This window comes from Rhipicephalus sanguineus, chromosome 8, assembly GCF_013339695.2.
Source record: "Rhipicephalus sanguineus isolate Rsan-2018 chromosome 8, BIME_Rsan_1.4, whole genome shotgun sequence".
Classification (NCBI taxonomy): domain Eukaryota; kingdom Metazoa; phylum Arthropoda; class Arachnida; order Ixodida; family Ixodidae; genus Rhipicephalus; species Rhipicephalus sanguineus.
The window spans coordinates 83,562,566-83,634,654 of NC_051183.1; the positions used below are offsets into that span (position 1 = coordinate 83,562,566).

At 47.8% G+C, this 72,089-nt stretch overlaps 2 long non-coding RNA genes across 2 annotated transcripts in view; both read right to left on the minus strand.

The window, feature by feature from the left end:
• LOC119402859 (uncharacterized) overlaps window positions 1–1,319 on the minus strand; it is a 17,449-nt gene extending 16,130 nt beyond the window's left edge. Inside the window, exon 1 of the long non-coding RNA XR_005185972.2 lies at window positions 1,214–1,319. This is a non-coding gene — a long non-coding RNA (uncharacterized LOC119402859). The remainder of the gene's footprint in view (window positions 1–1,213) is intronic.
• A 6,635-nt stretch (window positions 1,320–7,954) lies between these two features.
• LOC125759689 (uncharacterized) lies at window positions 7,955–41,033 on the minus strand. Its single transcript, XR_007417310.1, has 5 exons — window positions 40,917–41,033; window positions 26,679–26,789; window positions 22,609–22,662; window positions 18,860–18,919; window positions 7,955–8,345 (listed from the first exon to the last, which is right to left on the minus strand). It is a non-coding gene; the product is annotated as an uncharacterized LOC125759689 (long non-coding RNA).
• Between the last annotated feature and the right edge of the window lie 31,056 nt (window positions 41,034–72,089).

Here is a 72,089-nt window from a genome sequence, read left to right on the forward strand (position 1 = left end):
TATCAAGTATCAAACTGTAGAGTGTCACATGCATAACAGCAATGCACATAAGGAATGAAAATCATGAAAGACCGCAATTTTAGGCATTTGAAGGCTCGGCGGGAAGCGTTCCCTCGTCGACTGAACTCGAAAAAGAGCAGGTCTGAGCGAAGACAGCAGACACTCAGCGTCGCGGTTCTCCTTCAGTCGCTGAAATTGAGACCCGCAGTTCCTTGAGACAAGGTGGTGACAAGAGTGAACTAGGGCCTTTCTCAAGGCACCACTTGCAATAGCCCGCCTAACATTCTTCGAGCCATTAGCTTAAAATGGCAGAAGAAGGTTTTTCGAGAGTGCACAGGAAAAACCGATGTGGTCGCAGTTGAAGCAGAATTTTATGTCAAAAACACTTGTACTTCCATCAACAGCTAGCTTCCAGGTGAAGGTGAGGCCTGCGAAGTGGGAGCGGAATACCCTCGAAAGTAGAAGCCCTACTCAGCATGTTTCGGTCAATCTCTCAAAGATTTTAAACTATGCCCCATGCTTCGGATCGTGGTGTAGAAGGCGTCCACCGTTTTATCGAGCATCAGTGTATATTGGTGGAAGCAGCTGGATTCATACACTTTGTAGACTGGGTGCCCGATGTGGCCTGGGAGAGCAGCTTTGATGGCCTCGAACAATTGCTAAGCCTCGGCATCTGTGGTAAGTGCAGAAAAAAAAATACCTGTGCTTGAAAGTTCATGCTGTAAAGGAGCAAGTATACTTTGCTTTCTTCTAGTTGTATTTAAATGGCCTCACTTATGCCACCTCTGCATGCGAATAACCGGAGGCAGTAATATTTGCACCAATTTGCTTACGGTATTTTATTATGAATTTTCATGGTGCGGTGAAACGACAACTTCGCGTACGGTACATGCACGGGCGCTCATTTCGACTTAAGTTTTCGCGACAATTATAGAAGCCGCTAATGAATGGTGCCAACATACAGGGTAATCCTGTCGTGGCCTGTTTGATCGAGCCATTTGCCCGTTTTGTTGTAGTTTTGTTCTGCGGTAAATGATGGCCTTCCTTGGAGGACGTTTATGCTTGTCTGATGCAACCAGGCCCATCATCTGATTAAACCTCAGGGCACGAACTCCTCACCAACCAACAAGCAGCACACATTGTTGTCATGCTTTGGTTTCTCTTTTGTAACCTTCTTGAATCGTGAGGTCATATAATAGCACCATGAACGTACCCCTAATAATTGTGTCCTCTAGTTTTTGCGCAAAGGAGACTTCCAACCTATTTTCAGTTCTTCGTCTGGGTTGTGGGGTGTTGTGGCCAGCGCTGCTACCTTTGCTCTAGAAAAAAGAAATTGCAGAACAGTTATCAGCATAGAAATTGGTGCCGTGAATACATTTGGAGTGGGCTGTTTATGCCAGAGCTGAAACCTACAAATTGTTAAGGTTGGAGCACTGCAGCCATAGGTTCGTTGCACTTCAGGTTAAGTAACAAGCATTAGTGGCCGTCCTAATTAAAGCACGGCTTCTGACGGTATTCGAATATATTGCAGTCGTTATGCGAGGAGTAAACGAGAAACCGCAATATCTGAGGACGACTATTTGCGTCATAATTTGCAAATAATATTTAAATGCAAATAAAATAATATTTCAGAATAATAATAATAACGCTGCCTATTGTTAGGCAATGCGATGTCGAGCTGAGGATCAGTTAAAATCTACATAAGAAAGCACCCAATTACGTACACTGAAAACTGCTTATCATAGAGCTCTTTTCATTTTCAATATGAAATCCAGGGATTGACGGAATCCCGTCTGGTTGGGAGGAGGCATTGTAGGAAAGGAAAAAACGCCAACCACAATAAAAACGCATTGAAAATAAACAAGATGTTTCGGGTCACGCACGGGATCCTTGTTTGCAATGAAGTGCAAAAGTCAGCTACACTCGAGCACGATATGAAGGTTATTGCGCGAGCGGCGACCGGTGTAGCGTTCCAGGAGCCTAGCGGCACGTTTTTGAACAGTGAAAATGAAGAATACTCAATCTTTTCGCCCTCGTTGGCTGTTCTATGCTACAACAATCACCCCTAGGATGGTCTCTACACTATTTTTCTTTAAGTTAAGCTTTCCATTCGTTGCGCTCAAACGTACAGTTCGTTGGCTCTTATATCCGCGGACGATAACAATATTGCTGGGAAAGATCTGGTAAAGCTGCTGCTTGGCACTGCTTCGCTTGAACGGTTTGCTCAGTTGAACAGGATATATCGCGTTCTCATAAAAAACTTCACCGCCATATCCACGAAGTGAATGATGTTAGAGGAGCTTGCTCGGAGATGATCGGGTAACCCGCGAATGCTCCGTGCACGTTCCTCTACTATCAATATAGACGTGACAACGTTGTTATACATACATTAGATCCACAATGTTTTTTTTTTAATTTACGGTTGGATGCACTATATACATTTTGATGAAGCATATATACATTTGGATGAACTATAAACATTATATATACACAGGAGATCTTGTCTTACCAAGTTCAAGAAGGGCATCCCTCCATGAGTTCGGGGACTGATTTCCCTTGAAAGATGATTGCTTTATGATGATTGAACTATACGCATTACATATACACAAGAGATGTTCTTTTAAAAAGTAGAAGGGCGTCCCTCGATGAGCTTGGGGAGTCGTTTAACTTTAAAGATTGCTTTATGGTCAGTAAAGTATGTTGCCAAGGGGTCATCGATGATGGGACGCAATGAAAAGTTCGAGAAGGCAACATCGATACAAATGCCCCTGACGGTGGTGGGACGTTTGCAGTCGTACGATACGCATCGGAGAGCGTAACGTGACATCATGTGTTGGCTGGTAATTGGCAAGGCGAGATCTTCCCGAGCTGCTGCTGCGTTGCGAGCCCGTCGCGCTGCTGCCGTTCATGCTGCGGAGCGGCAACGAAGAGAGTTCACTTAGTGAGCTCCCGGCGAAGAGAAAGGAAGCGAGCCAAACGAGAGGTGCGGCCTTCGAGCAGTCACCTAACTATAGCACTTGTGCCGAGCGTGGCGTGTGCCGCCTTGAGCGGCGGCGCCATCTAGTGAGCATGCTTGAAATAACAGGAGAGAGCGCAGCTGTGCCGAGCGCGGTGTGTGCCGCCGCGCCGACGGTCACAGAGGTGAGGACAAGGCGCGAGCATAAGAAGCTTGGCGAGCAAGCTCCTAAAAAGAAGAAAAAAAAATGAAAATATGCCTTCCTCAGTCGGGAGTGATCGCTGCTTAGGGAACAGCAAAATAAATGAGTGAAGCTTGCCTGATACCTTCCTCTCTTGGAAAGAGGACTGTGGATCGCGACGCTGTTGTCGTTCATTGTCGACGCTCGCGCGATCGCCTTCAACAACGCGCTCGACTGTACGTTTCATTAGGTGCCGCAGGCATCGCGCAGGCACGTGATGAGAGTTTCCGTCGTTGCGGTTGAGTGCGCGCTCTGTCGTCTGTATTATCTATGATTCCAGGTAAAGACGCGAAGACAATTTTCCTTCTTTTTCAATGATGCCGGCGTTCTCCCAATCGATTCTGCGTGTTCCGCCAAATCATTAGATGCAGCGTTCTTTTTCTTGACGCCGTATCGTTGTTGTTTCACTCTCTGCTCGAAATTTCCCGTCTCGCTCACGTATACATGATCGCTTCCGGCGCATATGATGCTGTATACCACTACGCCATACTCTTCTTTTGCGATTTTTCCTTCACTTTCACCAGCCATTGATGTAGCTTGTATGCTGGAACTTGCACATTTGCACGTTGCATCTGCTGAATACCTCGGCTAAAGATTCGCTGATTACGGGTACATATTCAAATGTTAATTAGAGCGCAACCACACGACACATTCACACACCCACACACCCACAACCCAGACATCAACCACGCACAGCGCTCGGGTACATATGGTACCATACGGGTACATATGGTACCGTTCCCGTTACGACGTCAAGAAAGAGAACGCTGCATCTAATGCATTGGCGGAACGCGCAAAATCGACTGGCCACGTAATCGATTGGGACAACATCAGCTTCATTGAAAAAAAAACCGGAAAATTGTCTTCGCGTCAAACATGGAATCATTGATAATACAGACGGGAGAGCGCACACTCAACGGCAACGAAGCAAATTTTCCTCACGTGTATGCGCGATGCTTCAGGCACCTATTGAAACGTACGTGACCTTTGGATTTCATTCTGAATTAGGCTCCGGTGCTGGGAGCCGAAACGTCTTGTTTTTTTCTTAAATTGTGTTATTGTGGTCGGCAATTATTCCTTTTCTAAAATGTCTCCTCCCGACCAGGCGGGATTCGACAAACCCTGGATTTCATTAGTTTACGCCGGGCGTACGGTCAAGCACCTATCACTCAAATTCGCCAGTACGTTTCCCTTACAAGCAAAGTGACCGCCATTCGAGGACACTTGAACTTCAATATAGCGTGCAAAGCCCGAAAACTCATACCACGCTCCCTTCTCAATTGGTCAGTACCTACCAGTTCTGGCAACAGCGTGGTCAACAAAGACGAAAGTCTTCTGTTACAGGCAAGAATAATGAACTGCCGAGAAATGACCCGCACGTTGGAGAACGAAGCCCTTTTTGCACGTCGCCCACCCGAGCACCAATATCGCGTTCAGTTTCCAAGCATTCAGCTGCATGCTAACTTCAAGGCAAAGCTAGAATACCGTCGATGTGAAGCTGTTCACCAAATCAAGCTGGAATAACTATTACCACAGGACACTGGTGTTCAGCGTAACGCTGTCAAATCTGCAGTGTGCTACTTATCCTCGCACACCCTGGACAATGCACAACCTTCAGTTTGAAGCCTGATATTGAAGTTCAACGCGGCAGCCGCAGCGGATACAAAGAAAGTCGTCTGCGCCATGGAAGCCGCTGTGAGCCACGTTGAGTCTGCCAAACGTGACGAGGAACGTTCTCGCGCCATTACCATTATTTCGAAGCTGCAGCCAAGGTCTTCTGTCTCACCGCTTTCTCCTGCTGCAAAATTGGCAATAAAACACATTCAAAGCAACACAAACATAGTATTGCTGCTGGCAGACAAAGGGAACGCCACCGTGTTGCTGAACATGTCGGACTACACAAGCGAAATGTTGTCCCTACTAGCGGACACGCACACCTATGTTCTGCTGAAAAAAATACCCTACATACAAGTTCCAACGCGACTTTCAAAAACTTTTATCAGGTGTTTTCTGTTTCGTATCACAAATCAGCAAAGGGTAATACTACGCGCTCTTGTGTCATAATGAATCTTCCCCTGCCTTGTACGGACTGCTCAAAATTTATGAACCTAACGTACCCTAGTGCCCCATCGTTGACTATACACGTTCACCTCTTCACAAATTGTCCGGTTTACTGCACAAAGTGCTCTCTTCCATCGTAAGAAAAATTTCTACGCATGTTCGTCACTCTTTAGGTTTCGTCAAAAAAGTGCGGAACTGCACACTGGACGGCGACGAAATGTTAGTCTCCTTCGACGTCCCAGCTTTGGAAGCATGTACCTCGGCTCCAGAAGCGGACGCACCTCTTGTCGAGAGGTGCCCTGTTGATATACCATACCTTCGAAGTCCTTTGAAGATTTGTTTTGACAATACGTACTTCGTCTGCGAGGGTACGTTCTACAGACAGGTGCATGGAACAACGATTGAGGCCGCTGTATCAGTTCCAGCCGCCAATTTAACGATGGATTTGAGTGAAAAACGCACCCTGAACTCCTTTACCCCGAAGCCAAAAGTTTTTCTTTGTTACGTCGACGATTTATTCAGCATAATTAGGAGGGGCACTCTCCCAGCCTTCACAAATCATCTGAATAACATGAATCCAGCTATCAGCTTCACTGTTGAGGAAGAACAGCATGGCCAACTTCCGTTCCTTGAGGTACTGGTCAAGCGCAACAATCGTGCATTATCATTTTGCGTGTATAGAAAAGCCACCCACACTGGCCGTTATTTGAATTTTAACAACGTGTATCCTCGCGAAAGCATGGCGAACCCGCAAGGCGAATCACATCGAAGCGGACTGAAAAATTTGGGCAGTTAGGGAGACAACGAACAGCATGTAAGCTCTGCATGCCACGGCCAAAGTGCGATTTCCCACAGTAGCGGAAAAAGTAGTAATTCGCATCGGTTTGTCATTCCGTGGGTAAGCTCTCTTGACAGTTCTCATGAACGGGGCTGCGAACTAGTGTCGTGAACATCAGTGCCGAGATGCCCCTCCTAGGATACACTGCGATAGTCACGCAAGGTGCAGAACGTTTCGTGTATGCAGTGGCGGTCGTCGGGGCAATTTTGCCGTCGCCAACTTCGAGCCTCTAACCGACACTTGTAGCATTTAGGCCGCTGTTGAGTGGATTCGGTACAATGCCTGAGGAGCAACATCTCGGCAGTATGTTAGTAGCGATAGCGATTTCTCCAACGCGGCAAGACGCATAGCCATTCCACGCAAGAGTGTGGGGAATGATAAACTGGAGAAAGAAGGGGATTTGTTGAGTTGACAAGCCCACACCTTGGTGTAGAGGCGTCGTAGTGGTCCTAAAAGTTGCAAGACGATACCGCCCCTGCGTCAACGTAACCAAGCCCAATCAGGTTGTCTTGCGCAAGCATCTCCTGCACACCGGGGAGCATAGGCTCGGACTGTTGTGTATGTTGTAGTTTTCTCTAAGTTGGATTCTAGGGCCGCGTTTCATGTCGTACGCCTCACCGAAAGATTACAGGTATACATCACCTTTACTACACTCTTCGGTCATTAAATGACTGAAGGAAGCATGGAGCATCAGGGTCCAACATTATTATGTATGATGAGCCCATACTACCGCGACTGCTCTCTGGGAAACAAGAATTGATCACAAAGGCCTCACAAGCCTCTCATGGCCAATGTCGTTGGAGCCAATATTCATTTCCCGTGTCTTGCATTGATACTGCTTATTCCGTTAACGGCACAATGCATAAACGGGTGTTCACTAAGCTTTGCTCGAATTTGCACTACACCTCTAAAAGAACAGGATCATTTTTCTTTGAACATTTTACAAAATGTTCTTGGCGATCTTCAGCTCCAACTCTAGCGCCTATAGTCATACTTCTTTTTGCCTTGATGTAGGCACCCACATTGATTTGTACAGTGCAAAAATAAGGTTCCGCTTGCCTATTGTACGTGTATCCGCATTAAAAGACTCAAGAGCTGGGCAGTTATGGACGTATGACAAATGTAGTACTAATAATAATATATATCGTGGTCGGTTAACGCAACGAGCAGCGTAGATCCCCCTCTCTCCAGCAAATTTCTACCTAGGCAAACACACCGAAAGTAAAAGACAATTCCTGTAAAAATTCATCGAAAAAATTAAGAAGCATTGACTGTTGGGAGATCATTTGGAAACCTGGCAGGATGGACAGGCGCAGCGAGCGCCTGTCGTGTACGAACGTTTTCTTACCGTACTACATTTTCGTCTAAAGCTTTAAAGTGATAGCAACGAAATATGGAAGCTATATTATCAAATAAAAAAAAAGAGTGAACAACTGGCCAGTGCCTTCATTGAGGCCTGCATGGATTTGCTATCTAGAGATTTTCCCATTTCAGGTGGATCTGTTTACCCTTTAATAAATGATTGTACCTTATCGATCCTTGCAATGATAATCATAGGTTTCATGATACTATTAGGAGTTATCTTGTAGGCGTCGGCCAGCCGTCTGAGTTAGTGAACATCTAGAAATCTTGTCGCTGATATGCGACACTCTACAATTTCATACCTGTCATACTATTTTCCTTTTGTCATTTGACATCGAAGAAATTGGCGACCTCCTGTTTATATAGCACGGCATCAAGTTGCACCAGCCTGTAGTCCTTGGAAGTCAGTACGTAAAAGCAGCTAATGTGTTCGAATACGGTAGACGAGGTAGTGAAGTGTGCATGCGTGGCAATAACCAAAGTCAGCAGTCGTTGCAATAGTTTGATTAAGATAGTTTATTAAAGAATACGCAGCAAGGAACGGGCGAGCAGTTTTCATAGTCTGCTGAAACAACGACATCTCGCGCTGTATATTCACCGACGCTCATTTAGACTCGAATCATTCGCGATAATTGTAGAAGGCATTCTTGGATAAAACCAGTGTCAGGGGGTAATCTTGTCGTGGCCTTCTATTCGAGCGTTTTGCGCATTTTGTTGCAGCCTCTTGATGCGCTGTTAGAGTGTCCTGTTCTTCAAGCTTTCACACTAGCTGCCCGCTTAGACCGGAAACTGCAGGTGTATTATTCGGAATAGTTGTGTCATCTGGTCGTTGCTCTTCGCAGATTTCAAGCTTACTCCCAGTTCCTCTGCTCGTAGTTATACGCTGTCTAAACGAGAAAAAAAGTGCAAGAGGGTGAGCAGTACATAAATTATTTCAGTGAATACATTGGCCTATACTGCCTCAGGTCAGAGCTGAAACCTATAAAATATTAAGATAACCACGCGGTACCATTGCACAGGTGCCTGACGAATACCACCCGACTTGTACTTCCGACTGCTAAAATGATGAGTTGTGATGCAATCAAAATATAGTTTTGTCAAAAGGGTGTAATGTAAACCTTCAATATGGGATAATCACGTTTTGTTTCTTATTACACCTGGTTGAATATTTACAAGGAAACTTAGTCTGCAAGAAAAATAATTGTCATAAATTAAAGCGTGTATTGTTACGAAAGACAATGAGCTTGTTGAGGTGGCGTCTACAAGAGATTGATTTCGATGTCGAAAACTGGTATTCACTTTTCATAGAACTGGTTGTTTTGTTGAAGTGTACAAACAAATAACACATCTTAGCATATTTCTTTCAGAGAAGTGGATTTGCAATTTCGTGCTAGTGGTCACGTTTCATTTTTCATTTTGCCACGCCCGCTTGTTCTTTTATTTTTATCTATTCGGGTTTGACAAGCAAAAACCGATAGTGACGCTCGACGCTGACCCTGCCGTAGTTTTCGAGAAGCTTCACGATTCTAGTAGATCGCTTTGTTAAGGTTGCGCGCAGGACGCCGTTAGTCTAGATTATTCCAGAGCTTGCGCGACCACCAGTGATAAGACTGGAAAGTTCGATACTTGGTGTATAAAAGACGACTCGTCGCAGCCATGAGCAGTTTATCGACGGCCGACGCCCTGTTCGCCGCTTTCAGTGTACAGCTTATTGCTGTAGTTTGGTTCTCATTTCCTGGCCACAAGTTCGGCCAAATAAAGTTTATTGAACGCGCCGACTGATGTCTTCGTGGACGTCACGACCCCATGACATCTGGTGAAGCTGCTTCCCGGTCCAAGTAGCGAACTTGGCCGTGAGTCAAGTCCACGCCGTCAAGGTAACGTCGACACCAACCCTGAACAGCGAGCCAGCTGCAGGCAGCAAGGTCTTGCACCAGAATACGGACCCCTGCCCGAGAAGACCAGGATCACAACGATGAAGACAACAGCGACAATGGCAGCTGCTGTGGCGCCTACAACGGTCGTCATGCATCAACCGAGGGAGCCGCCGACATTCCGAGGATCCAGAAAGCTTGCTGGAGGCATACGACCGGATATCCACGTTTAACAACTGGGACTGCGTCAAGAAGCTACGCCACGTCTACTTCGCCCTTGAAGATGGCGCAAGGACCTCGTTCTAGAATCGAGAGTCCACGCTAACATAATGGGACCTCTCCCGCAGAGGATTTCTGAACACCTTCACGCGCGTCATACGGAAAGAAAGGGCTGAAACCCTTCTGGAGACCCGTGTACAGCTCCCCAACGATACCATCGGGCTGTACACCGAAGAAATGACTCGCTTATTTCGCCATGCTCACCTCGCCATGTCCGAAGAAAAAAATGTTCGCTTCCTGATGCTGGGAGTGAAGGAAAAACTTTTTGCCGGACATGTGCGCATTCCGCCAAAGACGGCCTCGGAATTTCTTTCGGAGGCCGCAACAATTAAAAAGGCGCTAGAAATATAACCACCGCATGCCCACTTCGAGCTACGAGGATATGCAACGATGGGAACCAACGACCTGCGCGAGACGATTAGGGCGGTCATGCGTGAGGAGCTGCAGAAGATGTTCCCCAGATCGCAACCTCAGATGGATTCGATTCGCGAGATCGTTCGTGAGCAACTTCAGCATTCACTGGGAGTTGCTGCACCGCCAAAACCTGAGCCGGAAGGCATGAGCTATGCTGCTGCAGCCCGACGCAACGCCCCCCTTCCGCACCCACGTCAAGCTGCCACTCCAGCTGCAGCAGTTCCGCCGCCAGACACCACCGCCACCACCACCGCCGCCATACCGCTCGCCGACAGGACAACGCTGTACCCCCCGAAAGACCGACGTTTGGCGTGCCCTTGACAACCGACCGCTGTGCTATCACTGCGGGGAAGTCGGCCACATTTTCCGCCGCTGCCACTACGCCAGATGGGCCTACGTGGCTGCGCCAACAACGCACCACCTCCAAAGCGTGGCGAGGTGCCACGCGACATCGCCATTTACTTGGCCACCACCGAATGGGCAACTGGTCGTACGTCGCTTTCGCCGTCGCCTGGGCACTACCGGTCACCTCAGCAACGACAGCCCTACAGCGGCCCTAACCGGGGCCGTTCCGCGAGCCCATTGCCGGAAAACTAAGGGCAGCAACCGATGAAGCTGCAGTTGCTGCACGATGAACTACCGAAGATCATCCGCCAACAACGACAACGCCGCGGCGAAACCTTCTGAACACGACGCGAACCAGACAGACTCCTGACGACGAAACCTAGCGCACCGAAGATCTGATGACCCGACATGGAAGCAGCAGAACAAACCGACGCAGCCGTAATCCGACGCCACGACCTAACGGCAAGGCCAAGCGACGAGCTAGTGACCTCGCCGTTCTGGTTGACGGCCACAACGTGACCGCTGTCGTCGATACTGGAGCCGAATATCTCCACATCAGTGGGCCGTTCGCCGCAAAATTGAAGAAAGTTAGGACTGCTTGGGAAAGGCCCGAAATCCATACCGCTAGAGGCCATCTAATAACGCTGTCTGGAGTCGGCACAGCAAGAGTCACCATTAATAATCTAACTTATCCTGCGAGCTTCGTGATCTTGCAACAAGAACCAAGGCGATAACTATCATTGGAGAAAGCGACACCGCCGGACACGAACCCATGTCAACATGCCATGAACGTGCTCGAGGATCAAGTCACCATTCCGCCTATATCTAGCGTCATAGTTTCCGTCGGCACCGTAAAGGCTGAAGATATCGAAGGTGTCATCGAGAGCGATCAGCGTTTGCTGCTAGACCGTGACATTTGCGTCGCCATAGGCATTTCTCGGCTGCATGAAGGAAAAGGAATCGTGATGGTAACGAAGATTCAGCCAAGAATACAGACCCCTGAGCAGGGTGGCGGCTTGGGCTAGTTGATAGCTTATGACAAATGTTATAGCGCGAACTCAGGACGAGGACAAAAGGTACACGAATACGCTCGTCTTTTGTTCTCGTCCTGAGCTCGCGCAATAACATTTGACCTGAGCAGGCGCCCGACGATTGTGTACATTGAATAAATCTTGGCTGCCAGCCATGCATTTGCCATTTCAGATTCTCACGAAGCTACAACGTCGGCCCCAATGCCTGAGCCATCCTTTGACGCAAACCCAAGCCTTCCCGCTCGCTAACAGCAACAGCTCCAATGTCTTTTGAAGGAATACTAGGACGGTTTCTCGTCGTCATCGCGGATCCGGAAAACGCCCCTTGATAAACACTGGGTCATAATGAAAAATAAATGCTCGACCACTCCGTCAGAGTCCCTACCGGGCTTTGACGCGGGAGCGGGAGGCCGTCGAGAAACAAGTCGACGAAATGCTACGCGACGACATCATCCAAACGTCCAAGAGTCCCTGGGCGTCTCCCGTAGTGTTAGTGAAGAAGGATGGACCTTACATTTCTGCGTCAATTATTGTCGCCTGAACAAAATCACGAAGCAGGGCGTGTACCTTCTTCCGCGGATAGACGACGTCCTGGATCGACTCCACAACGCGAAGTACTTTTAGTCGATGGACCTCACGACCGGCTACTGGCAAATCGAAGTCGACTAGAGAGACGGAGAAAAGACTACCTTTATAAAACCGGAAGGCCTGTTCGAGTTCAAGGTCATGTCCTTCGGTCTTTGCTCGGCACCCACGACTTTTCAACGTGTTATGGACACAGGGCTGGCTGGCGTGAAGTGGTAGATGTGCCTCGTGTACTTGGACGACGTGGTTGTGTTCTCCTCTAGCTTGGACGACTACTTCCGGCGCCTTACAGCTGTACTTCATGCGATCAAGACCTCCGGGCTCACCTTCAAGCCTGAACAGTGCCGTTTCGCGCACGAGGAGCTCCTGTTCTTGGGCCACGTCATTAGCAGACCTGGAGTTCGCCCCCACCCGCGGAAAACAGCTGCGATCATTTCCTTCCCGCCGCCTACCGACATGAAGGCCGCACGCCGATTTCTCGGCTTGTGCGCCTATTACAGGCGCTTCATCAGGGAATTTTCACGGATCGTAGAGCCGCTAACTCACTTCAAGAAGAGCGATGTGGGTTCAAGTGGGCAACGGCGCGAATCGAAGCATTTCAAGAACTGAAGCGACGCCTGCAGACGCCTCCGATACTTGCGCAGTTCGACCAATACGCCGATACGGAAATCCACACCGACGCAAGCAGCGTAGGACACGGCGCCGACCTTGTGCAGAAGACCGACGGACTTGAAAGGGTCATTAATTATGCTAGCCGGTCCCTATCCAGAGGAGAAGGTAACTATTCCACATCGAAAAAGGAGTGTTTTGCCATCATCTGGGCTACGTCTAAGTTTCGCCCCTACCTGTGCGGCAGGTCCCTTCAAAGTTGTGAGCGACCACCACACCTTGTGTTGTCTAGCCAACTTGAAGGACCCTTCAAGTCGCCTCGCTCGGTAGAGCCTAAGGCTTCAAGAATTCGACATTACCGTCCCTTACAAGTCCGGAAGAAAACACTCCGACGCCGACTGCCTGTCTCGTGCCCTTGTTGACGCACCACCGCAGAACGACCACAATGATGACTGCTTCCTGGGAACCATAAGTGCCGACGACTTTGCTGAACGACAGCAAGCCTACCCGGAACTTAGGGGCCTTGTGGACTACCTCAAGGGTAGGACCGCCGTTGTTCCGAAAGTATTCAGGCGGGGATTGGCGTCATTTAACTTGAAATACGACGTCCTCGTAAAGAAGACCTTCTCTCCGGTCCGGGCTAACTACCTTATTGTTATACCTTCGGCACTGCAACCAGAAGTTCTGCAGGCCCTGCACGACGACCCGACGGCTGGCCACCTCGGCTTTTCCCGCACACTCGCAAGGATACAGAAAAAATACTACTTGTCACGCCTTCCTGCCGACGTCGCCCACTACGTTAGGACTTGCCGAGATTGCCAGCGACTGAAGACACCAACGACTAGGCCAGCGGGACTTCTACAGCCAATCGAACTACCTCACCGACTGTTCCAGCAAATCGGGATGGACCTACTGGGGCCGTTCCCGATGTCGACTTCCGGCAACAAGTGGATCGTCGTAGCAAATGACTACCTCACCCGCTACGCCGAGACAAAGGTCTTGCCCAAAGGCAGTGCCGCCGAGGTAGCCAAGTTATTCGTCGAGAAGATTGTCTTGCGTCATAGCGCCCCAGAGGTCATCATCACAGACACATGTACCGCCTTTACTGCGGACCTCACTCAGGCGATCTTCAAATACAGCGAGACGAGCCACCACCGCACCACCGCCTACCACCCGCAGACCAATGGCCTCACAGAGCGTCTAAATAAGACCATCACCGACATGCTGGCCATGTACGTCGACGCTGAGCACAAGGCGTGGGACGCCGTTCTTCCGTACGTGACCTTTGCTTACAACACGGCCGTCCAAAAAACGACGCAGATGACGCCGTACAAATTGGTCTACGGAAGGATCCCTGCGACGACGCTCAACGCCATGCTACCCAACATCCCCGACGAAGAAAGCTCGACGCTGCCGCTTACTTACAACGTGCCCAAGAAGCTCGACAGCTCGCCCACCTGCGCATCAAGAAGCTTCGTGGAGTACCAGCCCGGCGACCTTGTCTTGGTCTGGACGCCAATACGACGACACGGATTGAGTGAGAAGCTTCTTCGACGATACTTCGGCCCGTACAGGGTACTTCGACGTCTCGGCGCACTCGACTACGAGGTTGTCCACGACGGCATCACGATCTCTCAGAGGCGCCGAGCAGGACCCGAGGTCGTGCATGTGGTGCGCCTTATACCGTACTATGCTCGTTAACGCACCTGAAGACTCTAATGTTTGCTTGCTTAGCTTCCTTTAGTATTGCATGTATTCATGTTCTGTTTTTAAGCATCGGGGCGATGATTTTTCAGAGGGGGGCAATGCCACGTGCGTTTCATATTATCACTTTTGCGGTATTCAGTTTTCGCCCACAAAGGCTGTCAGCAACACTCAGCACAAACCGCGCCCCATTTTTCGAGAAGCTTCGCGATTATTGTAGATCATTTTGCTAAAATTGCGCGCAAGACGCGCACACTCGAGCTTATTCTAGAGATTGCGCAATAACCGGCGATAGCGCTGGAAAGTTCGATAACGCCTGTATAAAAGCCGATGCGCTTGACCGATTGTCAGTTTTTATCTACGAACGACGCCCAGTTTGCCGATATCAGTGTACAGCGTGTATGCTGTAGTTTCAGTTTTCTTTCCCAGTCCAAAAGTTCGGCCAAATAAAGTTTCATCTGGAACACGCCGGCTGTTGTCTTCGTCGACGTCACGACCACGTGACAATATGTGGTAGTCTTAAACGCTACTGAAAGCTGCCCCAGAATGATGGAATACAAGTACAGTGGTCAACTCTCATATCTGTAACGACGGAGCGTCGTGCTCCGAACTGCACGAGCGACATCTACAGTTGAAAACGGGGCACCTCTGAGCATGCGCAGCCCCACTGATGCGCCTACCTTGCATTTTCGATCGTTGGTTATCACCGCGAATGCAATAACTGCTTTGGCCGTTGGAAGCGCTGTCAACAGTTTATCACAAAAACAAAAAAGAAAAAAAAAGAAAAAAAGGAAACGAAGCGAAGCGAACCGTTGTCAGCGCGCGATGAAAGCTATGCTGCGTGTTGATTTGCCGTTCGCGGTCACATTGTCCCATCAGCAGATTTCCGTCCACTTATAAGTTTATCCGTTGTCCGGCGCATTGTCGGTATCATATGATACTACGAACCGAGAATAAGTGCGCAGTATAAAACACGCCGATTCGGTGATTGCACTCTCTCTTTTTTTAGGCGCTATACGGTTGACAAGCGCTTCTGACGGGGTAATCAGTTGTCGCGGCCGCGGCGATAAGAAGGACGGAAATTACATGGCGAGCGCATCAGTGACACTGCGCATGCTCTGATGTGGCCCGTTTCACGCTGTAGATGTCGCTCATGCAGTTCCGAGCACGACGCTCTGGCGTTATAGACATGAGAGTTGACCACTGTACAATACATTTTCGTGGCATTTCAATGGCACCAAATCAATTCTACTTTAGATAATATAAACCGTCGGTAACCTCTCTTCTCATTCCAGTTTCAAACAACCGTTCGTCAAATCATGCCTATAGTTTTTTCGCAGAAAATATTGTGTGGGAAAAGTGAAGGTAAGTTTTAATGCTGAATTGACGCACTTACTATACCAAGGTTGGTATCTTACTTCTATAGCAAATGTCTCTGTACCTTTATATATATCCATTTCTTCAAGCCCTATCAATGTTCCAGACAGAATTATTATATGCTGCCTAGAGTTATTTCTAGGTGACAGCATCTAAAAAGCAGAGAGGAGATACGGTACTAACTCCGCGTTTACGACTGAAAATAATCTATGCAATGTACTCGTCAACGCACAAAAAAACAACTTGCAGATGAGACCAAAATGATAGGCAGACATGTTTTGTATGGCACATGGGGTATTTACTAGCATATTTGAAACGTTTCATCTAGCTACTTTTGCATGTGCCTGCGGCAGAAAATTTGATGTATTATTTCAGAGATTCTAAGTGCAGAAAAGATACCTCACTGAAGGAAGAGCGCCTAATGCTTTGTTGCTTTGTCGCGATTTTAAGTGCAAACTAAAGAACGATGTAATACATGTCATATTGCCGGCACAAGACCGAAGAAAACTGTCTTTTGGTGTACATTTAGCATACCAGTATTCGTGGACAGGTATTTGTTGGTTAGCCAACACTTTTGTAGAGCCCACTTGGCTGATTGACGGATGGCAATTCCATTCGAGAGTATGCGCCGACTAGTTTTACAGGCGCCTTCTACCACATTGGTTTTTGAACTTTCAGTTCATAGTCTGTTAACATTGCCGCCGAATTGTCTTAGATGTTACGATACTCCGCTGGTTCCCCCGAAAGGAGCAGGTTCGATCAAAGCGGCGGCGGTCACATTGTGATGGAGTTTGTGACTTTTGAACGCTGTCTACCAAAGGTAATAGTCAAAAATAGCTGCCCATTTCATATCGCAAAGGAATAGCCCAAACTGAAGGTACAATAACATTTAATACTGTCTGCAAGTTGGCAGAATTTCGTGCAGCCGCCAATAAAGAATTTCATCGCGAGCGTGTAGCCACTGCTGTGAACATTCCTTTGAGGGGAAGTGCGCTCAGCTTTCCTTTAAATTCCATTAATTTTGTGTAAGGCATCTAAGAACACGGGCTCTCTAATTTCAGCTCCATCGAAATGAAGCCATCGCCACCGAGATTAGATCTCACAGCTTTCGGGTCAACCGTCGAGCGCCGTAACCCCTAGACCACCACGGCAGTTAATGAGCATTGCCCTATAGTGCGTTTGTGAGCACTGTGTGAGTGAACCTAAGCCATAACGCAGCATAGAAACACGCAATGAAACATCATAGTAAAACACTAACTGATTTTTTCGATCTTTCTTCCAGTGAATATTATTCTGGGCAAGTCCGCGTAACGGGGGAGTTTATAGGCGCTTGACTGAAATCGGTAACCATCCCGAAAAAAAAAAACGGCGCATCAAAGCAGGTGCAATGACGTACGGTGTAAGCCCACACATGACATTGAAGGTTCAATATACGCAACATATCTGCGTTGTTTGGTTTATGAGCCTTATTTCACAGGTGTGAACAAGAGTGTATGGACCACGGGATCACATGGCAGAATGCATTGACACGCCATCCGCCGACGCGGCGCCTGCTGTTGCGAGCACCACTGAAGCAGCGTTGCGCATAGGCGTCCCACCATATCAGGTGGCCTCTCATGTCGCTTTTTCTGACGTAGTTATTACGCTCGTAGAGAAAACGTCAACAGGGTGTCGCTTTCCTTGCTCCATCGCACCTGCTGCAGCTGTTCTTCGTAGCGGGCAACTAAGTACAGCGGGCATCGCATAACCTAATAAATAAGCCAAGCATGGATATTTAGGTTTACTGGTTACGCCGTGTGGTGGTACCACAAAACACAGCCCAGCTAGCCCTTGCCACGTTAAGTCAAGTTGAGCTTTGCCGAGCCTAGTTAAGTCAAGGTAAGCACGGTCAAATGTAATTAGGGTAGTTAAGTGTAGTATCATCTAATAAAGGCAAGCATAAGTTCGTTATGGCTAATCAGAATTAAGCTTAAACCAGCTTGCCGTTGCCAAGTTGAGCTCATATGAGCCCAGTTGAGTCAAGGTAAATATAGCCAAATCTAATTAGGCATAGTTTGAGAATGTTATCGCTAATTAAGCCGATTATAAGAAGGTCAAAATAAGCCAAACGTAATCTAGGGCAAGTGATGCAAGTCGAATCGCCATATGCCTAAAGAAACCTAGCCCAGGAAGATGCTAATTACTCCTGACCGAGTGTAGCCTAATTAAGCTCAGTAAGTTCTAATTAGTGATACATACGACTAATTCTAATAACGACTAATAAAGTAGTGTGAAATTGTGCCAACCCATCCGAGAAACGAGTTTAATGGCAGAATAATTAGGTCACAATAGGCTCAAGTATCACTTGGCGTTGTACATGGAAAGAAATCGGCTTCTATGTTCCCACGAATTGAGATAAGAGCAGCCTGAGGTACAGCTCGAATGTTGCATTTACATTACGGAGAACCCTTATACCTATGACTGTAAGCATTTTCTACGGCGCTCAGTGGTCCGGACCCCTTTAAGTAAGGTCTAGGGGGCCCCATCAAACGCGAAAATTCACCGTTGGCGCATTCAGGTGCGCCGCGGCCTCGGGGTCAGTAAGAGTGATGCAAAAGCCATCATGTGATGACTCACCATACGACGTCACCATGACACAATATCACGCCGCATAAAGTGATCTTACATGGTGGACGTCACCGCATAAATTCGCCGCTTGGACAATGGTGGCCTGACCAGAGAGGCAATACAAAAACTGGTGATGTAGAGAAAGATTGCCATACATCCGATCGCGGAAGCAGTGCAAAAGCATGCTATGTGCAGAATGTTTTCGGAAGGAAGAGGGGGAAGACCAATAAATCGCCTGTGAACAAAAGGAAGACGGATTTCACCTCTGAGTCGTCGTGGGCAAATACAAAAGGTACCGTGCCAGTCTTGATACGCACATCAACTAGCGCGACGGTAGAGAATGTGCTTTTTCCTCCGTAGCACTCAAGCTAAAGTAATTGCTTCAAAAGAATTAGGTCTATCCTTCTAAATCTTGCCTCATTGCGTAGTCACGCAGTCATTAGTACTTGAGAGTCAGTTGGTGCTATTGCAGCAAGAACGAGATTTGTACGAGTGTAATACTTATAATAAAAATGGAATTCTCTTATAGCAATTTATGCTGTTGTGTGGTGGTAGAATAATCAAGAAAATACGTACTAGTCATTGCAGGTTCACTACGTGGGGCCTTTGTAGTCATTCTAACGAAAGGTATGCGAGCTGAAAATCAAACGATCGACAACTTTAGTTTCAATTTGAACGTAAGCACGCTGTAAAAATATCCGAAAATGAGTGCCGGAATCCTGAGGGTAACAACATATAAGATACACTAATGTTACTCATGTATTATTGTTTGTGAGACTTTCTTCTTGCCAAATTTTACGTTATTGCTGTCCTGTCCATTGATTCATTACCAGGAACGATATATAATTTTTGTATATTCCACCCAAACTAGGTGGCTGGATTGTCAATGTGATAGCACGGATTTAGGCAATTTTGCGTGGTTTGGTCATCTAACTTTTGCAGATATTTGTAAAAATTCGCACGCTAAATTGGCTGCGCTACTACGCCATAATTCTTCCTTTTACTACCATCCCACCACGCGCCCGTAGGTGCTACGAGCACCTGCGTCGCTGCGCATGTAGTAATGGGGGGTAGCTTTAAAACACCCACTCGTTGCGCAATTCGCTTGTATTGGCACCTGGTGCCATTCTACGATTCTGCCTCTCAATATCAAATGCGTTAAGGAGACGCCTTCCACTACATGAAATCCTTATAGCGTTTTTTTACGAAGCAGCTTCAAGCACTGGCGTGGGCTTGTGAAAGAACACCGGCTTGCCACGCAGATCACCTGGGTTCAATTCTCGTTCGGGCCGAAGATGTTAATATTGTGGGCATTCATTAGACACATCTACCCTCCTCATACATGTTCATCATCATGGGTGGTCGTCGTCTTCATCTGTAGTGGGAACTCGGCTTGATTGTGATCTGTGCCTCGGGTGTGGCCGCTTCACCGTGCCTTCGGGACCTAATAAAGGTGGCGCTAATCGTTGCGTCACAAGTGGTGGAGGCTGCTCATCGATCTTCCTGCCTCTCCCAACCTTCTCTACATCCTGGAGCTCCACTCAGGTCGCCGTCCGTACCAGGTGTCCGGTAACATGCCTCAGGACGAGCCAACCGGCGCACCTGCATCTACCTACACGGCCCCGACTACCGCGGCCTATCCACCCTGGCTTTTTGGGACGTTAAACCCCATATATTAATTATCCACCCTGGCTTATCAGTGGGCACCAGCGGGATCCCCCCATGTTCGCCGGACTTCGAAGTGAAGATGTGGAGGATTGGTTGGACCACTACGACCTAGTGAGTTCAACAAACAACTGGGATGATCCGGCCAAGCTTCACCGTGTTTCTTTCTACCTCACAGGACGTAGCGAAAACGTGGTATTTCAATGACGAAATTGATTTCACGGACTGGACCCATTTCAAGCAACACCTTCGCCAAATTTTCGGTACTCCGGCAGTTCGTTCTGCCCTCGCAAAGAAGACCTTGGATTCTCGCAAGCAACAACTTAGCGAATGCTACACCTCATACATTGAGGATGTGCTTGCTCTTTGTCGCCGTTTCAACACCTCCATGACCGAATCGAAGAGGGTTTGATCTACTGAAAGGCATCGGCACTATCGCCTTCAATGCGTTGGCCATACAGAACCCCACCACAGTCGCCGAGGTTGTTGCCACATGCCAACGCCTAGAGGAACTCGAGTCCCAGCGGTTGCCGCCGGACAGCCCTGACAACACCGCCACCGCTGATCTCCCGTTGCGTGCTAATCTCCGCGCGATTATACGGGAAGAGCTGCAATCTCTAGGCCTATCAGCGACCCCGAGTCCACCTCACGCCTCCAGCACTCTTTTGCGCGACGTGATCAAGGAGGAACTGGCGTCTATGGCCGCTCCAGCGTATGTGGACTCTCTGACCACTCGACTCCTGCCAACGTACGCACAAGTCGTCGCTGGTTCACCAGGCGTCGTGCTATCGATGTCTGCACACTCAACGCCGGTCCACCTGGCCTCGATGACACCGAGTGCGCCTAGCCAGCCCTTTCACCCGCCATGGCGATCGCCTCGTCCGGTGTGCTATTACTGCGGGTATCGTGGCCACATTGCACGATTTTGTCGTAAGCGTCAGCAGGACGAGCGCCGTAGATTCGACGCCTAAGAACGGGATGATTGTGCCGCCTGGACCATGTTTCAACGCCGTCCTTACGTTCCGCCGCCACATCGGTCTCCATCCCGAAGTGCAACATCCGAGACGGCACAAACTTACCGCCCCACTCGACGACGCTCACCGTCGCCCTTTCGCGCTCTACGTCATCACTGCGACCTGTATCGCAGTTCACCGACCATCGCCCGGAAAACTAACCTATGCAGTTTTTGGAGGAAAAGCTGCATTGAACGACACGACAGAAATTCCTCCAGTGCGTCCATGTATTATGACATCTGTTTTAGTAGAAGGTTTATGCGTGGACGCTTTGATAGACACTGGTGCTTGTTCATCGGTTATTGATCGCTCTTTGTGTTCCCGTCTCCGGAAAGTCACCACCCCTTATGATGGGCCTCATTTGTTCGCGGCTCAAGGGGACGCCATTCAACCTTCCGCCATGTGCACCGCTCGTGTTTTCATTGATGGACTTCTCCATTACGTACAGTTCGCCGTACTGAGTTCGTGTGCCCACCAGCTTATATTAGGGTAGGATTTTTTGTCTACGGCAAACGCTTCCATCTGCTGTCGAGAACGTGTTCTTCACATGACGGAAACCGACTATGCTCTTCTTGTGTATGACAAGTCACTTCGCTTGCTCGCTGTGGAGGATACCGAGATACCACCTGGTCATCAACGAATAGTTACCATCGCCTCTGACGTGATCGATTATGGTGACATGCTTCTCTGCGCCTGTTAAACTATCCACCAGTGAAGAACACGTGTCCCGGCTGCTTCATTGCCGCCAGCTGGCTCGCGTCAGCACTGAAGCAAGGCAACAGGGCCGCAAGCTTGACTATGATGCCTCTCATCGCGCCGTGTCCTTCAGCCCTGGCGATGAAGTGCTGCTTCTTACACCCTTTCGCGCTCCTGGTTTGTGCGACAAATTTCAACTACACTTTTTTGGCCCCTACACGGTTTTAGAGCAAACGTCTCCCGTCAACTATCGCGTGGCACCCGTTGTTCTTCCAGCGGACTGCCGCTGCCGGGCTGCAGAGATAGTCCACGTATCACGCATGAAGCCTCTCACAAGGCGTTCTTCTTCGCTTTAATCCGCAGTCAGGATGACCGCTCTCGCGTGGGGGGGGGGGGGGGGGGTTAGTGTGGGCATTCATTAGACACATCTACCCTCCTCATACATGTTCATCATCATGGGTGTTCGTCGTCTTCATCTGTAGTAGGAACTCGGCTTGATTGTGATGTGTGCCTCGGGTGTGGTCACTTTATTGTGCCTCCGGGACCTAATAAAGGTCGCGCTAATCGTTGCGTCACAATATTTATTTGTGTTAGCAACAACTTGTAGGTTTGGGCGAGTCGGTTCATGATGCGAAAACTAGAAGCAGCGCGAAAAAAACCACGTGTGTGTTCCTATTTTCGTCGTCATTTTTTTCGCGCTGCTTCTGGTTTTCGCAATATTTATTTATTTCTACCTCGAATTTTCGCTCTCGGACAACGACGATTTTTCGCTCACAACCAACAACGCTGACACTGAAATTTCTGCAAAACGAGCCCTTTGACACTATCGCGTTCACGACAGAGTACATTGCAAATTGTTGTTTCTCCCAGCGAAATATTTCCAATAAAAATTGCTTTTTTGCGATGCATTATGATGCAGATCGAAAGTAGAAAGAGCAAGAAAATACGTACTAGCTCGTGTAGGTCCAAGAAATGAGTTAGAGCGTGTATGGGAGGGCCATTGCACTGGAAATCAATAATGCCATTTCAGTTTCAATATTGTGACACAGCCGTAACGACGAGGGGACGTGCACGACAGAATGAGGAGAAAAGCGCAATAATTATTTATTTTACTGGACTGACCTGAGCCCGAAAAGTACAAGTAAACCAAAGTGCGGCTCGCGGAGAAGTACTCCGGTCCAACGGCAGCGCTCAGTTTAAAAGGCGACGGACGTTTTCGGTAACACGCGGTACGAAAATAAGTTGAAGCATCACGCGTTCGTGATGGAATGCAGATAAAGTCTATTTACGCACGCCACGAGCAAACTGATAAGCACGGCAAGTGATCGCGCCAATATATAGCAAAATACGGTGTAAGTCACCTCGTCATGTTATGTGAGACCATAGGATATCACATGACATCGGCCTTTGTTCGGAGGTGGGCCGACCCTGTATGCATTATGAAGCCCCGTGAAGTTAAGAAATGTTCCAGTACGTACGATTTCGGTGGCAGTGCGAAACCGCGTAAAGTAGTTAAAGCTTTCGTGGCAGGGGGAAGCGACAAAAAGAATTACCTGAGAAGAAGAAGAAGATGATGATGTCTGTAGCCTCCGAGTCACCTTAGCGAATTCATTAGGAACCGAATGCTCAAGAAGAGGAATTTACCATTTCTTATTGCGATAGCAGTTATACGGACACTCTAGGCTGGTTTTTGCCGTCGTCGTCATGTCCCGGATATGTATATGTATGTATATATAAATAAAAGCTACAAAGAAAAATGAATTAGAAGAAAAAAACTTCCGAAGCGCACCACTGGAATTCGAACCTTCGACCTCTCTACCCACTGACGATGTGGAACGCTAAGTAAATCATGCGTGTATCGTGACCGCGCGGCAGGAGACGCTGAGGAATCACTCCACACGCCGCAGTTCTAAAGAAAAAGGAGTCTAAGAGCGTTCGGTTGTAGCGCGCTGCTCAAACACGAAGAAGCAACAACCGTAACAGTCAGTTCGCGCTCGTCCCGTGCGTACCTGTGCGTTCTTTTCGAGTGTCCTTCCTTGTGTTTGAGCAGTGCGCTGTGCTAATGTCGAGCTGCGACCGTTGGTACTTCACGGACGTCCGGTGTGTGTTTTTTTCGCCAGTTCTTCGCGCTCGAGTGGCGCGTTGCAAGTATCGAGCTGCTTGCCGTTCTTCGTGTGACATTCAAATCTGTTGCTATCGCATTCATTGCTTCGCCGTTGCGGCGAAACTGTAACTTTTTAGTTGCGAATTATCTCTTGCTGGGGGGTATGTAACGCAGCGTGGTAATCCGCACGCAGCGTTGTGATCCTCACTCACACTACACATGCGTGACTCTGCTCCTTCCATCTCTCCAACAGCTTCGCGTTACTCTCTCCACTTCTCTACCAGCACCTGCTTGCGCTTCTCATGCGTTCTCGCTTCTGCTCTCACGGCGCATACGCTACTCTCCTCATCTAGTCTCCTCTCCTTCAAATGGCAGAGCACTGCGCGCGTTCAGTCCAGCGCTTGCCTCGGTTGGCTTCTCTGAAATGCGGGCTCGACATGCCAAAATTCTCTCCTGCGCAGCGCCGCGATGAAGGCCAGCGCACGCGCGTCCCCTCCCCCTCTCTCTCTCCTCTCTTACGCTGCCTCTCTCTCGCGCGCCTTTCGACGCTCCCCGCACGCCCTGTGAGAATTAACGGCCAGGCCGGAGGAAAGACACAACGCGCGTAGTGTTCCCCTTCGCGTTCCACGACGCGAGGTCGGTCGCATGCCCAGCGAACGCCAACGGAACGCGATCATGCATGTGCTCCGGCTTCGCATCGCCTCATGGTCCCCTTTAGCGGGAGATGATGTAACTTTTTTTAGTGCAGCCACCTAGGTTTTACAAATGTGTGTGAAAAGCGACTTGTTAAGCTTCTTGCCATTTTTGAACACACCCTAAGAAGTTTGTACTGAAAAAATACTTTACAGATACCTCCAAATTCTATCGCATAACGGTGAGAAAAGACGGGAATTTTCTTTGCACAATACTCAGCAGAGAAACGCCGAAACGTATAGCGATCTCACATATTGGCAGCGTGCGATGTGTCATGGCCTTGTCATATTAATGTAGAGAAGCCTTGGAAGCATGGATACTTTCAAGACGAAGAGAATGGCGTTGTTTCCGACCACTCAACAGTCGCTCACAACACCTCCAGCGGCCAATTTGTTCATATATATTATTTGCAAGAGGCTAGGGACAAAGTTGCCTGAGTTTGAATTCGCATCGCACTTTCATTGTACGGGCCCGTCGCGATTACTCGCTCACCTACAATGCCTATTCTGTGAGAATTTCTGCGAAACGGGCCGTTTGATGAAATTGCGCTTAAGATGAGTATGGTGGGGAGACGGCCTCAGCACTGTTGCATGCAAAAAAGCAACAAATGACGTTTCGTTGCGTTATCCCGCTGGCCTAGCCGAGCCGGTTTTGCACGGCTCCTCAAAAGCCGTGCTGCGCGGGCGCGTGGATCAGTCATGTCACGCAACTAGCGCACCGCAGCCGGCATCTCCCGCGCAATCCGCCGCCGCCGGTCTAGGCATTCCAGAGACCGTGACGTCGTAGCCGTGCCAGGCGTACTGGCGCCGGCGCGCGCGCAGCTATTCGCCTTAGCTATGCAGTCGCCGTCTGACACTGCGCTGGAGCGGATTGATAGCGCCTCTGACTGGCGTATGCCTGTGTAGTGTAGCCATGGAGGAGGAGTGCGCAAACGCTGCTCAACGTGCAGAAGAGCGGAGAAGCTTAACTCATCGGATCCCGAAGTAGTTGCCTGGCAGTTAGCTGCTGGTCGTAGGAAGAATAAACAGAAGAAGGCTAAACGTGCTGCAGAAACACGAACACCTAAGAATAATCAGCTGAACCTTTGCTAACCCCATGTATATTCTGACATAGCCGAGCTAAGCCATTGCAACATTTTTTTATTACGGTTAGTGATACTGGAAACAAATGTTCATGACGAGGAAAAATTCCGTACATTTGTATTATCATGTATGTAAATTCGTATTGAGTTTCTCGAAGTGTCATACAAAACAAATTAAAGCAGCTTGGCTAACTGTAGCTTTAACGTTTACAGCAACTCATATTGTGCATTAAGACTTCAGCTGTGGTTTAAAACACCATATACAGGGTTGACTGCTGCACTCCTAACTTCTCCGTAAGCACACATGTTGTTTCAATTTTGCACATCTATTTTAAAAGTTCGTGGCATTTAATGATAAGAAGCCACTAGACTCCGGAATATCGCATGATGTATCCATAAAGTTTGAACGAATACTCTTCTAATCGCAACAAATTGTCGCAGTTGTATGATGTGATCTGAGCACAATCGCCAAGAATCTCCGCAGCTTTTTCTGGTGCATAAGATTAGCATTCATATTGAAACGAAAACACCTGGTGAATTAAAAAGGAATTTCTTTTGGTTCGGACTTGTTTGTTCCCTGCCGTAAAGACTCTCTTGGGGGGGGGGGGGGGGGCTCTTCAAGTTTCCCACTACGTCAGCCATGCGATGACGCGACCACAGCGTTCCATCGCGTTTTATCTGTAATGCATTCAACAGCCCATAATTCTTAACCACATTCAGTGTACATTTTCCACGCCCTGAAAAGCTGATAAACTATCATAATCCAAGCTATTAATTGTTCAACAAAAGATTTGCAGCGGCGCATAGCAAATTGATCATCCAGGTAACGCTTATAGAAATAGAAAAAAACATTGATGATTTAACCCCGTCAGTACATTTTGCCAACTGTCTATAAGTCGGTGCCCATGTGACCTCCACTCCAGAGTGGATATGGACAAACCAATGAAATCGGAGGTATCCCAATGTATCAATGGTGCATCAACAGCATTAGTTCTTTTATCCTAAGCCATCTCCAGAGCTCGTGAAGGGTACGAGCTTCACTTCAGTCGAGCCTTCATGCAGAGTGCCCCACTTCTGTTTTGGCGTGTACATTCTGCCTTATCTAGGACTACAAAATTCATATGAAAACTACGAATATCTTACTTGGTTGGTAAGATATCGCCTGTACACAGGTAGGTTCCGACGTGAAGAGGAGGAATAATAACCCCAGCAAGAATAGAATGCCTTGATAAAAGGACTTCATCCTTTTGTTTCCTGAAAAGAAGACAGTACATGGTTAAATTTGCAATCTCCTATAAATTGAAGCAATGTGTTGAGCTACGCTAATTAGTTCGTTCGAACGTAGGGTGCCAACTTCGTACGTTCGAACTTACGGAGTGAACCAGAAAGGCAATAAGTCCTGATCTCCTGTCTTTAATATTTGTTGTACCGTCCTCTTGCACTCCAAGCTGAAAGCTATTTCCATGCCTAGAGACTATCATATTAAATCAACAGTCAATAAAGCCAAGGAAGATGTAGGGATATTTATCGTGCCCTTTTGGGGTAGTGTAGTGATTATGATATCAGTGTAAATTCATTAGAGCGGAGGAAAGACACACCGGTAGCGACCGAAGCTTCGCTCTCACAATATTGCGTCCGACGCCTTAACAATTCAGCGGTGGCAGTGATCGTCATGCCGTCCACTGTAATGAGTATTTATCTACCTATAAACCATAAAGTGTAAGCCAGCAGCACTCGTAGTCATGACAGCGAGCGCGGAACACTTTTGTCGGCTGGTGTAACATAGCACGTACTTTTTACCAGTTGGTAGCTGACCAACAAACCATCGCATACAACCAGAAAGCAGCAACTTCAAGTGTGCCCGAACGCAACTTCGCTATGAGGTACAGGGAGAATTGCTTTCGGTCTTGGAACTTGAGTGCTTTAATTATAACATGAATGTAAAAGAAAATAAAGTTCACAAAAAGCGATCTTGCCTCTGGTAAGGATGGAACCTACAATCTTCGCATAACGCATCAGATGCTCTGTCAATTGAGCTAGGGTCCCTGGCTATGCGGATTTTTGTCCACTTCGACTTCTAAAATCTACATAGTAAGTGCTACACTACATCTAAACGAGTACAAAGAATTTTCCCTATAACTTCCTTCGCTTCATTGTCTGTTGATGTTTTGAGGCTGTGCACGGCAGCCGCATTTTCAATGGAGGCAAAAATGCATAAGGCCCGTGCACTTAGAATTATATGCGTGTTAAAGAGCCTCAGGTGGCCGAAATTTTCAGAGCCCTCCTATATGGCGTCTCCCATAATCATATCGTGGTTTCGACAAGTAAATCTACACCGATGGTTACTTATTGTTCTCGAGGTGGCGTCTAAAAACGAAAAACGACACCATGCCCATTTTCTATATTCGTTCAGCCCTACACAATATGCGATGCAATTATACAGAACATTTTTGCCTCCCTTTCTCCTTTTCCTTTATTCTTGCAAATGTTGTTCACCAGTTCAACAGTGTATGTCGTTATGCAGGGCTGGAAAAGAACACCTCAGTTTTCAATAAAACATTGTGGCGCATTGAAATGTTTGTGAAGAAGATGCGCCTCCATCCAGCAGCATCGCCAACGCTCGTCTCGCTCAGCTCTTGTTTCGGAGCGCTGCTGTGCCTCTGGACGGTCTCAATGCCTTGCCGCTGACAACCATTACGCCTTTGTACGACAAATAAAGCTACGGGTTTCAAAGGTCTTCAGCGTTGCAGATGAGACCGACATGGAAGACTGGCTTGACTACTAGGAACTGGTGAGCGCGCATAATAAGTGGAATGACCCCGACAAGCTAGGCCGCTTGATATTTTATCTGACTGGCACCGCCAAATTGTGGTACAACAGCCACAAACACAACATCCCTTCGTGGATCTTCTTCAAGACGTCCTCCGCTAATATGTTCGGTCGACCAACTGTCCGCTAAAGCATGCGGAGCAGCGCTTGGGCGTCCGCTCACAGCAGACTGAAGAGAGCTTCACAAGCTATATTGAGGACGTCGTCGACCATTGTCGACGTGTAAACGACACCATGACCGAAGCTGACAAGATCAAGTAAATCCTGAAAGGCATGGACGACGGCGCATTCTAAATGCTCTTGGCTGGGAATCCGGGCACAGTTTAAGAAGTCGTCAGGTTGTGTAGAGCTACGACGAGTTCAAGAAGGAACGCGTCCCGAATCGAGAGCCTCCGCGAGATGCTGTCCAGTCTCGACACCATGCCTGACCATTCGACGTTGCTTTTTTGTTTCCCGCCAGCTTTCCTTATTGCCATTTACTCACGAGCCCACCATCCGTCTGCCCGCCCCGATCCGCACTGTTATTTCGCAGGAGGTTGCCCACGCTGTTCCACATGCGCACCACGAGCCGCCTGCATGCAGCCCTGCTCACTACGGTTGTGCAGCACAGCCTGTGGCCGCTCCTGTCGCCTATGCGCAAACCGTGCAGCCTGTAGTCGCGCCCCTCACGTAAGCGGATGTTGTGCGTAGGCTTCCGCAACCACCTTACACCACGCACTCATAGCCCATACTGCATATTGGGCACGACCGACAATCACCAGTCTAGGGAGGACGCCTGATAATCGACCTATTTGCTACGCCTCCTACATTTCGGGACAAGTCGCCCGCTTTTGCCGCCGTCGCCCCCAAACTTCCTGCAACCGTGTCCTGCCGTCGCAATCCAGCAGCCAGCCCTTTTCCCAATACGTTCCTGGCACACCATAGCGCGATGCCCCTACTCATCACCCTTACTTCCAGCAGCAGCGCTCACAATCTCCTCGGCGGCGATCGTCCTCCCCCACGCGTCGCCGGCCCGGACTCTCCGACCAGGAAGAGTAACCGCCGCAGTTGAAGAGGCACGAACTGCACCTTTTTCCAACTATCCAAGCCCCCACTCCTCTCTTGCTTACGTGGTCGCCATAACTGTTGAAGATGTTCGTACTTTTGCACTTGTGGACACCTTGCAGCCGTTTCTCTCATAACCGCTAACCTCTGCCGTTCATTACGCAAGGTAGCGAAGCCGCTTTCGGGACTGTCACTCCACACCGCAAGCGCGCAGCCAGTCACGGATCTCGCAGCTTGCACTGCAAGAGTGTTCAGTGAAGGCAATCTGTACATCGTAGAGTTTATTGTCCATTCTCCCTGTTCGCATGTCGTCATCCTCGGGTGGGACTTCCTATCCCGCTCTAATGCCGTCATCGACTGCGCACGCGCCCAAGTTGAGTTTTCATCATTGTGTGACGCCCCATTACTTGACGCTCTTCATCAGCCTCCTATGTTGCTCGTTCGTGAGAATAACGGCATTTCGCCTGGTACTTTCGCATTTCTCCCCGTTTCCTGCAACGCCACAAACCGACGCTATGGTGTTTTTCAGGCCGTTAGATGTTTTCGCGAGTCGTAGAGCTGTGCCACTACCTTTCGCGAGAATTGGCATCGCCGCCGGCAGCTGCAATGTATTCGTCTTCAGTCCGCTCTCCGCAATTGTAAAGCTGCTTGCAGGCGAATGTTTCGGCCGTGTGGAAGATCTAGACTCTTCGTCTCTCGTTGACGTCCCGGATGACTGCTGCGACCAACCATATGCCATGTCGGCACTCGGGAGTCGTCTAGGGACATTTTTCCAGTGCTATCACCGATACCCTCACCCCTGTGGAACACGCCGACCTACGTGATCTTGTGCACGAGTTCCAGAATTCTTTCGATGTGTCGCAACATCAACTGGGTCGAGCGTCGCAAGTGCAACATTACGCTGACACCCGTGTACACCAGCCGTTGGGTCGAAGACCATACCGTGTCTCCGCTGAGGAGCGCCGCTTCTTTAACCACCAAGTCGAAGATACGCTTTGTAGAGACGTTATACCGCACAATCCGTGGGCGTCTTCACTCGTCATGGTGCGTAAGAAAGACGGAGCTATCCGGTTTTGTGTGGACTACCGTCGTTTGAAGAAGATAACCCGCAACGACATCTCTCCTTTGCCACGCATTGATGACGCCATTGACACACTTCACGGAGCAGAATTCTTCTCGTCGCTGGACTTGCTGCCTGCCTGTTGGCAAGTTCCATATCTATCATTTCACCGTTAACTCAGCTTCTTCACGTGAGCCTCTCCTTCTTATCCCCTCCATGTGACGTCGCCTTCGCTGAAACTGCGCCGCCTGCTCACCTCCCCACCTATTCTTCGATCTGATGGCTCCTACCGAAGTACACACAGACGCCATCGGATCGGGCTTGGCGCTGTCCTCGCTCAACGAAAGCCTGGCTATTCAGAATACGTCGTAGCCTACGCTACTCGCACGCTGACGAAAGCCGAAACCAATTAGAGCGTGACTGAAAGAATATTGTTTGGCTCTGGTGTGGGCGCTTGGAAAGTTCCGGCCGTGCTTATACGGGCGCCCGGTCGATCTAGTAACCGATCACCACGTGCTTTGCTGGACCGCCACGTTGAAAGACTCTTTTGGCCACCCAGCGTGATGGTCACTCCGCATGCAGGAGCGCGACATTCGCGTCCTCTACCGCTGCGGACGCAATCACGCTGACACTGGCGCCCTCTCCCGCTCACCTTTTCCTCCAAATCCAGCGTGCGGAACTACTTGCGTCCACCCCTCGTCATCTCTAGATCTCACTCCATTGCCACCGAACAACGTAGTGGCTCGTAGATCGCATCTCTTCTTGATTACCTATCTGGTACACCCACCATTCCTGTGCATCGATCCCTGCGACGTCAAGCTTTCCATTTCACTATCCGCGATCAACTGCTTGATCGCAGCTACTACGCTGCCGATGGCCGTTGGTGGCTATTGGTCTTTGCACGCAGCTTGCGATCACAAGTATGCGCCTCTCTTCACGACGATCCTCAATGTGGCCACGCCGGGGTGTTCAAGACATACGAACGCCTTCGCAATCGCTATTACTGGCGCGGTATGTGCAATTTCGAGCGCGAGTTCGTACAGTGATGCCCTGACTGCCGACGACGCAAATCAACAGCTTTACGTTCGACTGGCACACTGGAGCCGATTCCATGTCCTGCTAAGCCATTTGATGACGTGGGCGTTGACCTCTAATGTCCCGTTCCAATGACCCCAGATGGCAATCGGTGGATTATAGTGACTGTCAACCACCGGACCCGCTACGCCGAAACTGCCGCTTTGGCGAGTGCTACTGCTCGGGATGTCGCCTCTTTCAGGTTACGTCACTTTATCCTTGGACATGGCGGCCCTCGAGAGCTCCTTAGTGACAGAGGGTATCTGTCCCATGAAAAACCTCTGGGCTTTCCTGGATGCTCGTTGCAAGGTACAAGGGGTCTAACACCGTCTTGGAGAAAACTTTTCTAGTTAATTTTCTTATCGAGCCAGTTTCTCGATTGGATGACATGCACCGGTGTGAACGTGACATCCTCCATATTTCCTGCCTCAAGCCATACTATGAGCGTCTGCCTTAAACTTCTTAGGTCGCCAGGATGGCTCCTTTTTCAGCGGGGGCGATAGTGAAGAAGAAGATGCGCCTCCATCCAGCAGCATCGCCAACGCTTGTCTCGCTCGGCTCGTGTTTCGGATCGCTGCTGTGCCTATGGATAGTTCTTCTCGCTGCATTGCCGCTGACAACCATAACATCCTTGAACGACCTCTTCACAAGTTAACCACTACAGTTCTCAATTAACCATGCATTGCTAGAATTTGGCGAAGAGATATATGCTGAAAGTTCTAATTATTGAAGTAAACATGTACTATTTTTAAGCAAATCGTGTAGTTTAGCAGTTACGGAGCTCGAATTGGTCATTTTGGCTGCGGCAACACATACCTGCTGAAGAATATGCAATTACAGGCACATAACTATTATTTTGCGTTTGTATAATGCCTTCGAGCCATCTCCAGACGATAACCAAGTCGCTCCGCGAAATCTTATTTGCTATTAGTCGCCGAAATATAAATTGAACCCAACAGTGTGAAAATTCAATTTAAGATTTATGCGCGTTTCGGCACACCACCGTGATGGTTGAACCGACCGCCGTAGTCAAAACGATCGTCAAAGGAATCGGTATAAGACGAAAGCGAAATGTATTGTCACAGAAGTAGTTGATTATGGTAGATTGTTGTATGGCAGCCAGCAGCAATATTGGTGCAGCTATAACACCGTTTAACTTGGATGCACTGATGATTGACGCCTATTGGCGCTTTTCCATCTTGACGAATGATGTCCGCGATAATGGATGAACCTTTTTGGTAGATGAAGTAGTTACCCTACACCTGGACACAGCATATGCCGTATGCCGCCCAAAGATGGCATCAATAAGCATTTAAACACTGGTACTCGATATGCACTCATTCAAAGCGACGTCATTTGAGGAGAAAAACTGCAAGGTCTACGGTTTTCACCAATAGGGCAACCTATGCTTCTGCTCCTGCATATACGACGCGACAGCGCTTGGCGAAGGCGAGAGAGAAAGAGCTGGATTGTAGGTTGAGCGGTGAACGCGCGAAGGCGATCCGCTTCCCACTGGTGTGCCTCTCGCTGAGATGGTATGTTTGTGACTTCAGACGTGAATCCACGAAGGCGTTTTACTTCCCGCGGGCGTCTCGCTCGCGGAACGTATTTGTGAAGCTTCATGTATGTGGCTTGGTAGCTCAGCGGGTAGAGCGCCCGACACCCATCGACGCGGGCCGAGAGGTCACGATTTCGACTCCCAGGTCATGCTCGTCAACGAAGATTATTCTTGTAACTTTTCTGTTATCTCTTCGTGTGCATTTACTAACGTTATTTCCGTGGCGGAAATGACGTCACTGAAGTCTTGATAGACCCCGGCTTAATACTGTCACGTGGTCGTGACGTCGACGAAGACAGCAGTCGGCGTTTCTCATTTGCCCGACTTGTGGCCGGGAAAATGAGAACTAGAACTACAGCAATACACGCTGTACAATGATAGCGGCGAACAGGGCGTCGTCCGTCGATCAACTGACAAGCGGTCAAGTGCGTCGGTTTTTATACAGGTGCTATCGAACTTTCCAGCGATATCGCTGGTGGCGGCGTTATCTCTCGACAAAGCTGGAATATTCTCGTGCGGCGCGCAAACTTAACAGATTGTTCCAAAACAATCGCGAAGCTTCCTACACATCACGGCGAGGCCTGCGCAGCGCATTGCCCACAGTCTTTGTGGGTGAAGCTTTCACTCATGAAATATAAGACTCGCGGCAATGCCCCCCTCTGAAAAAGCATCGTCCCGATGCTTAAAAACAGAACATGAATACGTGCAATACTAAAGAAAAAAATAAATAAAGCAAACATTAGAGTCCTCAGGTGCGCTAACGAGCATAGTACGGTTTAAGGCGCACCACATGCACGACCTCGGGTCGAGCTCGGCGCCTCTGGGAGTTCGTGATGCCGTCGGGGACAACCTCGTAGTAGAGTGCGCCGAGACGTCGAAGTACCCTGTGCGGTCCGAAGTATCGTCGAAGAAGCTTCTCGCTCAGTCCGCGTCGTCGTATTGGCGTCCAGACCCAGACACGGTCGCCGGGCTGGTACTCGACGAAGCGTCGTCGAAGATTGTAGCGACGGCTGTCGGTGTGCCGCTGGGTCTTGATGCGCAGGCGGGCCAGCTGTCGAGCTTCTTCGGCACGTTGTAAGTAAGCGGCGGCGTCGACATTTTCTTCGTCGGTGACGTTGGGTAACATGGCGTCGAGCGTCGTCGCCGGGCTCCTTCCGTAGACCAACTTGTACGGCGTCATCTGCGTCGTTTCTTGGACGGCCGTGTTGTAAGCGAAGGTCACGTACGGAAGGACGGCGTCCCACGTCTTGTGCTCAACGTCGACGTACATGGCGAGCATGTCGGCGATGGTCTTATTTAGACGCTCGGTGAGGCCATTGGTCTGCGGGTGGTAGGCGGTGGTGCGGCGGTGGCTCGTCTCGCTGTACTTCAAGATCGCCTGAGTTAGGTCCGCAGTAAAGGCGGTACCTCTGTCTGTGATTAGAACCTCTGGGGCGCCATGACGCAAGACGATGTTCTCCACGAAAAACTTGGCTACCTCGGAGGCACTGCCTTTGGGCAAGGCCTTTGTCTCGGCGTAGCGGGTGAGGTAGTCAGTCGCTACGACAATCCACTTGTTGCCGGAAGTCGACGTCGGGAACGGCCCCAGTAGGTCCATCCCGATTTGCTGGAACGGCCGGTGCGGTGGTTCGATTGGCTGCAGAAGTCCCGCTGGCTTAGTCGGCGGTGTCTTCCGTCGCTGGCAATCTCGGCAAGTCTTAACGTAGTGGGCGACGTCGGCAGGAAGGCGTGGCCAGTAGTATTTTTCTTGTATCCTCGCGAGCGTGCGGGAAAAGCCGAGGTGGCCAGCCGTCGGGTCGTCGTGCAGGGCCTGCAGAACCTCTTGTCGCAGTGCCGAAGGTACAACGATGAGGTAGTCGGCCCGGGCCGGAGAGAAGTTCTTTTTTACGAGGACGTCGTTTTTCAAGAGAAATGACGCCAATCCCCTCCTGAATACTTTTGGAACAACGGCGGTCCTGCCCTTGAGGTATTCCCCAAGGCCCCTGAGTTCCGGGTCGGCTTGCTGTCGTTCAGTGAAGTCGTCGGCACTTATGGTTCCCAAAAAGCAGTCATCATCGTGGCCGTCCTGCGGCGGTGCGTCAACGGGGGCACGAGACAAGCAGTCGGCGTCGGAGTGTTTTCTTCCGGACTTGTAACGACGGTAATGTCGAATTCTTGGAGTCTTAGGCTCCACCGTGCGAGGCGACCTGAAGGGTCCTTCAAGTTGGCTAGGCAACACAAGGCGTGGTGGTCGCTCACAACTTTGAAGGGCCGGCCGTAGATGTAGGGGCGAAACTTCGATGTAGCCCAGATGATGGCCAGACACTCCTTTTCTGTTGTGGAATAGTTGATTTCTGCCTTTGATAGCGACCGGCTAGCATAACTGATGACCCTTTCCAATCCGTCGGTCTTCTGCACAAGGACGGCGCCGAGTCCTACGCTGCTTGCGTCGGTGTGGATTTCCGTATCGGCGTGCTCGTCGAAATGCGCAAGTATCGGAGGCGTCTGCAGGCGTCGTTTCAATTCTTGAAGTGCCTGAACTTGCGACGTTTCCCACCTGAATTCGACGTCAGCCTTCGTGAGTTGCGTCAGGGGCTCGGCGATCCGTGAAAATTCTTTGACGAAACGTCTGTAATAGGCGCACAAGCCGAGAAAACGGCGTACGGCCTTTTTGTCGGTGGGCGTCGGGAAGTCAGCGATGGCAGCTGTTTTCCGCGGGTCCGGGCGAACACCATCCTTGCTGATCACATGACCCAAGAACAAGAGCTCCTCGTACGCGAAGCGGCACTTTTCAGGCTTCAAAGTGAGTCCGGAGGTCTTGATTGCTTGAAGTACAGCTTCAAGGCGCCGAAGGTATTCGTCGAAGTTTGAGGAAAACACTACGACGTCGTCCAAGTACACGAGGCACGTCTGCCACTTCAAGCCGGCCAGTACTGTATCCATAACCAGTTGAAAAGTCGCAGGTGCCGAGCAAAGACCAAAAGGCATGACCTTGAACTCAAAGAGGCCGTCTGGCGTTATAAAGGCAGTCTTTTCTCGGTCTCTCTCGTCGACTTCTATTTGCCAGTAACCGGTCTTGAGGTCCATCGACGAAAAGTACTTTGCGTTGTGTAATCGATCCAGGGTGTCGTCTATCCGGGGAAGGGGATACACGTCCTTCTTCGTGACTTTGTTCAGGCGACGATAATCGACGCAAAAACGTAGAGTCCCATCCTTCTTCTTCACTAGCACCACCGGGGATGCCCACGGACTCTTCGACGGCTGGATAATGTCGTCGCGCAGCATTTCGTCGACCTGTTTCTTCACGGCCTCGTGTTCTCCGCGTCGAAACTCGGTAGGGACTCTGACGGAGTGGTCGAGCATTTTCTTCTGTTATAATGTGGTGCTTAGCAAGGGGCGTTTGTCGGACCCGCGATGACGACGAGAAACAGTCCTTGTATTTCAGGAGCAGGGTTTTGAGCTTGTCTTGCTTGACCTTCGGAAGGCTCGGGTTGACGTCAAAATTCCGTACGGGACCCCTATTCGTCGAAGCAGGTTCGACAGCATCGAAGAGGGCGAAAGCATCGCTGGCGGCTACACATTCGTCGATGTAGGCAACCGTCGTACCCATGTTGAGGTGCCTATATTCGTGGTTGAAGTTTGTCAGCAGTACCTTTGCTTTACCGTCATGCAGCTCGGCGATACCTCTTGCGACGCAAATTTGACGATTCAGGAGTAGTTGCTGATCGCCGTCGATTACGCATTCAAGGTTCGCAGGTTTTTCGGTGCCGACGGAAATAATGACGCTGGAGCGCGGCGGAACGGTCACCTGCTCTTCTATCACATTCAGTGCATGGTTCCCTGGCGTCGCGTGGGGCGGGAGCGCTTTGTCTGAGGTTAGTGTTATCGACTCAGACCTCAGGTCGATTACGGCGCCGTGGTCACTTAGGAAGTCCATTCCGAGGATCACATCCCTGGAGCAGTTTTGTAGGATTACAAAGCTCGCAGGATAAGTGCGGTTATTGATGGTGACTCTCGCCGTGCAGACACCAATCGGCGTTATCAAGTGGCCTCCAGCTGTCCGGATTTCTGGTCCACTCCAAGCGGTCTTTACTTTCTTCAGCTTGGTGGCGAATGGCCCACTGACGACGGAATAGTCGGCACCGGTGTCGACGAGAGCTGTGACGCTGTGGCCGTCGATAAGAACATCGAGGTCGCTTGTTCGTCGTCTTGCGTTGCGGTTAGGTCGTGGCGTCCGATCACGGCTTCGTCGATTTGTCCCGCTGTTTCGACGTTGCGTCGTCAGGTTTTCTTCGGGCTGCGAAGTTTCGTCGTGAGGGCTCCGTCCGGTTTGCATCGTGTTCTGAAGGTCTCGTCGCGTTGTCGTCGTCGGCGGCCGCGGAGGATCTTCGGCAGTTCGTCGTACAGCAACCGCACCTCCATCGGTTGCTGACCTTAGTTTCCCGGTACGGGCTAGGCGACCGGCCCCGGTTTGGGCCAGTGTACTGCCGGCGGTGCGGTGACATGTAGCGGCCGGGCGACGGCGAGCGGGAAGGTCGTCGTTCTTCCCACTGTGTTCCGGTGAGGTAGTCGTCGATGTCGCGAGGCCGTTCGCCTGGCTGCGGGCGCGGCGCGTTGACGGCGAATCCGCGTAGCCCCATCTGTCGATACTGGCATCGGCGGTATGTGTGGCCGGCTTCCCCGCACTGATAGCAGAGCGGTCGGTTGTCAGGGGCACGCCAAACGTCGGTCTTTCGGTGGGCGCAGCGTTGTCCTGTCGGCGGGCGGTATGGCGTCGGTGGTGGTGGCGGCGGAACTGCTGCGGCGGAACTGCTGCGGCGGCGCGGCGTATTGACGTGGGCGAGGAGGGGGGGGGCGTTGCGTCGGGCTGCAGCAGCATAGCTCATGGCTTCCGGCTGAGCCTGCGGTGCTTCGGAAATTCCAAGCGATTGCCGGACTTCCTCGCGGACAACGTCGGCGATTGAATCCACTTGATGCTGCGGCGAAGGTAACAGTTTGCGCAGCTCCTCCCGCACAATCGCTCTGATGGTGTCACGCAGGTCATCAGACTGCAGCGCCTGAACCTCCCCGTAGGTCGTCGTAGGAATGCGGCGGTTGTACTGCCTAGTGCGGATTTCTAGTGCCTTTTTGATTGTGGTGGCCTCCGAAAGGAATTCCGAGACCGTCTTCGGCGGGTTGCGCACAAGTCCGGCGAAGAGTTCTTCCTTCACTCCCCGCATCAGGAAGCGAACTTTCTTTTCTTCGGACATGGCTGGATCGGCATGGTGGAATAGGCGAGTCATTTCTTCGGTGTACAGTCCGACGTTCTCATTGGGGAGCTGTACACGGGTCTCGAGAAGGGTTTCAGCCCTTTCTTTCCGGATGACGCTCGTGAAGGTGTTGAGAAATCCGGTGCGGAAGAGGTCCCATGATGTTAGCGTGGACTCTCGAGTCTCGAACCAGGTCCTTGCGCCATCTTCAAGGGCGAAGTAGACATGGCGTAGCTTCTCGTCACAGTCCCAGTTGTTGAACGTGGAGACCCGGTCGTATGCCTCCAGCCAGCTTTCTGGATCCTCGCATGGTGATCCGCGGAATGTCGGCGGCTCCCTCGGTTGGTGCATGACGACCGTTGTAGGCGCCCCAGCGGTTGTCATTGTGGCTGTTGTCTTCGCTGTGATCCTGGTCTTGTCCAGTAGGGGTTCGTATTCGGGGGGTACTCCTTTCTGCCGGCGGCTGGTTCGAGGCTCCGGGTTGTCCTTAGAGTCCTCTTCTTCGCGGCTTGGGCTTGGGTCAGCGCTCCGCGGTGGCGTCCGGATCATAAAGCAGCACCTCCACCAGATGTCACGTGGTCGTGACGTCCACGAAGACAGCAGTCGGCGTTTGCAGAATGAAACTGTTTATTTGGCCGAACTTGTGGCCGGGAAAATGAGAACTAGAACTACAGCAATACACGCTGTACAATGATAGCGGCGAACAGGGCGTCGTCCGTCGATCAACTGACAAGCGGTCAAGTGCGTCGGTTTTTATACAGGTGCTATCCAACTTTCCAGCGATATCGCTGGTGGCGGCGTTATCTCTCGACAAAGCTGGAACATTCTCGTGCGGCGCGCAAACTTAACAGATTGTTCCAAAACAATCGCGAAGCTTCCTACACATCACGGCGAGGCCTGCGCAGCGCATTGCCCACAGTCTTTGTGGGTGAAGCTTTCACTCATGAAATATAAGACTCGCGGCATTACACTTTCTTGATAAAAAGGGGCAGCAGACAAAGCAGATACATTGACGGAAGGCTGATTCTATGTTTTTTTCGTTTTAGCTGAGAGAGCTCTTTTTAACAAAGTCTCTCTCCACACCCGTATACTGATGATTACGGCGGAGTTAAAAAAATTGTGCAAGAACAAGAAAGTTCCTCGCTTTTGACCACGACAACTTGGGCGCACATGATACGTTTTAAGGTTGGAACGGGATAGGTTTTTCATGTCCTCTTTGAATTGTCTCCTTATTCGCTTTGGATGCTTAGCTTCTCAACACCGCAGTCGTGCTGCGAGGGCACCGAAGTCTTGGAGCGTGACATTGGCCGTGGTAAATTCTATTAGGGCACCTATTGAGATTAGAGTTGCGAAGTACGCACCGCGCTAAGGCAGTACACGCACCTACATGGCGGCCCACTGGAGAATGCTGTGGCTTACGATGAAGATAATGGTTTGTAGCTCACATATTTGTACTGACATTTAGGCTTTCAGCTACCCACTAATTACTCAATACACATAGTTACGCTTCTGCCACGCAATATCACATTCGTTAACGGTACTCCTTAACCAACATGATGATTGTATAGGGTCCTTATCGAGGGATATTTAAGCAATGGTCTGGCTCCTTCGTATACTTGACTACAAAGCAGAATTACTGCACTGGATTCCGGTTTGAGCCCTGATTTTTATTCTTTGCGTTCTCCGATATTTGTTGTTCACAGAAAACGCCCCTGACGCCACAACGTCTGCGGCACGGGTTCTCTAATGCTATCGCGTCAAAAAAAGATACACGGTGAGCAGGAAACTCGTCGATTGGCTGCTTAAAAAGTTTCTGTTTTCCGACCGCGCTTCTTTTGGTGCTGACGTAAAATAGACGCCGTGATAAAGGCATTAGCATAACGCACTAGTGGTACGTTGCACGGCCCTTGAAGCAATAAACATTTTGGCCATGTCAAGCTTCGAGGTCCTTATATTGAATATCTTGCACAACAAAAAATGCATGACCTGTGAATGGAGGCCTTGACCAACTGATTACTGCCGTTGGGATGCTAGCTTGAGCACAGGCAAACATAAAGAAAGCTATTTCATCAAATAGTCCAAGAGAAATGTGTAGATAAAGCATTTTTGCAGTCGAACAGGACCTAGAAGAGACCATTTGATACGAGCGGTACAGCGATATTTACTGTACTGTAGTACAACAAACGTGTTACGTCACCGAAATTATGCAATAACGGCCCAATGTGGTCATTTTTCGTTTATGGTATTTACTTCACCTTGATTGCCAAAGTGCTGCGCTCACAAATATTGCCTTTTACGCGTTATGAATAATACATTTTGATTGTACCTCAATCGCAGTCTGCCCCTTTATATCTATTTAGGCCAAATGACTCGATAAACTACTTTGTGCCATTAAGGTACATATTTTTGAGATGCATAGTAATTCTCGGACAAAAACATGACGTTGCCATAGGTTACGGTTCAATCAAATGTGTTCAAAGTAGTCACGCGCTTACGCACAACTTAATCGCTTGAACACAATTAGAAAATAAATAAAGAACAAAAGGATTAACTTTTATCGTTTCGAATCAGAAAAACCTTAGACTTACCCCTGGATTCCACGAAGCCAAGACCTATGCAACTGCTCTAAAGTCAGAAGCAATGAGACTTTGATACAAGAAGATAATCTACATAGAGCGGCAATATATACTAAATAATGTAGGTGGGGCAATCCGATTGCAGTAAGGGAGGATATGATCTGATGCTAATAATAATGCTACATTTTCTTAACTATATCAATCATTATGTTTTGACGCGCCAGCGATATGAGTCAAGTACTGCATTTGTCGCATGAAGAAATCGGTATTAGATAAGCTCATCTGGTGGCGAGATATGCGCACTGCAGTGTCATTGCTGCATATTTACGAAACGGCGCCACGAAGTAAGACGAAAACATGATGGAGCACACGAAACACAAGCGCCGACAATTGTCAGTCCTAGTAAACGGCACTGCTGCATTTATCATTAGGTATCTCATGTACAGCGAGTGCTCTACGGCTGAGCTGAAGGTAGTGGGATTGAATCACGGTCGCGGCGGCCACATATTGATGGCGACGAAATGCTAGAGGCCTATGTGCTCAGATTTAGGTGCACGTTAAAGAACTCCATGTGGTCGAAATTTTCAGACCCCTTCGCAACGGCGTTTCTCAGAATGATGTCGAGCTTTTGGGACGTAAAACTCCAATGATTACTGTCACCAGATAGCGAAGTGCCTAAGATTCACAGACTATGCATTCTTGTCACAACGTGTAAACTTACAGCATCCATAAAATTAAATAAGGCGACAAAGATCTACTAGCGCCTTGCATTGTATTTTTTCGCCTGCAGCTTCTATTTCAGAATATATCCTTATAGGGGTGCATGATCTCCCTCGCATTTGATTTCTGTTGCTTTTATTGGAACCAATACCAGTACACTGTGGCTTTGTAACGCCATATGGCGTCCTCAAGCAAAAATGTGGCACAAGCACCTTTCAGGGACATAGCCACAGATTGCTTAGGCATTGCTTGTAAATCAATCATTTAACCCAGATATCCCTACAGTAGTCGACAATACCCATTACATGCTCATTTTAGCTGTTTTTTAGTTCCCACTAGCCATTACTATCCAAAGCGTTTGCTTAGCAGAGTTACTCATGATATACCGAACTTTACTCAACACTAGCCAAGAGCATGGAATTTCATCAACAATTAGCCTACCTTCCCCGGCGCTACACGGCAGTTGACTGCATTAGCCTACATTTCAATTCGTTAGCGACACTATAGCCGAAGTTATAATTTATTCTGTGTAAGCTAGCAACAATTATCTTTGTCTAACCGCGGCTCGTATGCTAGCATTCCCAGTAGGCCAGGTGTTGTATTATGCAGCCGAATAGGGCACGAACGATGAAGCCTTACAATGTAACTTCTGTTTAGGTGTGAGGAGGCGGGTACTTTGTAGCACGCCCTCGCACTTGTCGAGATCGTCTAGCAACTTGTCGTGACAACGTGCTCTACTGCATTCTTAAAACATGAACTTTAATTATATATTTACTGTTGCAGTAATTGTACTACCCCTAAGAGAAGTTGACTATGACGACTTTTTGTTATTATTGTCGTCTTGTAATTTCATTACGGTAATATATTCAGGACCGACCTATTACCGATATATTAGAGACTTATGAGGGCTCATTTTGAATAGAGCCAACAAAACTTGCACATACTGATAAGTTGGTTTGAACGTGTTACTTCTACGAAAATATGATGCAAATATCGGACGTACATGTTTTGAAAACCAGATATTGTTAAGTGCTTTGCGCATCGCTTAATTTATAAAACGGGTGCACGTCATTGCAGTTAGGACGTTCTGTTTGGGCTCACGCGTGTTTAATGTTGTACATTTAAACACTAGCTATCGATCTCCCTGCGTCACACGCTCTTTTACCTGTGGTAAACATGGCGTCAATGCCACTTTTATGTATTCCCACACCATCTGCGCGTGAGAAAAATCGCAGCGCACAGTAACATTAAAGAAGAGGTTCGAGAGCTTCGCTTTAAATGTCCACGCCATTCGATATTTTTTGCTGCTAATCGCGCATGGTATGGTTACGAAGCACGCCATATTGAAGGACATCGAAAATATCAGGGGAAGGACACGAAATATTTAACCAAGAATAATTGCTATCCAAACTGAAACGAAGGCTGTGGTAACTTCTCTTTATTGCATAACAATTAGATAATGTTACCGTAATTATGCATTCATAGCGCTTTTAAGCAATAGAGGATAATTCTTGTATTGCGTGCTATTTCAGACACACTCTTCAAGGGAAACGATGTAGGTATTTTATGAATATGTAACGTTGCCCTTTTTTCAAAATGGCGGATATGTTTTTTAATTATTGTATCATTCATGCCAGTGGTGTACCGTTTATGGCATTGCTTCACTCAACAAGAGCTCTTGGTAGAAAGGTTGAAAAGTAAGGGCGAAATAACTGTTTATATGCTATTGCGAGGAGACCCAAACGATGGGAAAACGAGTCATTGGAGAAGAACCCTGCGTTATATTGTGAAATATGGCAAATGTGCTGCCACTGACACACTGCACAGATATTTCTGTAGGTGTAAGGATTATTTGTGCCTTAATATTTGCGCATGTGTAAATAACACTAGAGCATTCTGGTATAGGTGATGTTGTGATTGCTGTGATGAGTCAAATTCATTTGATATAGAATACTGAAATGATATTGCTGAACAAAGAAAGGAGGCACACGAGCAAAAACTTGGTATATTTACGAGAAATACGAATGGCACTCGAGTGGCGGTAAGAGGCGTCGTCTTCCTCTAGTTCGAGCCTGATCATCGTTCTTTTCACCACAACAATATATACAGCGTTTAACGTCTTCATTTGGTGGCTCGAGGTGTGGATTGCGCCACAGAAGAGCATCACGGGTTATTTTTTAAAGACGATAGTCTTTCTTGGGGAACTTAAACGCAGAAATTTAGGTCTGTCTTTCTGTCTGTCCTTCTGTCTGTCTTTCTGTTTGTCCGCACGTCCCTCGATTCAGCCACTCGGCCAAAGTTGAACCACTTGCCAAAGGGCCAGCCATCGTGAACAGCTGACTAGGTTCATACTTGTGTACATTGTTGATCAAAAAGCAAACATTACGCATATCTGAGGCGCAACATCACTAGGTAAGTATTAGGCGGTGTGTTCCTTTAACAGAAAATACATAGATACGCAATATTAAAGACCTTGATGGTATGCGTTTAACGTTGAGACAGTAACGCGTTTATTAAAAGATTGCCACGGCTGAAGCGATCAGCGGTCCAAGCCGAGCAAGCGCGAGCGCCAACAACAATCGTCTTCGTCTCCTTCTTTCGCAGGCGTTCTTGTCTGCGCCCTACCATGTTACAAATCACTCCCCCGCGGAAAAGGAGCCATCCTGGCGACCTAAGGAACAGGTACAACTGGTGGGTCATAATGCGGCTTCAGTCGATCGACGTGAACAGTCTCGCGGCCGCGACGACGGCGGTCCGTAGATGATTGAACAGGCTCAATCATATAGTCAACTGAGGATGCTTGACGTAGGACGCGGTAGGGGCCTTCGTACTTAGGCAGTAGCTTTGTGGAAAGGCCAGGAGCGGAGGAGGGAACGCGAAGCCACACCAACGTTCCAGGCGAATACGACTGAGGAGGCAGGTTTTCGTCGTGACGGTCCTTCTGGCCCTACTCGCCCTACAATGTTACAACCCTAGTTTCTTAAGGTGCGCTGAAAATGCGACTGCGCTGAAACTTGTCTTCCTCCGTGCCCTCTGCACAAGCTCATGTTGTGTTTCGGTTTCGGTTCAGTATTGCATTGTACGAATGACAGGGGGCGCCGCTCTGGCATTCCTGTTTTACCCAGGCGACGTGGAAGTAAGAGAGTTTTGGAGAGTACTCGTTGAGTGCGGACGTTTCTTCTCCTTCGGCGCATCGCGCCAAACAGCGTGTTCGGGCTGGCCGGTGTCGAGACTGTCCATATAATTGCTATCGCAATAAAATTTGGCCGTGTATCTGCGTGCTTCGCGGCAAATGTCATAGAAAGCCGACAGTCTTTTGCCCGCCGTTCTTTTTCTGCCGGGCGTTTATACGCCGTTTCAGCGCAGCCTAAGAAACACTAGAACTTTTGGCGTAGCCTAAGGAACACCAGGGTTTTTAGAATTACGTATCTATTTATTTTCTAGTAAAGGAATACATCACCTAATAAATACGAGTTATTGTTGCGCATCAGACATGCGTAATATTTGCTTTTTGATCTACAAGTATGAACGAACTCTCAGTTCAAGATGTCTGGACGTTCAGCAAGTGCTTAAACTTTGACCGGGTGGGTGAATCATGTGAGAGACAGACAGACAAAATGATGCGGTATATACAGCGTACTATACAGGGTGTGCCAGCTATCTTTAGCCAAGGGCTTAAAAATACAATATTAGAGGCAGGCGAGTGAAATCACTTGCAAATTACTGACAGCCACCTTGTGCACTACAGACATTTTTTTGTTGGGTAATTAATTAATTTGTTAATGAGGTATATTTAATTAAATTGCTAAATATTGACTTTAGGCAAGAAATGCGGCTTGCAATGTTCGAGAGCGTCTTCAGAAGCCCCAATTCTATTATTTGCACCAAAGAAAGTCTCACGTATACCATTTTTTCCAAGCTGCAAAGAAAGCCCGCGAAATACAAAAAGAACCACGTGATTAGCGCATTCGCCCGCCGCGAGAATGCTACCCTCAGCCATGGTTAGAGCGAACGAAATCAGCTGCGGCCGCGACTAGGCGGCTCCGTCGCGGTGGTAGGCCGATAAGTTGACGGTGGTTTCTTGGCCCGCGCTCGCTACAACTTGCACGGTCACGCGCGCCAACTGGCTGACGCGGGCCAGAAAAACCACCGTCGAGTTATCGGCCAACCGCTGCAACGGAGCCGGCGAGTCGCGGCCGCAGCTGATTTTGTTCGCTCGAACCGCGGCTGCGGGCAGCATTCTCGCGGCGTGCAAACGCGCTAGTTACGTGGTTCTTTTCGTATTTCGCGGGCTTTCTTTGCAGCTTGGAAAAATGGTATACGTGAGACTTTCTTTGGTGCAAATAATAGAATTGGGATTTATAAAGAGGCTCTCGAACTTTGCAAGCCGCATTTCTTGCTTACAATCAATGTTTATCAATTTAATTAAATAATCGTAATTAACAAGTTAGTTAATTACCAAACAAAAAATTGTCTGTAGTGCGCAAGGTGACTGTCAGCAATTTGCAGGCGATTTCACTCGTCTGCCTCTAATATCGTAATTTTAAACCCTTGGCTAAAGATAGCTGGGACACCCGGTATATACTGAATAATATGGGCGGGGTAAAGCGATGGCAGCAATTTATTTATTTATTTATTTTCAAATACTGCAGCCCAATGCAGGGCTATTGCAGGAGTGGGGTACATACAATAGGAAAGAATAACAGTAACATCACAACAAGTTCTTCTTCAGAACAAATATCGCCACCTCTTGAGCACAATCGGGTACATAAATGAAAAGAAGAAAAAAAAAATAAAATAGAACCGGGTAGATCGTTCCAGTAGACAATAATTTTCGGAAAAAAACTGTATTTGAACATATTAGTACGTGCGAAGAATGGCCTTATGTTAAGATTGTGACCACGTCTAGTTGCAAGAGCATTAGCATACACGATGTAATTATCATTAGATAGCCGGCATGATGAATGAACATAAGAGTGCAAAAGTTTCAAAGAGTCAATATCACGCCTAGCGCACAATGGAGATAACTTCAAAGATTTCATTGCAGATGAGGGCGAAAAATCATGGTCGTAGCGATGAAAAATGAAGCGAACAGATTTCCTTTGGACAGATGCAATTTTATTCACGTCACACACTTTGTATGGATTCCACACACACGAAGCGTATTCTAATATAGGGCGGATCAGTGTTTTGTACATTAGTAATTTGGTGGATTTTGGCGATGCAGATGATGTACGTCTTAAGTAACCTAACTTTTTTAATGCTTTAGATGTAATGTAATCTATGTGATGCGACCATTGCATGTTGTATGTGAACATAACGCCAAGGTATTTGTATGTCTGTGCTCGGGGAACTGCGATGTTGTTGAAGGAGTATGCATATTGTGATGAAGAATGGCTGTTCGTGAAAGACAAAACTACTGTTTTTTGGAAGTTTATCTGCATCTGCCAATCCGAGCACCAAGAACAAAACTGCGAGAAAGAATCTTGAAGTATGGCATGATCATTAGGAGAAGTAATTACCTGGTAAAGTACACAGTCGTCGGCGTACAGGCGAACTTGGGACATAATATTGCTGGGAAGGTCATTTATAAAAATCAGAAATAATAGGGGACCGAGAACGGAGCCCTGTTGGACACCAGATGTAACTTCTACTGCTGACGAGGACTTGGAATTGAATGAGACGAATTGAGAGCGCGAGTTTAGAAAGCTTGCTAACCAGTCAATTAATTGCGGATTATTTAAAAGTACCTCTAGTTTACCTGTAAGCTTGCTGCGTATAACGGTGTCAAAAGCCTTCGAGAAATCTATAAATAATGCATCAATTTGATTACCAATATCTAAGTTACTAATAATATCATGGAAAAATTCCACCAGTTGCGTTATTGTGCTGAAGCCGCGACGAAATCCATGTTGTGTGCAGGACAGAAGATTATTCGATTCAAGAAACTCAGTTATGTGTTTATAAATGATGTGTTCGAGCAGCTTTCCTGAATTGGAAGTAAGTGATATGGGTCTATAGTTGGAGAGGAGTTGTCTGTCTCCTGATTTATGCAGAGGCAGGACCTTGGCTAACTTCCAGGACTCGGGGACTGTACTTGAAGACAAAGATTTGTTAAAAATGATGGTCAAATAACGTGAACACCACAAAACGTATCGCACCAGAAAGCTATTCGGAATATTATCGGGGCCAGTGCACTTCTTCGTATCTAACTTGAGAATCAAGTTTAGGATACCCTCTGTGCTAATTACCAGATCGTCGACGGACAGCTCTGGATTAGAACTTCTAAGCGAAGGGAGAGCATTATTGTCGTGCGTGAACACTGACTGAAAATAGATATTGAACGCATTAGCTATCTTAATAGGGTCTGAAACTGCCGTGCCATCTAATATAAAGGAAACTGTATCGGTTCTAGCGGGGTTAATAGAAGACCAGAATTTGCGTGGGTTAGATTTTAATAATGCTGGAAGTTCAATTTGGAAATAAAAGTTCCTAGCACATTCCATTTTTTTACGCAGATCTATCACAGCAGTGTTAAAGCGACGGATAACATCTGGATTACCTGTCTTTTTCAAACGGCGCAGACGACGAACGCGACGTGAAGTTTGCAGCAAGCTGCGATTCATCCGTGGAATCTGCGGATTTCTTTTTTTGGTTTTGAGAGGAACGAATTGATCAATGCATAACTTCACGACATGCTCAAATGCGCTGACTAAAGTGTCAACGTGACCATGACTACAAAGTGCCTGAAAAGAATCAAAGTTGGAAGCTAGCACATCTGTGATAGAGGCATCATCAGCATGAACGAAATCATGACACTGCGTAATGCTAGGCTGCTGTTTAATTAGACGGGATGGAAGCGATATGTGCACAGCTTTGTGGTCGGAAATGCCATCAATTACGTCGCACTGAAATGCTGTTTGAACTAAATGAGAACTGAGGAAAACGAGGTCTAGGAGAGCGTTGTGGCGAGTTGGAGATTGTACAATTTGAGTGAGGCCCAGGGTTAGGGAAATAGATACAATTTCCCTACAAATAGAAATTTCTTGCCCAGTGCAACTTTTCGTTTGCCAGTTAATACCCGGTGCATTAAAGTCCCCCATCAAGACAAATTTTGAGGTACCGAAGTCATGTTTGTGCATAAATGTGCGAAGCCTTGTAAATATTCTAAGGAAGAACCTGGTGCACGATAGAATACACCAACAATTATTGACAGTTTATTTAAACATAGTTTACACCAAACCAGTTTTTAGGCAGTTTTAGAATAGCGTACGCTAAGTTAGCGTTAGCGTTTGCGGCCCGCTATTTTGGTAACTTAACGGGCGCCCGCAAGCGGTTGGCGTATGACGCATGCGCAGTTGCGCGAAAAGCCAACGCAAAGCTTTGCGTACGCTATTCTAAAAACATCTGGTGTGTCGGGGAGCACAAAAAAATTGATGTCAGAACGAATCAGTAGCGCTACACCACCACCTTTACCACTTGATCGGTCATTGCGTACTGCTACATAACCGGGTGGGGTAAATTCACTATCAAACACTCCATCATGTAGCCAGGTTTCCGTTATGGCCACTACATGGGGAGAGTACGACGTAACAAGAGCAAGTAAAGGCACGAGCTTTTTAACAATACTTCTGGCATTTAAATACAAAATAATGAGATTTTTAGAAATCCCTGGCAGTCAACGAGAAGTTGCTTTAGTTTTTGAAGCAAACGATTCTTTAGTGGCACCAGTAGAATCACGCTTTAAGGAATCTGTACTATTGTCCCAGATGTAGCGCACGTCATCAATATAGGCATGATCATACCGTAGTTTTACTCTGGATCCGTTATCTCGATAACTGGCAGTTGCGTCCCACAGTTTCTTTCGTAAGGTGCGCACATTCGGGGATAGATCTTCAGTTATGTACAGACCGGACCCTTTCAGTTTCGAAACACATTTCAGGACGCGCATTTTTTCCCTGTAATCAAAGATTTTCATTATGACTGGTCGTGTTCTCCCTTGACGCGATCTGCCTGTGCGATGACATCGCTCAATATCTGGGCATCGTATCTGAAGGCGCACAGATAGCACCTGTGTTACAGCATTCAGCAAAGAGTCGGTATTTCCATCACGAGTTTCCGATAATCCATGTAAAAGAATATTGTTTCGGCGCGAGCGGTTTTCTAAATCATCTGATTTTAAACTGAGTTTGGTGACAGATTCTTTAAGTGACGCGATTTCAGAGTTAAGCGTGTCATTTGTCACACCACAATTAGTAATAGCTGCGGAAGATTCGAGTGCAGATACACGATTCTCAAGGGCTTCGAACCGCGAATTAAATGCCTCCTTGATATCGGCAATATCGCTTGCAATTGATGTGTTGAGATGCTAGTGTTGAGATGCTGTGTTGAGATGCTAGTACTAAGATTGCATTTTGTCAACCATAATAAATATTATGTCTCAATGCTTGAATGTTATTAGTCAACTACTACATTTATCACGCGATGAAGACGCTATGAGTTAAGACTATCTGGTGACTAAGTATTTATTCGCAATGTACTGTGATTGGTGCATTGATCATTAGGTACCTCACAGAGAGAGAGTGCTCTACTGTCGGCCTAAATGTCGCGTGATAGAATCGCAGTTGCGGTGTTCAGCTTTCGGTGGATGCGAAATGCTAGAGGCCCATGTGCTTAGAATAGGTGACGTTAAAAAACATCAACAGGTCGAAGCTTTGGGAGCCTCTATTGGGGCGTATCAGATAACCATATCGTGGTCTTGGGGCGTGACACCCCAACAATTGCTAATATTACACAGGCAGCGAGGCACATGTGAATCATAAAGAAAACATTGTAAGCACAATATTAGAAATTATGGCAGCCATCAAATTAAGAAAAAGAGACGACCAATCTGTAGAAGAACATATAACTTTACTTTTTCGCCTTGAAATGTTTACTTTCAAAAAATTCAGTTAATGACTGATGATCTCTCCTTCGCATTTTATTTCACTGATTTCATTATCATCCCGTATGAATGTGCGGTAGTCTTCTATCGCCAAATGGCGTCCTCAACTGCAATGTGGCAAAAGCATCTTTCAAAGGCACGGGAACATATCGCTTGTACATTGCTTGTGAATTGATCACTTAACCAAGGCATGCGAGCAGTACTCGACGTTACCCGTTACAAGCAAATTTTAGCTTTCATTTAGCTCTCACTACCCATGAGTATCCAAAGCGTTTTCTTAACAAGCGTTACACTCGTCATATACAGAACATTAGTCAACGCTAGCCAAAAGCATCGGCATGTTATCCGCAGCATACTTTCGCAGTCGCAGAGGAGACTGCATTAGCCCTCACCTATAGTTATGCGCACAAAAAAAGCCGGAACTATACCTTATTCAGGTTACACTAGCCAAAATTATCTAGGCCTAATTTGTGCTCGTAGGATGGTAGCAATTGCTGTAGACGAGGTGTTGATATTATGTGGTTGAGTAGGGCAGGGAAGAACAACCATCACCATGTAACCGCAGTTTAAACCTAAAGAGGCGGGTGCTTTGAACATGTTTTCGCACTTGATATCGGAAATTGTCGTGAGTACGCATTGTACGGGCTTTTTCATGCATCAAATCTATTTATATAGCTATTTATTGCCGTAATTCTACTACTCGTAAGAGAAGCTCCTTGTGACGTATTCGTGTTCTCTAATGTCATCTTGTAATTGTGTCACTGCATTATCTTCAGAACAGACTCAGTCCGCGATACATGAGACACGGATGAACGTTCATATTTGGAGAAATGGAGCCTAGGCAATCTAGATATACAAACTGGTTGTCTTGAAGGTCTTACTTCTACGAAGCTAGCGTTAAAACGTCAGGCGTAATATATGTATTTGAAACCATATAGCGTGAATTGGTTTGTGCGTCGCTTCACATATAAAACGGGTGAACGTATTTGTCGTTAGGAAGTTGCGCGCGTGCATATGCTTCTCTGGTGTTGTGATTTTAGTCACTAGCCATTGTCGTGCCTGAGCCAGAAGCTGTTTGACCTGCTGCCAGCGTGACATCAATGTGAATTTTATTTATTATTTATTTCTGCACCATCTGCGCCAGCAAAACATCACATCGCATAATAACTTTAAGATATACGTTTTAGCGCTTTGTTTTAAAGGTCCACACAATTAGATAATACCCGCCACGGTGGTCTAGGGGTTAAGGTGTTCGAATGCTGACCCGCAGATCGCTGGATCGAATCGCGGCCGCGCTGGCCACATTTCCGATGGAGACGAAAATGCTAGAAGTCATGTACATAGATTTATGTGCACGTTAAACAACCCCTGGTGGTCTAAAATTCGGGAGCCCTCCACTACGGCGCCTATCATATTCAAATGGTGGTTGTGGGACGTAAAATCCCAGATATTAATATTACAATTAGATAGTAAATTCTCCAGTTTATCGTGCACGGTATGGTTAGGAAGCATGCTATATTGAAGGGCTCCGGTAACTACAAGCAAAAGTTACCCAAAAGCCCTTGCCCTGCAAATTGAAACGAACGCTGTTCTAATATCTCCTGATTGTATAATTAGATAGATATTACTAAAGTAAATATGCATTTGTTGCAGTTTCAAGCCCTATAGGTCAAATTTGCACCTGCATTACGTGGAACGCTGTAAATACTCTCCAAGGAAAATTTGAACGTATATTTGCGTCATGTAACGTAGCGCCTTCTGACAATGGCCAATATATATATATATATATATATATATATAGATATATATATATATATATTTTTGTAGCAATCATTGCTGTGGTGTACAGGTTACAATATGCTATGCGAAGCATGTGCACTTGATCTGATAGTTTGAAATTGGCTTCTTCGAACTTTTCCTATATTATTAGGAGGAGCACTAAACTGTGGAAAAAAGTCATGGAAGAAGAACCTGGGTTAGGTAGTAAGATCTGGCAAATGTGTTCTCACTGACAAACTGCTCAAATATTTTCGTATGTGTAATGAATAGGACAGTAAAAGACTTCACGGGGAGAAAATAATACCAGAGTGTTCTGCTATAATATGAATCATACTAAGATTGAGCTTTCTGGCCATGTTTTTGATGCGTTTGTTGTGGTAATTCGCATTTGTATTTATCGAACACTGAAACAATATGTACAGCATGTAATGTCTTCAGTGGGTGGCTCGAGGTGTGAGTGACGGCCTAGAAAAGGAGCACAGCTTCTTTCCTAAAATTGATAAGCTAAGGATTGAGCCCATGTCGAAGTTATTTAGGACCTCGGAAGTTTTATCCCTTCTACAGAGCAAAAAATGCAAATTTAGAGGCTTTTAAAGAGTGATGAAGGTACCGTGCAGCAAGTTACCTTGAAGGAAGCCGGTGTGGGCACAAACGCTGTTACAGAAAAGAACGAGGCGTATAGATCCAATGAAATGGAATACATGGAGTATAACACGAAGCAAACGTTAATGTAGCGAATGTAAAGAGCTCGACACGAAGCGGCGTGAAGATAATGATAATGAGATACGGATTAGAGAATTGGAGCTCGTGTGCGTTGCCTCACTTCTTCGTCGATAAAATATGATAACGAGCATTTCGCATTTCCTAAACAGTGGTTATAACCTCGCCTTTGTCTCGTGCACGTTCAGCAGACAAGCGAGACATCGCGCTGAAATGTGACGCGCCATCTTGCAGCAGCAACACCAGAAACAATTTCAGGCACTAGAACATCGGAAAGCGCCTGAAGCCGTTGCAGTGTTCAATGTCCTCGTGTATCTTTAAGGCAAAACAAATATCGCTGTAGCAGGTAAGAACTATTATGTATGATGTAAGAACAAAAAGTATGGTATTCATGCAGCGGCATAAGATAATAGTGTTATTTCTAGAAGGGCAGGACTGTCTGTCGGTTCAGAAATGTATGAATGTAATAAATGACGACGCTTTTGGTTTTCTTGGTTTCTAAAAGAAAACAGATGACGTGCTTTGCAGAAGCCATGGTACGCCGATTTTTTAATAAGCTCATAATAAAAACGTATGTCTTGCTTTGTTATATGAGAACCATGATCTTGTTGGTAGTGTAATATAATTACAGTAGTGTAAATTATTCAGACCGTACATGCAAAACGTGTGTATTAAATATCCTATAGAAAGTGATCGATGTTTAACTATGCTATATGGCGGAAAATTTCGACTTACAGCTCATTCGAAACATGTATTGTCACATTGTGATATATGCGGTATAAGTATTCGAGCCTTTGACATTATGCTTATCCCAAATGGTATGCATCAGTCATAAAGAGGGAAAGCGGGAATCGATGCTGTTGTAATTGTGCGCGCTGCGCCGCTTACCCCCTTATGGGCGCCTACTACATTGCACGCAGTGTTAGTCATACCGCGAAATAAAATGACTAAAGTTGAAATCTCAAAATGATCATGGATTGATCTGAATTGATTTTGTGCGCAAACATTAATAAAAGGGGGGAACAACAGTGGTGAGACGACAGGTTTCACGGCGGCCAATCGCGGCAGTACAGTAGTGTGCGCCATCGTGCAGCTCCGATGACGTCATCATTAATGTATGCGGCGAGGGCGTCCAGTGACACCATATATGGAAATAAAGAGCTGCATGAAGGGAGGCCTGTCTGCAGCGACTGTTGTGTAACGCACCCACGCGCTGCCATTCGCGGTCTCCCAGTTAGCGAAGCAGTGGCACCTCAACAAAATCTAAAGACCTAAACAGCTGCGCTCAGAATTCGCATTGGGCAGTGTCGTCATCGTTGGTAAAGTTTTTCGCTCACAATCAATGACGCCGACACCGGATTTTCTGCGAAGCGAGATCTTAGGTTAATAAAAAATTGTCCACGTACTAAAACATTCGCTTCGATATGTCGCTCGATCAACGCATGCATGCATAAACTAACGATGTTAGAACGGCCGAGCTATAAAGTTGTCAGACTACACTTGTACACGTCTCTAAGAGTCACCAACATGTTGTTTTCCTGTCAGAAAGCGACCAATATACGTGATATGCATTGTGCACCTTGATTATGGTTTAACAAAATATGCAGTTTTGCTCTGTGCGTACCACAACAATAAAAGTGAACATGTCTTGCGTGTAGAATTTTCATACCCAGGATTGCACGTTTCAATAGAGAAATCATGAGAACATGTAGTTCCGTAGCATAGGCAGCAGAGAACGTGCTCGCTTGTTTGAACGTAAGAAAAAAGGAACAAATGAAGGCACTGATTCACGAAGATCTCTAATTCTCATTTATTTGTCTTAGTCACAGCGTCAAACGCAAACCTGAGTGGCACAAAAAATATTTTAAACATTCAGTAATATGAACAAGAGAAGTTGCAACATAGTTTCTTTCGCAAAATGTAACCTCCTGTGTCATCAAAAAGAAACAGAAAATTGAAAAAAAAAAATCCTGTTTATGCAATTATACCGAAATATTGACTAAAAATGCTGTTAGCAATATTTATATCAGCGGGAAGGTACATGAGCGAGGCAGAAAAGACAGGCAATAATGATATGTTTTAGAATAGAATGACGTGATGATGGCCGAATAAAGCAGTTATCTGGTCTACGTCACAGTTGCGCCCATACCTATGCGGCAGGCCTTTCACAGTAGTGAGCGATCATCAAGCCTTGTGTTGGCTGGCAAACCTAAAGGACCCTTCAGGTCGTCGTGCACGGTGGAGTCTTCGACTCCAGGAATTTCACAAAAACCGTTGTGTACAAGTCCGGATGGAAGAACTCAGATGCCGACTGCCTGCCCGCGACTCTTTTGACCCGCCGCCGCAAGACAAGCAGGATGAAGGCACCTTTTTGGAGCTGCAACCGTTGACGACTTCGCCGAGCAACAACAAAGTGAGCAACAATTACAAAACCTTGTGCAGTACCTCGAAGGGGAGACCAGTGTCGTCTCGTCAGCACTGAGGCGTGGTTTGTCTTTGTTTTGCTTGCGAAACGGTGAACTGGCGACGAAGAACTTCTCGACACACCGCACCAACTACGTTCTCGTAGACGTCGCGTTGCATCAATGATCAGGATATTCAACGATCGATGACTGCGTGCGCCGATTTCTTTGCACTTCAAGTGTCATTTTTATTTCGCGGCACTAGTTCGCCAATTAATAGTTTCAGCTTTACTCTCTGTGATTGCTGTCCTCGCCGTCAATGAACAATATGAGTTCATGCCAGAGCGACTGCTCTTTCGGCAACAAAAATAAATCACAAGGAACTTACAAGCCTCCCAAGGGCTGGAGCCGACATTCAATCCCATATGCATTGCATGGATGCTGCTTATTCAGTGCATGGCATGAGTTAAGTTTGATGTTTGGTATCGACAGCCCCTCAATGATCCGAGTGCACGCTGGCAACGCGAAGGAAGAGCCAGAGTCTGGTTGAAGGCAGCGTTTATTCACCACGACCGTCCGCACGGGCCGCGCCCAGCGAACTCTCTCGACTCCCGTCTTCCAACGGGCATTTCCCTCCGTTGAAAAACAAACATACTATCACTGTACGTTTCCCCTCTCCTTGCTCTCAGCTAGGAGAAAAGGAATCCGCGCGACACTTTCCTTCCTCAGAACCACCCGCGTTGGCCATTACTGCCGACGGACGTAACCCGATATCCCGCTTCGGGCCTCGCTGCTCCTCCTCTCTCGCTGTGGCCACATGGCTCGGACCTCGGCGCCCACCTGACCGTTTCGAGAATCCGCTGCGGCGGTTAGCTTCCCCGGCACAAACTCTCCAAGCAATAATTCCAGGAAACCCGCCGCAGCTTTCGAGCCATGCATCTCTCCCGACGACCCCCTGTGGTGTCGGCGCCAGGATCCGCCTCGCTGCGACTTAAGAGCTCGCAAACATAGCGAGCAGCAGCCCGCTCACACATTCTAAGGCGCTCACACTCTCTGAGACTGACTGCATGATATATACAACGCATGATCAGTAAGCATTACTCGAATTTGCAATACCCTCCAGAGGAGAAGGATAACATTTTTCTCTGCAATGCCACACAAAGTCGCTGATGATTTTAGCACCAATTCCAGCATGGATAACGGTGCGTTTCTTTGTTAACTGCGCTGCATTGTTATTCTTGAGCCCAAAAAATGTGCAGCGCTTGCCTATTGAGCACGAACCCACATTGAAAGACTCAAGGTGTGGTATAAGACGGGCATTATTGCAAGTATCACAAAATTACAACAATCAATTAATGATATAAATCGTAGTTTGTCAACGCTGTGAGTAGTTTAGAGCCCCCTTTCCCAAGCAAAATTTTCGGTAGGCAAATAAATTCAAAGTAATCATTTCTTGGAGAACCTGTTGAAACAATTCAGATGCGTTGACGATTGGGACAATTTGTGCGTCGTTCTAAAGTCGTTGGGTGAATAAACAGCGGTGTCACGGATCTCCGGACAACAGTCGGCTAGAATGAACGGACGAGGCGAGAGCGTTACACAAACCTATTTTAATTACACACAAGAAAAACACACATTGTTAACTCAAACCACTGCAAACAATAAAAAGGAACACACAAAGAATAAACTAGCGCTAAACACAGTTATTGCTCAAAGAACAATTGAGTGAGAGAATCAAACAACTAAAATTACGAGGCGTTCATCGCTTACGCCACTCACGGCGTTCTGTCCCGTTGGAAGAGTCGAGGCGTTGCGGGGGGCACAAGCGTTGAAGTAGGCGTCCCAGTCGATGTCCCAGGCTTTAACCGTGGCCGAATGCGGACTGGCGTTGTAGACGAGGGTGGGCAGCACCGGGTTCAGTGACCTGGGCGTCGCAGGTCCTTCAGATGGCCAGCGTCTCCCGGGAGGAGAATCTGGCTCGGTCGAAGCCTACGGAGCGGTGCCGTAGGTCGGTGCGCTCGGTGCACAAGCCGATGGCGCGTCCTGGGCGTTGCTGGTAGTCCCAGGTCCGTGGACGTGTCCTCGAACAGGCAGTGGCTACGGTGCGATGCCGTAGCACGAGGAAGAGCCGGAGCGCCCGGAACACAGGCCTGTGACGCTCGTCCCCAGCTTTCCAAGCTCACGCGCTGCCGTTCGAACACTCCGGACCCCCTCTGGCCACGTCACCTTCTTTTTTATATGTCCCGCTTCGTTTTCCTCTTCTTCTAGTCGTGCGGCCATACGTCATGCTGCACTTGGCATGTTCCTCTTATTTGATCACTTTTCTCCAGTGACCACTTGCATGTGACAATGACCCCCCATCTTCGAGAGTTTTCTCCAGGAGAAAACTGCTGCCAACCTCCGTTTTCTTCAGACGAGCTCCGGTCCGACGTTTACCACTATAAGTCTCACGCTGACGCACCACCGCACTCGTCTTCCAGTGTCATTATTGTCTTAAATGCACCCAACGTACGCCACTGACACAAAACAACCGTGATTGTCCACACTAAACACTTGTTCATATTCCTACAATCACTATTACTGTCCTTGGACGGCATGATACCACCAACACGACACTGACTCGCCACACCACAGAGTTACGCATATGAACGCGTACAGGGGCTTATCTGTTTAAGTCGGCTGTAGCGTTAGTTTTGAATGTGCGCGCCGACATACGTCACACGACCTCACATAATATTTAATGTCACTCTGGACACCTGGCCAAAAGAACTTATCTGCGATTCGCGACAGCGTCTGCTGCACACCATGGTGTCCGGACATAATGCTATAGTGTCCCCAGTTCAACACTGTCTCTCGAAGACGCTCTGGTGCCACTAACTGCTGGACCATCCGTCCGTACCTTAATGTGCGTTTCCTAACAAGAAGCCCATCGACTACTGGAAACTGACACGATGTGCGACTGCCTCTCCCTTTTAGTAGCTGCCCTACCTTATCAAAGCATTTCTGCAGGCTAGGGTCATGCTTCTGCTCCTTGGCAATCTCTGCCGGTGGTACACCTAAAACCGACGTAGCTGACGCGTGACGCAGACGCGGCTGTGCATTGGCCTTGTCTTCAGCCCTCGTCTCTACGGCCGCTGCAAAACTGACCGCGCATATTCTTTCCTGTGCTGTCTCACGCCTGCTCCAGTCCACATCAGGCTCATTCACGTCTCTTACTCCTGGTGCATTGCCCAAGATAATATCATACAGCGGTTGTTCGACACATTTCGCTAATAGCTGCCCTGTGTAGTATGGCGTGGATACAAAAATCTTGGCTTCGGGAAGGTGTCTGACCGTGCCGTCTACAAGAGTTACGGAGGACAACGTTCCTGTCAAGTCCTCATCCTTCACAAGGCTTCTCCGAACCAGAACTGTGTTGGCCCCGCTGTCCCTTAAGACCAAGGCATGACGATCGCGTATTCGTCCTACAACCACCGGCATTGCTGCTTTCAAACCAGGCGTTCCATCTACCATGCTACTCTGCTGTAGCGTCCCTTCTTTCTTGCATTGAAGAACTGCAGCTGATGCATGCAAGTCAGAAACACACGCCACCTTGTCCTGCGCTCGATATCTACATTCTTCCAAAGTATGCCTTACCTTTTGCACCCTTGACATACGGTCTGCGTCTCGCGGGCTGCACCACTAGTACGGCAGTCAGCTGCACGGTGCCCGACCTTGTCGCAAAGAAAGCATCTTATGGGAGCTTTAGGCGCCCTTCCGTACATCTTTTGTACAGTTCGATTCAGTTCCTTGACCTTTGGTTCCTCATCTCTAACCTTACTTAGGTTACTGAGCCCTTGCGCTTCTACAAATTGATCTGCCGCCTCGGCAAATTCATCTAAGCCATTTAACTTCCTTTCTTTCAGGAAGATTGCTAATTGTTGGCCACAACAAGCCAAGAACTGCTCGGTGACCATCTTGTCACGTACCTCCTCAAAACTTTTTCCCGTGTTAGACATGTCCAACCACCGGTCAAAATAGTTTGCCAAGCGGCAAGAAAACTGTTTCGCCGTCTCGGAGTCCTCGGGTTTAGCGCTGCGGAATTTCTCGCGAAAACCCTCTGCAGTGAGCCTAAATCTCTGCAGGAGAGCCCACTTGACCTTCTCGTAGTCCATTGAGTCACTGGCGGTCATCCTACCAAAGACGTTTAAGGCCTCCCCGACTAAGCACATGCTTAGCGCTGTCGCCCACTCACTACGCTCCCAGCCTTGACCTAGGGCTATTCGTTCAAACCGGTGCAAGTATGCATCCAGGTCGTCTCTTCTGTCGTCAAATGGAGCCATTAACTTTTTCGGGCAGACTCGCGTCGCTCTCTGAGGTTCTCTTTCTACTGTGGAGCCTCTATCACCTGTGCTCATCTCGCTACCTCCCTCCAAAGTCCGCTGTTTCCACAAGAGGAACTCTTTCTCGCGCTCAATTCTCCTCTTGTCGCGTTCCTCCTCTTCACGCCTCTCCTCGCGCCTCTCCGCTCGCTCTTCCCTCAGCCTCTTTTCCTCGCGATCGTATAGACTCATCGCTTCCTCACTCGACATACCAAGCTTCGCAGCCGACTCTAATATCTTCGTCAAGTCCATTCCTTCCGCCTCACTGAAATCCGTGCGATCCACAACAAAAAATAAGAAAAAGGATCCTGGCAGGCTCGCCACTTATTTTTGTCACGGATCTCCGGACAACAGTCGGCTAGAATGAACGGACGAGGCGAGAGCGTTACACAAACCTATTTTAATTACACATCAAGAAAAACACACATTGTTAACTCAAACCACTGCAAACATTAAAAAGGAACACACAAAGAATAAACTAGCGCTAAACACAGTTATTGCTCAAAGAACAATTGAGTGAGAGAATCAAACAACTCAAATTACGAGGCGTTCATCGCTTACGCCACTCACGGCATTCTGTCCCGTTGGAAGAGTCGAGGCGTTGCGGGGGGCACAAGCGTTGAAGTAGGCGTCCCAGTCGATGTCCCCGGCTTTAACCGTGGCCGAATGCGGACTGGCGTTGTAGACGAGGGTGGGCAGCACCGGGTTCAGTGACCTGGGCGTCGCAGGTCCTTCAGATGGCCAGCGTCTCCCGGGAGGAGAATCTGGCTCGGTCGAAGCCTACGGAGCGGTGCCGTAGGTCGGTGCGCTCGGTGCACAAGCCGATGGCGCGTCCTGGGCGTTGCTGGTAGTCCCAGGTCCGTGGACGTGTCCTCGAACAGGCAGTGGCTACGGTGCGATACCGTAGCACGAGGAAGAGCCGGAGCGCCCGGAACACAGGCCGGTGACGCTCGTCCCCAGCTTTCCAAGCTCACGCGCTGCCGTTCGAACACTCCGGACCCCCTCTGGCCACGTCACCTTCTTTTTTATATGTCCCGCTTCGTTTTCCTCTTCTTCTAGTCGTGCGGCCATACGTCATGCTGCACTTGGCATGTTCCTCTTATTTGATCGCTTTTCTCCAGTCACCTCTTGCATGTGACAAGCGGGAAAAAAAGACCTCAGCAGGACAGGTCAGGATGGGCAGGGGCAGCGAGCGCCTCTCTTGCCCACAGTGATTTCTACCCGTATTGTTTTTCCCTCAAGGACTTCAAAACAATAGCGAAGAAAGGTTTTCGCGTGGAAGCTATTTTACCGCTTTCAAGACCAACATGCAACTATATTGATAGAGGCTCGTGTGGGTTTTGCTATGTAGCCTTTTTATCCTTTCAGGTGGGTCTTTTGTCATTTCATTCATTACCCTACTGAAAATTTACCCACCATGTGGAATGGTGGATTCCATCATCCATCATTATGGTGGATTATGGTGCTTTCAGATGGCGGCATATGGTACGTGCTGGATGCTGGCGTATGATGGATGCTGGAGAATCACAGAACGTAAAACGGCTCTACAGTGTCAGGACCATCGTGCCTAGCTGTCACACATAAATAATTGTATAGAAGGCGATGTAGAAAGCATGAACACAAAAAAGCCGTATGCAGAAATGAAAAGCTTCCGCCATTAGGAGTCGAACGTGCCAACTTCAGATCCCCAGCCAAGTACTTTACCACTACGCCAAACTGACACATCAATTACTACCTGTAGAATGACTAGATACACCGTTTGGCGTCGGCTTTGTATGTCTCATACTCGAGAATGACGCCATCTTCACCTCCTACTAATATTTGCATAGTTATTAAACGCAAACAAACTGCTGCCGGTAATGAATGGCACGTCGATAATGGCTCCAGAGCTGACATGCTTTTACAATTCACAACGTAACTAAAAAAAATATCAATTGGGCCGAGGAGTGAGTATATTTTACTGCCTCGTACTGCCAATTTTAATATCCGTTTCTCGCTTTTACCAAAGGGCGACATGTGCAGAGGTTTTATGTCGACTCTAATCTCATTCGATAAATACGCACGTACAACTGACTGACAATTTTGATGTTTTTTCGTGCAACGTATAGCGCGGCCGTGCCAGCGCATTGATCTGACGCTGTATCATTAGCTACAACTACATAACAGCTGAACCAGAAAGGAGTGACCTGCGTGGGAAAAATATGCCATCGTATTGGTTCAGTAAGGCGCACGAATTGACAAGTCCATGTTCTAGCATAGGAGTCGGAGAAGTGCCGGCGAGTGCGACCGGCGGCAGTTGGTGACCGGAGGCATTTGCCGGAAGCGTGCTGCATCGATGCTCATCGCTTCTTGTGCGGACACCGTACACAAGAAAAAAAAATGGCCGCGTATCTACGTGCTTCCCTGCAAATGTCGTCTAAAGACGATAGAAGAGGCGCTGCGTGAGATGTGGACGCCATCTGGCAATACGTCGGGAAACATTAGTGCTGTGTTGCGGGCTGGTAGTCCCGGCGCAGCGGCAGGCGAAGACCGGCGGTGACCAACGCGACCGGCGGGGACGCCAGCCAGCCCGAACACGCGGTTTGGCGCGAAGCGCCGCAGGAGAAGGAACGTCCGCACTAAACGAGTACTCTCCACACACTCTTTTATTTACACGTCGCATGGATAAAACAGGAATGCCAGAGCGGCGCCCCATGGCATTCGTAAAGTGCAATACTGAACCGAAACCGAAATACCACAATGAGCTCGAGCAAAGGGCACGGAGGAAGGCGAGTTTCAGCGCACTCGCATTTTCAGTTCAGCTTAAGAAACTAGCGTCTCTAGAATTACGTATCTATGTGTTTTCTATTAAAGGAACACACCACCTAATACTTACCTACTGATGTTGCGCCTCAGATATGCGTAATGTTTGCTTTTTGATCAACAATGTACACAAGTATGAACCTAGTCAGCCGTTCAAGATGGCTGGCCCTTGGGCAAGTGGTTCAACTTTGGCCGGGTGACTCAATCGAGTGACGTGCCGACAAACAGAACGACAGAAAGACAGACCAAAATTTCTGCGTTTAAGTCCCCCAAGAGAGACTATCGTCTTTAAAAATGCTTCATTTAGGTTAGCCGATGCCACACCTGTGCTGTAAAGTCATGTAAACAGATAAAGTCATGTAAAAGCATAAGCGCCGATGACACGTAGACAGCCTCGGTCGGTTCGCTTTGGTGGAAATCATGGTGGTAGAATATGACGCTGGAAGTCATACTTGGTGGGGTTATCGCGACGCAAGCAGAAGGTAAAAGTATGTGCACTTTAGCTTCGCATGCATTTTCCTTGTTACCTTAAAGTAACGCTGAGCTAAGTGAGTGTGCAACAATTGCCAGAGTTGCATTTCTAGCATGGCCGTATCAAGCGGCGGCTGTCTTATGGTCCACCCGCTGGAAGGGGCAAATGCGCAGCCCGAGCTTATTTACTTCTTGATAACTGAATGGCGATGTAACACAGTTACTGTCGCTGTTCACACCGACAGTAAACATCACAATAGAGCAGCACATCGTGGATGTAAACCTTTTAAATGTGTGCGCAAAATGTAAACATTCACGGGTGCTGTACTCGACAAAACTTGAAGCGGTTATTGTCGTAATGACGCCTCATGATTAAAAAAAATTGTGCGAGAATGCTTAATGACTGGCATTGGCTTCTTTGAACTGTACACATATTTTTCTGCACATTGAATAGGAAAACATTAGAAATGACAGTGATTTCACATAATGTCACGTGCACTTCCATCACGCCACCATCATCCACCATCTGCAACCAATTTCCACTCTCGCCATCAATGCCCATTAAAAGCACCACAGCTTCAACCACGTCGACAATTATTTCCACTTTGTCCACTATTGTTTCCACCATATCCACCAAGAATTTCAACATCCACCAGCCCACAATTTTCAATAGGGCATTGTACCTTATAAATTCTTCCAACGTTTTTCTAACGTTTCGGACTCCTGTTCAGATTAATTGTTCCCGCGTAGAGCAGCCGTCTCCGTCAGTCAACATCTCGACATTGTGCTGCTGAAATGCAACACTATAATTTCGCACTTGATGTACTATTTTCCTTTGGAAATCTCGTATCGGTGAGTTCGGAGCGCTCCTCTTTTTATAGCACTGCGTCAAATTGTACCGCCTTGTATTACTTGAAAGTTGTAAATGAAATTAACCAATGTGTTCAATTGCGGTGGCCATGGATTCTAGCGTGCGTACAAGCCAATAACCAGGCAGCAGTTGTCGAAATAATGTAAGTAAGCTATTTTATTGTTGTATGCGCAGCAAGGAAAAAAAACGAGCAGTTTTCATGGTGTGCCGGAGCAACAACGTCACAGAGTTTACATTCACTGGCACTCATTTAAGTAATCTTGGTCTGGTGTCAAAGAGCCACTTACTCGATTTGTTGGACTCTTTTTGCTACTCAAACTGATGGCCTTCCTTGAAGGAGGTTTATGCTTGCCTGATGCAACCAGGCCTACCAGCCGAAAGAAGCCCCAGAACAGACACTCCTGGTCAGCATAGAAGCAACGTGCATTTCTGTCGTGCTTATTGGCTTCAACTCGGTCGCCCTCTTGGATCGCGATCTGGAGGTCATATAACGGCACGATGCGCTACATCCATATTTATGTGTCCTCTGGACTTTGTGCTCAGCAGACATCCAACTTGCTCTCAGTTCCCGGCTGGGTTGGGCGGGTTGTGGCCAGCACAACTAACCTTGCTCTAAGAAAAAAGAAAGTTCCCGCCAGGACTGAGTTGACAAATTGTACCCGTAAATGCCACAACAGTATACTGCCTTGTGCCTCACCTGAAGCCTGTAAAATTGTCAAGCTGCCAAGCTATATCACTAAATCGGTTTGCGACGAATACAGCCGAAACTGTAATTCACACCGCGTAGCATGCGTAAGCGGTTGGCCTGCATAAAAGATAGCTTCTGATCTCATCAGAACCCTCGCGGGGGTTTGGTTAACAGTAAATGTGAACCCGTAGTGTGGAATGGTGACGTTTTTTTTTTTTACTTACGTCTATGTTAGGCCGCATATTGTGGGAATAAAGTTCGTCTGAAGTTAACCATACATTTTTACTGTAACAATAAAACCGTTGTTAGGCAGCGCAGGGTAGAGCGATTGCCAGAATAAACTCTTCAAACGATCTATTCTATAGTTAAAAAAAATAGCTGTTGCACTAAGAGCGTGCCGAGTGGCAACGGGAAACAAGAGCACACGAAGGATCCTAAACTACGACGACGTACACGATTGCTTGCAATGCATTAGACTGAGTTCGTTCGCAGCAAATGAGGGCGACCACAACAATCATCCAGCCTATGCAATGCAGTACATTAAACAAAGGGTAATCGTTAAAACATACTGCTAAATGAATATCTTGTTTGCCTAATGGTGCTGCATATTATCACAATGCCCTACACCCCGTTAATGCGGGAATAAGCGTGTTCTTTATTCAGTTCGATTCTTTTGAAGCAAAAGAAGGAATAACACAAAACATTGGGGATTGTTTTTTTATATAAAAATTGCTACTGGTGTGTCGGACATCATGTCTGACACATCAAATAACTTCGAGCGTGTCTGCATGTGCATGCGTACGTAAGCTTAGCTGAAGGTTGTTTTTGTTGTAGCTCCATCTTCTTTAGTTGCATAGGAACTCTGATACCCATTGCTAAAACACGTTCGTGGAAGGAATTTATTGATTCAGCCCAATAGGTTGTACTGTTAACCGCCTAGCCATCAATTATCTAGTGGGACAATGCATCTCGGGAAGAGGAGTAATGACGGCTGCTCGCGAAATAATAAAATAATTGAATGACACATATCGGCAGCCACATGAGAGCTGTTTTCCCAACAAAACTACTGACACGTGCTGACAATTACAGTCACCTTCACTGCACTTATTGTATTGACGTCAGAAGTGTTATGAAGCATTCCAGCGGTCATGTCTCACGCAAGCTTAATTTCTAGGTTGATATTTACAACTGGCTTTACATAAATTACACCGTAGATTCACTGAGTATGAATTATTGCACACTTATGTCTACACGTGCTTATAGTCGTACTGACCAAAAAAGCGCAAATTGGAAACCTCCGCATGCTTCTTGGATTATGAGTGCATCATGTGCTTAAAAGTGTTTTTATGAAGAGTGAATATATAATATAATAGCTCGTTTGAATGCAAGTGTTTGAATGAAAGCAGTATCTCCCTGTGATTTATTCAAATATATGGCAAAATAACGCAATGTTGCACATCATTTGCTAGAAGTTTGATAGGAATTACGGAAGCTGGTAAATCGTGAATGGTGATTAACTATTGTGCGGTTTATTTGTAAGAGGGAGTGGGGACATGTTAAATTAAACACACATTCACTGCCTGCAAGGGCCAGCTGTCAATAACATGGTTATAAGGAATAGCACTGGCATGTGTTTTTCAGGAATTTGTATTAAATTTATGTGTAATTTTTAAAGCCGGCATTTCAGTTGCAGACTAGTGGAAGGCGTAGGTGACTAATGAAGCCAGTATTCTACCAAATGCCACAAATGTGGAAGAAAATAAGGAAGTCTTCACCCAGTTTAGATTATCTGTCATTTGCCCGCGTCATTTTTGAAGGCATTATGCAGGCTGAAAAGATGTAGCCTTTTTTTATGGCTGGTATGTCAGCAAGATACGTACTCATGTTTGTTTAGAAAGCACCGACGAAAATGTTTCCGGAAGTGGGAATGTTCCTCCTGTAAAATATATAATTGAAAAAAATCATTAAATTGATTCATTTTACTTACTTATGTAGTGCTGAAGACGAGTCGCCTCAATGGGGAACGTGACAAATGATACATGCCATCACGAATAAATGTAAACGGATGAGACATTAGTCTAAAGCGTGCAGATATTTCGTAATAAATATCCCATACTGCAACATTAATCATTTGAACGGTATGGCAAACATCTCTATATACCTATATTCCAAGGGATAAAACGTGGTGTTGCCTATGCATTCGCGAGCCAATGCAGGACAAGGTTGACGTATTATACATGAAGTCAAGACAGATTATGGCAGCCATATTTTTGCAAAAATAAGTCGAAGTTTCACCGCAAAGGCGAAGCAATCAATGCGATAGCAACAAATTGCAGTGAGGCAGGTTGCTAACTGTTTTGTATTCGATCTCACGTAACTACAAAGCGTTGGTGTAAGAGCATACGGCGGCTCCATGTGCGATTGCTATCCGCATAGCAACTTCGCGCTGACAGCGCAGCACGTAGAAGGGTAAACGAGCCGGCCGCCGTGATGGCTTTCGTGATAGAGCGCGCGCCAGCGATCGCGCCCGCGCCCTTAGATTCAAAGTTCAAAGTTGTTCTTCGTGCGACAAGCCCCCCCCCCCCCCTCGCGTCTTCGCGTCTTCTTTCATGCTCGTTAAAGAAGGGCGTGGCGCTTCCTGTCCGCTTCGACACCAAGCCTCTCGAGCGGGATGATGTTATCGCATGCACCCTTCGAGCGATGGAAACGGGACGGCTCGTTTGACCTCTGCTCTGGCCGCGTTCATCGTCCCCGCTCGCGCACTTTTAGCCGTGGTAGAACATACGATGCGCGGGGGGATTGCATCGATTTGGACTTCATACCGGAAGGACATGACGGCGACCGCAAGCGCGACGGCGACGGCAACGGCGACGGCAAAATCCTGTCGAGACTGTCCATATAATTGCTATCGCAATAAAAGTTGGCTTTGTGAGGGCGCTTCACATGTGGCACGCACAGTTTAAACTACCGTGCATAACATTTTGAAGGAAGTATTTAAACTCATGTCATCCAGCAATAAGTATCAAACACTTCTTTCATTCATATAAATGTATTAACGCGAAAGGGTTGAATAGCTCGCTTAGCAGAAATTCCGGTGTTGGCATCCGTGTCGGTGTCCGCGTCGTTGGTTGTGAGCGAAAAATCATGATCTTCTCTGTAACCGAAAAATCGAGAAAGTTGCCATTAAAAAAATAACAAAAACTTTCGGTCCGAGTGAGAATCAAACCCAGGCCGCCTGCGTGGCAAGCAGATGTTCTACCATACAACCACGCCTCTGCTTGGAACTGCACTGAAAGTGACTTGCATGCTTCACAAACATACGGGTCCTGTATACAGGTGTCACTGTACGAGAGTCACGATCCAAGGCAGAAGCCAACTATTCCACAACAGAAAAGGAATGGCTTGCCATCATCTGGGCTACGTCAATCATTTCGCCCCTACCTCTATGGCAGGCCCTTCAATGTCGTCAGTGGCCATCACGCCTTATGTTGGCTAGCTAAATTGAAGGACTCTTCAGGTCGTCTCGCACGATGGATTTTGAGGCTTCAACAATTTCGACGTTACCGTCATGTATAAGTCCGGACAAAAACACTGACGCCGACTGCCTGTCTCGTGACCCCGTCGAAGCGCCGCCGCAAGACGACGACGGTAACGGCTTCCTCGGAACTATAAGTGACGACGATTTCGCTGAAAGACAACGAGCCGACGCGGAACTGGGGGGCCTTATGGTGCACCTCGAGTTCAAGAACGCCGTTGTTCCGAGGGTATTCAAGCGAGGACTGCCGTCGTTTTTCTTACGGAACGGCGTTCTCCTGAAGAAGAACTTCTCGCCAATTCGAACCGACTACCTTCTTGTTGTGTCCTCATCATTGCGACCCGATGGCTGGACACCTCGGTGTTTCCCGCACGCTCGCCTGAATACGGGAAAAATACTACTGGCCACGCCTTGCTGCCGGCGTCACCTACTACGTTAAGGCTTACCTAGATTGCCAGCGACGGGAGACCGCCGACTAGGCCAGCGGACTTCTGAAGCCAGTCGGACCACCTCACCGGCCATTCCAGCCAATCGGGATGGACCTACTGGGGCCGTTCCCGACGTCGACTTCCGGCAACAAGTGGATCGTCGTAGCAACTGACTACCTCACCCGCTACGTAGAGACAAATGCCTTGCCCAAAGGCAGTGCCGTCGAGCCAAGTTCTTCGTGGAGATCATCGTCTTGCGTCATGGTGCCGCAGAGGTCCTCATCACAGAGAGGTGCGGCCTTTACTGCGGACCTAACTTAGGCGATCTTCAAATACAGCGGAACGAGCCACCGCTGCACCACCGCATACCAATGCCCTCTCCGAACGTCTAAATAAGAGAACGGTAGCTATGACCGTAACGTGCAAGCGACATTATTTGCAACACCCATATTCCATCAATGGTCAAAGACTATCGTTTGTTAACACTTATAAATATTTGGGCGCTGTATCAGGTGCAGATTTCAAGTGGAATGAGCATGTTACCTACATTGAAAAGAAAGTTTTACAGAAAATAGCATTTCTATGACGTTCTTGGCGCAAATCTACCCCAAAATTGAAATTAATTGCGTATAAAACTTTTATCCCTTCGATCCTCGAGTACTCATCTGTGGTTTGGGACCCTCACAGCGAAGTAAATATTAAAACACTTGAAATGCTTCAAAGAAAAGCAATCATGTTTGTTTATAATCGCTACAGTGTTCTTCCGTCTCTCAATGAACTGTTAAAAAGAGCTGACCTAGATACATTGCAGGCAACACGGCAACACGATCGATTGAAATACATCTTTCTACTTTACCACGACAAGCTGCGAATAAACAAGGTCGCGTACATAGTAACGGTTCACCGCCGATCAACTCGTTCCGAGCATAAAAAAAACTGAAGGAGTATTCCTGTAGAACAAAAGCCTTTAAAAACTCATTTTTCCCCCCACTGTCACTAGTTGGAATGTCCTTTCTGCGGATCTGATAAACTGCGAAACTGTTCAATCGTTCATGAGAAACCTTAAACACTAGCAACCTACCTGACTTTCATCTCTCTTTGCGCTTCGCCCTCTATTATTCCGCCACGCACCCGGAACAGGCATCAATTGATGTTCCACTTTCTAGCACTTTTTTCATATCATTGCGTTGTATATTGAAATGTTGCTGATTTTTGATCAATTATATGACGTTTGTGTTCAGTTGTGTATGAACAGATGTTTGTTGTCATTGTTTTTTATGTTGTTTTTTTTTCTCCTTTTTTTCTGTACGTGTACGCGTAAATCACTACAATTGTGTAAGTTTCACTGCAGTTGTTGTGTTTCAGTTTAATGCACTAGTTCTAGATGGTATAGCTCTACGTGATATGTTTCCTTTTCCTGTTGTACTCCCATGTCTGTTTCCTTTTTTGTATCACCCACCCCTGCCTAAGGCTTCATGTGAGAGGCTGGCAGTACTTCTGAAATAAATAAATAAATCGCCGACATGCTGGTCATGTACGTCGACGTTGAGCACGAGACGTGAGATGCCGTCCTTCCGTACGTGACCTTCGCTTAGAACGCGGCCGTACAAGTTGACGCCGTACAAGTTGGTCTACGGAAGGAGCCCGGCGACGACGTTCGACGCCATGCTACCCACCATCACCGACGAAGAAAATCTCGACGCCGCCGCTTACTTACAACGTGCCGAAGCTCGACAGCTCGCCCGCCTGCGCATCACGACCCAGCAGCACACAGACAGCCGTCGCTACAATGAGTACCAGCTCGCCGACCGTGTCTGGGTCTGGACGCAAATACGACGACGCGGACTGAGCGAGAAGCGTTCGACGATACTACGGACCGTACAGGGTACTTCGACGTCTCGGCGCACTCGACTACGAGGTTATGCCCGACGGCATCACGAACTCTCAAAGGCGCCGAGCTCGACCAGAGGTCCTGCATGTGGTGCGCCTTAAACCGTACTACGCTCGTTAAAGCACCTGAGGACTATAATGTTTGCTTGCTTGATTAGTTTTCTTTAGTATTGCATGCATTCATGTTCCGTTTTTAAGCATCGGGACGATGCTTTTTCAGAGGGGGGCATTGCCGCGCATCTTATTTTTCACGAGTTGAAGCTTCACCCACAAAGCCTGTGCGGAACGCCCTGCAGGCCGCGCCGCGATGTGTAAGAAGCTTCGCGATTGTTTTAGAACGTCCCGTTAAGATTGCGGGCCGCTCGCGAATGTTCCAGCTTTGTCGAGAGGTAACGCCGCCACCAGCGATATCGCTGGAAAGTTCGATAGCGCCTGTATAAAAGCCGGCGCGCTTGGCTGCTTGTCAGTTGATCGGCGGTCGACGCTCTGTTCGCCGCTATCAGTGTATTGCTGTAGTTTGACTTTCAGTTTCCCGGCCACAAGTTCGGGCAAATAAAGAGTTTCATCTCTGACGTGCTGACTGCTGCCTTCGTCGACGTCACGACCACGTGACAATATGTAGCGACCGTAAACAATGCCGCGACACAAACTGCAATGTTTTCACCTTACTTCATTGCTGTACATATGGGACATTGAAAAGAGCGCACGTTATATTTTACAGGGAGAAATCACGCAATTTGAATAGGACACCTCACTACGACATGCAAATCTACAGAACCCTCTTACCATGAAAACTGTTTTGGTGGGTGACAAGATATAGTGGGTGCCTTCGCAGCTCAGTACCACAATTTTTCCAACTTGCAACAGTGTTGCGCGAAGCAACATGTGCATGGTTGCTTCTAGTACACGGTGGAATCTGTGAATTCAACAAGCCAGCCTTGGCTTTTATTCTGGCAACCTCCAGTCACGTCGGCTAGCTCAGCTATGCTTTATCAACACCTCCCGCGTTATCTACATGGCATTAGAATTGCGCATAAAAACAGATGCCACTAACTCCGTCGGCAACACTTGGTATTGCATAACATTCATTACCGCCTTTCACGTTAGACGCGCCGGCTCAGTGAATAGCGTGACTACTCGAAGACTACATGTCGACGTGTGGTCTCACCTCTACCACCAAGGAAACCAAGCTATGTTGCGCCTCCAAGCAGGGGTAGTTCCTTCTTTACTCAATAAAGATGCCAAGACTTAGTAATCCTTCAAGACCGTCAATGTTGCGCTGGCAGGCGGCTTTATTCACACAGTCAGCATGGTGTATGAACTCAGCCGCTTCCAGCGACATACACAGATGACCGAGGAAACAATGGACGCATTGTACACCGCACATCGAACCGAAATGAGGAATTGCAAATGCGCATCATTAGCATTTGAATGCATCGCACGCGATCGGTGCATCGTCGGCCCGCTGGGAATTCACCATAACAGAGATCCGAGATAGTGGTTTTGTATTCTGTTACAAGAAAGAATGGGCGTGCAGACGCAACGAGAGAATTCAAGGCACTACCAACTCAAAC